The sequence below is a fragment of the Pempheris klunzingeri genome, chromosome 13 (assembly GCF_042242105.1).
Source record: "Pempheris klunzingeri isolate RE-2024b chromosome 13, fPemKlu1.hap1, whole genome shotgun sequence".
Classification (NCBI taxonomy): Eukaryota; Metazoa; Chordata; class Actinopteri; order Acropomatiformes; family Pempheridae; genus Pempheris; species Pempheris klunzingeri.
The window spans coordinates 4,976,423-5,048,511 of record NC_092024.1 but is presented as its reverse complement, the minus strand read 5'-3'; positions in this window follow the sequence as shown (position 1 = coordinate 5,048,511).

Below are 72,089 nucleotides of genomic sequence, written 5' to 3'. Positions count from 1 at the left end.
TAGCAGGAGTGACAGATGAGTTGTGGAACGTGGATGGAAGGAGACAGGCAGCAAAATGGAAAGGGAGGATCTGTAGTCCGGCTATTTTAATGGAGAACAGAAAAAATGACTCTTCAGACTGACACTTCAAGTCGGTTTGTTAATTTATCTGAGCCGCTCAGACATGAATAGAAACATTCACGTGACACTTTCAGCCTGAGGAAAGCAGATGCACCTCCATTTTGATTGCAGGGAAGGTGCAAAGCTCTAAATAAAATAATATTTCTACTATTTAATCAGTTCCAACTGCAATGAAAGTACTGGACGTGTTTCAAGTATCATCCATTATCCGTCAGGGTCGGGGGGGGTCACCCTGGACTGGTCGCTGGTCAGTTTACAGTCACATTAACCTGCATGTCTTTGGACTGTGGGAGGAGAAAATCCGCGCAAGCAGGGGAAGAACATGCAAACTCCACTCTGGATTCATACCTCCAGCTTTCTTGCTGTGAGGCAACAGTTCTAACCACCGTGCCGCCCCAATTCAAGTATCACTTGAAATGTATTGGCATAAATCAGTAACCATCTCTGTTCTGCCACTGGCTGAGAGCTGACAACAAGAGAACGGCTAAAACGCAACTTTAACTTTAACAGAGCTCGCCGACGAGCACATCCTGCTCCTGTACTTTGTTTGTCATGTTCAGCTACCACACCATCAACCTGGGAAATGCATCAAGGGGTCGCGATGGGTCGGGCGAGCAAGCTAATGAGGCAGTCAGCCGTGGTCTGGGACCCAGACATCAGTCTTCGGCGTCAACGCGTAGAGATGGACGGTGGAAATGGGACAAATTCACAGGTTTACAACGTGAGGCTGAGAGCTGCAACGGTGTGCGCTGAGTTACCTTGTCTGACTGTGAACATCTTCTCCTGCACTTCTTTATTATCAAAGGTCCTGAAAACCTGTCTTACTGTGAGTGACGGGGTCTAACACGAACAATTTGTGCCCCAAACCTTGAAGAGTGGGCGGGGCACACTGGGGAAAAAGGTGATGTCACGTATTTATTTGCACCAATCAGGATTTGGCAACATCTGAAGTGTGATGGTTGTTTTGCGAACGTTGTGAACTCACACCCACACAGTCTTTAAGAGTTCGGCTCTTCTCAAATGATGCTTTAACCTCAACTTGACCTTGACGTTTAATATTAAATCATTGCTATTCAGTGTTATAAAGAAAGACTTAAAGCAAAGCCAGGTTTTCGGGGGGGGGGTGGTTCAGTTCAGAACTATGTCATCCAGGCTTGTCTTTAAAACTACAGTGGCCTGTATAAGTTTCTCGTGGCCCCTTCAACGAGCGCCATCTCAATCATTAAAGATATACAAGACATTTCACATGACATTTGTCTGCAGAAATCAATGAGTTTAGTCGGAGGTCAAGTAAAACCAAAGCCCCCACCTGCACAGGCAGACGTGAGGTGACAGGACACTCAGTTCACTGTGCTCCAAATACTTTTTCAACTTTCTGGCGCGGTGCGAGCGCCGTGAAGCCGCGCGGCTCTCCTCATCCCGATACTCGGCGCAGGATTGAAGGAGCCGGCAGTCTTCAGCTTCAAACAAATAAGAAGACAAGAGGAGGCAGACAGACAAGAAACCAGGCGGCGCGTGTGAACCGAGTTCTGCCGACCTTTCATCGACGTGAGCAAATTCAGCGGGGAAGCAGCCTTTCATAAGTGACACCTTGTGCTCTCATAGCGGGGGCTGCGGCGCGTTTCGAGAGGAAGCTCTCATTGGGCTGTAGCTGTGGTGAAGGCAGCGGAGGAGACGGGGATGTGTGTGTTCTTTTTTTTTTTTCCAGGCGGTTTGAGAAGGGGGGGGGGGGGGGGGGGGGGGGACTCAGAGATGTGGCACAGAGATGTGCCCATGATGTGGGAAAACTTCCTCCTTTGTTTATGGGGAGGTAATCGGGACACTAAGCCTGCCGGGTGAAGCCACCCAAGCTTCCCATTTTTTCTCTCTTTCATTCTCTCAGAGCGACTGTGGCAGCTGTGGCACGTCATGGCCGCCGCCGCCGCTGCCGCCGCCTCTCACCCCCATGGCTTCCTCTCTCTCTCTCTCTCATGATTTCCTGTTTCCTGTGCAGCTCCCCACGTCGCCCACCCAACGGTGCCCGTGGCCTGGCAGCGTCAGAGGCGTGGCCACCAAAGGGGAGACGGTTGAGGCGAGCAGGAAGACGCTGACAGGAAGGATGGCAGGCTGCACCCCCATCCCTCCGCACCCACCACCTTCCTCCTCTTCCTCCTCTTCCTCACCTCAGCTGCACTGACAGGGGAAAGAAGAAGTGGTGCATGTTTCCTCCTTTCACTCTCTTCTTTCACACTTGCAACTTCATTGTGGATTTGAAGTGTTGGTGAGTGACTGTGAAAAAACTTGAACTCTCTTGATGAGTGAATCCAATTCGAACCCTAATCACAGAACTTTGTTTTCATTAAGTGTAGGTGCTCACGTTGCTGTTTAAGATACCTATCGATTTTCATTAGCACGAATTAATAATGCATTCTAAAAAGCATTAAATAAAAAACAAAGGTAGCAGCAGATGTCGGCTGTACATTCATCATATTGCAGCTACCTATGGAAGAATGCTTTTAATGTTTTCTCACTAATTATCATCATACATCTGAATTCTCTGTTGATTTAAACCACTTAAAAGAAAACTTCCTCAACAGGCGACAATTGACTCCAGCTGTGACAGGCTGGATGCATGTGTGCAGCTCCACAGAGCAAATGAAGTGACAAACACACGGACGTGTCCACTCAACTGGTGTGTGTGTGTGGGGTGGGGTGGGGCGGGGTGCCACCCCCCCCCCCCCCCCCTCAATTAACATCGCTGTAAACAAGGCCAACAAAGGCCAGATCTGAATAACAGCGCGTCTGAGTCGAAGAAGTCACCAATTATTCAGACGGCGAGCGTTCGCAGTGAGCGCCTCTGTATTTAACATCAGAAGAAGAGTTGAATGCAATTCCTGCCTGCAGCACACACACACACGCACGCACGCACACACACACACACACACACACACATAATCCCAGCAGCCTTAAATATTTTATCAAGTGTGGATTTTCCTTAAAATAAATGACTTTGTTTCCAATTGATGCTTCCACTTATCATATGTGAATAATGAGAGGAATAAATGAAGCTAGAAAACTTGAAAAACAATAGAAAAAGAGGGAAAGAAAAACAATAATCATTGTCAGAACGATCAAAACAACAATAATTTCCTAATGTAAACTTCATTAATAAGAGATCTTATTATAATAATAATAATAATATAATAATAATAATAATATAATAATAATAATAGAACCTTAAGAGAGACAGTAAGGTTGATCATTTGTATTACAATGTGTAAAAAATCATGACATACATACAATCACACACACACACACACACACACACACACACACACAGTGCTTATGTCTCTCTTCTTCAGTTATGTCTGCAGCTGATTGATTTAATTAGTTGAACATACATGTGCATAATTAATGCCACATATTAACAGCTCTAAATATATCTTAACACATCTTGAGCACACAATTATTTTTCCAGACGTCCAAAAATAAATCACATAATACAGCTGAAAAATAACACAACAATATTTCTTCATATACTTGAACACACTCCATTAAATATTAATATTTTACAGCAACACTTCTGAGGAAAATCCAATATTTACATCGCGTGTGTGATGGGGCTGCTTGCAAAGGAAGGAATTTGCATATTACCAATATAAAATCCACACTGATTGGAGCACTGAGCAAAGATTATAGCATCAAATAAATCATTTTATTTAATTCCCTTCTATGTTTACAAGTTATTTATCAAATGCACAGGTCCAATTCCTGCCCTCTGTCTGCTTTTCTCTCTGTCTCCCTGTACGTGGCTGTGGGATCTATAGCGAACCATTCAGAGGGAATTTGTCTGACCTCGTGTTCAAGTCTGCTCTTTGTTGGGAAAAAGCAGCGAAAAGCAGTTTGTTCTCAAGTGTCGCTGTTTTTCTCACACACACGCTGCAGACTGCAGGGTCAGTCGCCGTGCAAACTGTACCTAAAAACAACACGTTGTAGTCTCGATTCACCGCTTCCAACCCAGCTCTCGCCTCTTCTCACCTCCTCCTCTCCCATCAGTCTGTATTTAATACTGCGCAGCATCTCCCTAATTGATGGTATCTTCCCAAATCACCGGGGTGCTATAGGCATGCATAGTTAATCTTTAATGCAAAAAAAAGTATCAAACAACACTGATCTTTGTCTGAGGCGAGAAAAAAAAATAAAAAAATCTAATTCAGCGGAGAGCATGCTGTCTGTCAGACAGCTTTTTAACTAAAACACAAATAAGCGAACATGCACTTAGGAACTTAACCTCCTTTCCTGGTGCCCCCCCCCCCTCCCATCCTCGCCCAAAAATCAGAGAGAATTCAGCCGGGCGCGCTTTGCGCCGAGGATAAGCACCGTGGTTAAGGTTTTGCTGATTTTCATGTAATGACTGGCAGCCGTAACACCTGGCACTGTGAAATCTAGAAATTAGCACACTCCGGGGAAACAAATTGCTTTGTTGATGCAGAACGTTATAGAGAGGGAAAAAACAGCATCAGTTTGACTTTGGCTATGGAGGCACTTGTGTGCATTTTCATTTTCTAACTTTTGTCAGAGGAAGTGAAAATGACACACATAACCTGTCGTCTTGTATGAGGGTGAAGTTTTTTTTTTCACGCTGACCAAAAGATAATAATTCTCTTTCCTCAACAAAGTCTTCATTTGTTATCAACTTACAGTGTTTATGAATCATACAAAGAAATATAGAGCACATTCTCACGTGCACGTGCTGCATAGAGATTCAGAGTTCGACTTTCTCTATTTTACTGTCAGAACTGCTGACCTTTGGAGGCTGGATAGCATGTGTGTGAGCTGTACCTGCGGTATGAATGTACAGCAAAATGGCTTTTATGGATTATGGATTTTTAAATGGTTTATTTTGCTCCAAACCCGGATTGGTCTTTTCAACTCTAGAAAACCCACAGCTACTTCCTGTCACATGCGTTACTCTGTCGTTCCAATTATTTCATGACCTTGTCGATCACTTTGTTTTCTGTTTCTCTTTAAATGAAGGCTTCTTGAAAACAGCAGCTAATTGGACTCCCCAGCTAAAAACACCCAATGTCACCTCTGCAGTTACAATAGGTGGAACTATTTATTGAGTTCATGTTTGCCATGGGTCCTCATTTAAAGTACCACACACTATTGTGTGTGTGTGTGTGTGTGTGTGGGGGGGGGTCCTATCCGAAAGTAAACATTCTCCTTTTACACAATATGCAAATTCAGTGCAACTTCTTCAGATGACATAATTAACAGTGTTTTGACAATAAATTGCTTACAGTAGTTTATTGTTCAGTCGGTTCAGTCCCTGTGTGCTCAATATCTTGGTAGGATTCATTCAGTCATTCATCTATACCTTTGGAGATATTGGTTTTCATTGGCCAGCAATGCTAATATTGTGAGCCAAGAGTTTAGAAATACTAATGAGCGCAAAAAAAATACCCCTGAATACCTACCTGTAAGTCCATAACAGCTCCCAGGGCTAAATATTGTTCCGACACGTTAAAACAGTGTATGAACTGTCTGCTGGGTGTGCACGTACTGGTGGAGAAGTTAGTAAATCTACGCGTGTCTTTGACCCCTTCTTTAGCGAAGGCCGACGCAGGGATCCAAGCCACTTCCACTCCTCCCAGAGGTTCTTTCCCTTCCAAGCGGAGCAACAGCAGAGGCATATTTCCGAGCTCTCTCCCTCTCCACTGAGGCATCTTCTTATCCTGTCAATCAGCAGCACCGCCTCCGCCCCGACTCTGCGCGAGGCTGAGCAGCTTGGCGGAGATGCAGGGTGATGATGAGAACTCGTCGCAGCCTAGCAGGGTTTCCTCCTCATCAAGCTCAGAACAAAGGGGGGCCCGGTCCGCTCGGCTGCTCTAAATACAGCCTGCAACGTGCCCCAGCCAACTGCTTAACACTCTCTGCTTTTACACGACATGAAAATAGAAGTGTGGATGCTGGAGCTGGTCACAGGACGGAGTTTGGTTATTTGATGTTGGAGTTACAGTAGGTGTTTTCAAACCTTAAAGAAAACCTGCCGTCCAACAAACATCTGGGGACGTGGAGGAACAGGAGTGCTGGAACGTGAACAGTGTCAGTCACGCAACATATTGTGTGTTTGTGTGTGTGTGTGGGGGGGGGGTGTCAATCTATAATGAATTTTTTCACCTGATCCTGGTTCTCCTGCTGTGGTTCTCTGGTTCCTGTGGATCCTGGTCCTGGTTCTTCTTCTGCGGTTCTCAGGTTCCTGTGGATCCTGGTCCTGGTTTTCCTGCTGTGGTTCTCTGGTTCCTGTGGATCCTGGTCCTGGTTCTCCTGCTGTGGTTCTCAGGTTCCTGTGGATCCTGGTCCTGGTTCTCCTGCTGTGGTTCTCTGGTTCCTGTGGATCCTGGTCCTGGTTCTTCTTCTGTGGTTCTCAGGTTCCTGTGGATCCTGGTCCTGGTTCTCCTGCTGTGGTTCTCTGGTTCCTGTGGATCCTGTTCCTGGTTCTCCTGCTGTGGTTCTCAGGTTCATGTGGATCCTGGTCCTGGTTCTCCTGCTGTGATTCTCAGGTTCCTGTGGATCCTGGTCCTGGTTCTCCTGCTGTGGTTCTCAGGTTCCTGTGGATCCTGGTCCTGGTTCTTCTGCTGTGATTCTCAGGTTCTTGTGGATCCTGGTACTGGTTCTCCTCCTGTGGTTCTCAGCCCCCCCCCCCCGAGCCTGGGTCTGTTCGAGGTTTCTTCCTGTTAAAGGGGAGTTCTTCCTCCACTGTGTCCTAATATAATATCTGATGCTGCTCATGTGGGGATTCTTGAATCCTTAATGTTCCTGAATCGTTGGGTCTCTCTCTAATTAAAGAGTTTGGTCTAGACCTGCTCTTTATGGAAAGAGTCTTGAGATAACGCTGTTCTGATTTGGCGCTATATAAATAAAGATGGATTTGATTGATTGATTTTTAAAATTACCAACACTAGAAAACAGCTGCTTGAACACACTATCTCAGTAGTTAAGTCCAAAGCAGTTTCCCGTCCCACACTGCACAGTGCCCCAATTCCTTACTAAGTGTTTTTGCAGTTAGTATATAAGAATTCAGCACACTTTTGTAGCCCCACTAACAACACAGATGAGATATACCCACAGACAAAACATGAAATTACAACTTTTGAATGCCACTGCCAACTAAACTTCACAAGACACACATTTGCAATTTGTTTTGAAGTTCTATTTACTATTACATGTTGAACTCTTTAACCGACTTGATTCGGCCTTCTCAGGCTGCAGAGTCCGTCACTCATCGATCAGCATGTCTTAATCTGTATGCCGGCCTTCTGTGAGGGCTGTGAACACACTGCACGTTTAAGATCTGCTTAGAATGAAAAGTGATGGTCCTGATAAAAATCCCAAACTGACGTGGATGCTCGGACATGCCGGACAGCATGGATGCATGTTTGGCTGCGCGTGGAGGTCCACCTGACAGACGTGGCGTGGGCTGTCACAGCAGGGCAGATGTGGGAAGTATCATTTAAACTTTTCTATGTAGCGTGTCGTGAACTCGCGTCACTGTCAGACCAGAGTTTCGGTATCGTAGTTGTCCTTCAGAGCGAGCGGCAACAAATCGTGGCACATGTAAAAATATTTGTAGCAGAATATTCAGGGCACAAACAGAGAGGCCCTTCCAAAAATGTGTGAGAAGTCAGTTTGATATGATTTTTGATTTTGATCTGGTTAAACTGCCAAAACACACACACACACACACACACACACACACACACACACCTCACTCAGCAGCCTAATTGCTGCCTCTCCCTGTTCTGGGCCTGTCTGTTTTGCTCTGGGCTGGGGTGGTGGTTGAGGTTGGCGGCGGCGGTGGCGGCGGGGGGGTGGGGGGTGGTCACTTCACCTCTCCCTCCTCTCCTGCTCTCTCTCTGTATTTCTCTACGCGTCTGTCTCTGGGGGGAGCATGTCACCTCGGTTTATGTCTGTCCGACTAGCACTAGAGGAAAGAGAGATCAAGTGTCGCATGCTAAACGGACATCTATGCTAATCTGGATACAAATGGAAGTCTGAGCAGCGGCGAGGCGCTGGGTGCCGCACACATGTCACATTGGCTGTGCCGATCATCTCCATTATGGCCTCCGTGCTGCGGGGCTTGTTTCCATCTACATCACATTGATTTACACAAAACACACATAAACGGGTCACTTGATGATGCCACTTTTCTGTTTTCATCTGTGAGTCCAGGAAGACATGGTTTCAAAGCATAATTAGATCACATCTGTACAATTAGAAGCTAATCCAGTTACCCACTGCCACAAACGCTTAACGTGGCATCAACTCTTATTTTCTTTCTTTCGCTTTCAAGTTTTTAAGAATTTTAAAGTGAGACCATGTGACCTTGGAAAGAAGAATTAACACTGCCTTGGTGTAAGAAATGAAAAATTGCATGTATAAGCAATTAAATGGGCCTTTTCTCAGTTCTTTACACTCAGTGGGGTTTTGCTGTTACAGCTTTACTTGATCTGGAGAGACCAGTAGCTTTTGGTGGCTAATTTAATTTAATTTAGCTAACTTTAGGTAGATAGTGATACACTGTTCAGGGGTCAAAAGGACTGCTGAATCAAACTATCCACCCAAACTCCCACAACCTTGACCATGAATGGCTTGACTAAGAAACATTCCCATGAACAATGTAGGGAGAGTGTAGGAAAGTTGAAGTTGGTAAAAAGTAGAAGAAACAGCTTCACAGATGTAGCAACAGTAACCAAGGGAGGTCTGGGCCACATTGTGGATTACGCTGACCCTCAAAATGTGGTCGTCACTGGGTGTACCGTACTTTCACACAGTTCATTTTTGTGTTTTTGTGTTTGTTTTTACAGAAAGGATCAAAATTGCAGCAGCATTAGCGGAGATCTTAAGGTTTTTATTTCACGCATTCTCCTGCAACAACCTAGCACCTACGTTACCCACAATGCAGCTGGGCTACCTTCAGTCCAGTCGGAGTTTCACATGCGTTATGCTAATAGCAGGTGATGGTCTACACAACACATGTACATGCAGCAGCTGGTGGCTTCATTTCCCTGGATGTGTATGTGCACGTGCATAATTAGCTGGATGTATTGTCAATTTCTAATTTCGACTACCTGCTCTGTGTGGGGCATTAAGAAGCTACAATGTCCATTTGGAATGATAATAATGGGATTTGTTGTGTTACCTGACTACTGAGATATTATCGTAACTGGATTATATGATGAGAAGAACGTTATCTCAGTGTCTATCCGGTCCAGCCTATCATCTGCCGCTTTCCAATATTTGGCTAATGTTGCCAATTAGAATGATACAGCAGACCTTTCTTAATATTAAAATTCATATTATTAGTCTCAGATGTGCTGAACGACTGACGACATGTAAATCCTAAAGCTGTACAGGATTTGGTCATTTCCATTTTTTCTGATATGAGAAAATGTTCAGAGTTCAGAATCCTGATATTTTAAGCCTTCGCCGATTCAGCAGAGCAAATGATATTCCCTTTTCCTGTGGGCTGACTGGATGTTCTTTCATTGGTTAACACGCCAGGTACATTTTTTGCACAGATGGCAATTAAAATAGTTTGCTAAACCCATTGGTGAGGGTCTCACAAACAACTCTTTTATCACAATGGAAGACGACACCCTCAGCTAAGCTGGTATCGGATAAAAAAAGCATGTGTTGTAAAATGAAAAAAAAAAAAAAAGAGTGAAATGGTGAAGTTGGCCAGTGAAACGAGACGAGTAGCAAGAGTAAGTCTTATTTATATCTCTTTGCTGGAGCTTTTTCAGGGTGCTGGCAGACTGAAGAATGTGGTGGGCGGCAGAATCACATAGCGGATGGCCTCGGTGTCATGTGCACATACCAACTGCCGCTCCATACATAACACGAGACTCTGCTCCTGTGTCACAAATACTACACGGTGACAGGATGTGCTGTACAACACACAGGTAGTCTTGATTTTTTATGTACGTAATTGATGTAAATGTTGGTTAATGTTGATTAATAATAGTACATAGTAATAGCACATAGTCATTTTCTGTGCATTGGCACATTATCACTTTTAGTTGATGGTCTAAAAGCAAATTGCTGCATCCGTTCATTTATAATTTCATTTTTTGATGGCCTGAACAAGACCACCAAGTCTGAAAGCTTTATCCACTTTAAATGACTTTAGATAAACTAGAAATTAAGTCTGCATTAAAACTGCAATGCTGATGCAAAGCTCCCTCTCACGTAGGAAAGTCGTGCATTTCATTTGAAATCTGCCAATAAGACTGTCTGCTGCTAACAACCATGCCTACTGTATATTGTCACCGTGCAATCATCAAGCCACGTTCCCTGGTGAAAAACTACCTCTGTGAGCAAAACAAATTTCCACAATCAAAATCAATCGTCCATCCATCCATCTCTCCTGTATCCTCTTCACAGTCGTCAAGCCCTCCCATCTCGCTAAGAAAGCCATTACTCTCAGCTCACAGTAACCCCGCGTGTGAGACGTACAATTAAAACCTTATTTTTGCTGAAGGAAATTAGATTTAATGAACAGTGGGCCGGGCAACAACAGATGGTTCGTCTTATTGGAGGCACAAAGATAGACTGGCTGTTTGAACGCCTTCAGATCAAATGCCAGTGGTTATCAATTAGCAGTGGAGGTAAGCTCCCGACAACATGAAACAGAGCGGAGGGCCTCGCCGCCGTGGCCCTCACCTTCACTGCTGGGAAGGAGATGTTACGCTTCGCGCTGTCAGAAGACATGGAGCCTTTCCATATGCTGGTGTCAGAAAATGCTGCACGGGCCCAGATGTTGCATAATGTCAAATGAGAAATCAAATGAGAAATAAAAATAGTGTTTATGATGAACCCTGCAGTTATTTCCAACATAACAGCCAGGTTTGTCAGGGTTTTTTTTTTTTTCTCCATCACACACAGTCCGTCTCACTTCAAATATAGCAGGGGAGTTGAAGTTTCCCCTCATTTACTTAGTATCCTAAATGTATTCTTAATCATATAAAAATTAAGAAAATAAGAATAATTAAAAAATGCTAAATTTGGAGTACTTTTGGGAGCGGCTACTTCCGTGCCGTCATTCTGCTTCAAAGAAAAAAGATAAATGATGATGCCATTAAAAGTGAACTAATTAAGGAAGGCTTCTTTTAAGAACTCATTAACTGCAACCTCATTTACATAATGATGCATATTAATTAAGTTTTAATGAATCTGAATTTCCAGCAAGCCGCATTTCTTTGGCTGTGGAACAAATTGAACAAATTATTTAAAAGTGTTCTTGAATCTACTTTTCACACCAAAGGGGAGAGAGAATGCAATCATTTGTAGAAAATCATATTTTTTTCCTCTCCCCAGCCTGTGCCCATCTGTTAATTATTTTTAAATGTAATCATTTACCCTTTTGTTTCACTCCCTTCCAAACCAAATGGGGAGGTAAGGGACGAGCGCTAAATATTGCAGAGCGTGTAAAAGTCTGAAATGTGTGATTACGAGGCAGATGAAAGATTGTGTTTTTGCTTGTTGTCATGTGGGATGCCGAGCGCTCAGCACTTCAGTGGACTGTCTGCTACTTGTTAATGTGTGGTGTGTTCACTGACTGCTCGAGCCTCGTTCTGGGCTCTGCCTGTTCCCCCGTCACCTAACGCGCACCGACACCGACGACTTTAGCCGCTGCTCGTCTTGAAAGGCATCAGCGAATGTAACGACAAAGCATTGGCAGCAGGGATGTCCGAATATCAAAGGAGGGCCAGTGAGCTGAAAACAGAGACAACAGTTTGACGGGTGTCCCGGTACATTCTAATGCAGGATTCATTGATACTGGGTTGGCGAGTGGATATCGTAGCAACTGTAGCAGTGCAGAATGGCAGCACGACAGGAGTGAACATATTGGAAAGCACCAGGGCGTGAGGAACTCTGAGGTCAGGAGCTCAGGTTCTTCTAATTATTTTGTTAATTCACTGAAGGTCACATTTGTAGATGTTCTTAAAAGGAAACATCTCTGTCAGTGTTAGTCAGGACATAAGGCGGAGACTCCAGAAGACCAACACACATTTAATTAACGTGCTATCAGGCTTTGGCATGAAGCCGTCATCATCTGGAATCTAATTCAAAGGCCTGTGAGGACCTTATTACAGAGTGTAGAGTGGACTGAATGTGATATGGCTGTGGTGTGTTCAGTGGTAGCTATCTATCTATCTATATATCTATCTATCTAGTAGATAGAAGCAGCAGTGCCACACTATGGAGATACTCTGGTAGGAGTAAAATTCTTGCTTTTAAAATAAAATATACAAAATATACTGTGCACTATTACATAATTTCTATTTTAGGAACGTTGCTGTGGTGATGCATTAACGCGTAAGGCGCGTTAACGACGACGCCGGTCGGTGCGGCGCTGCTGCTTGTGCGTAGTTTAATCTGTGAGCGTGCATCATTGTTTGGTTTGTCACATCTTAATCTGCAAAGTAAAGTCAGGAAAACAGTTGCGGTTGTCACACAAATGTAGTGGAGAATTAAGTTTAAATTATAAAATCAAGTCAATTACAAATGAAACTAAACAGCACTTGAGTAAGTTGTTTTTACCCTCTAAAGGGGCAAACAGCTGAGATTCTACACGGAGGAGTGAAGCTGGTCCGTGACGTGTGACATTTGCACGTTCTCTGTGGCCCTGGATGTATTTTTGCCTGATCTTCATGGTTTTTCGTCGTCTTCAGTGCGTCTTTATGGTTTTTAATAACTTATCAATTGCATTTATTCTATAGTTGTATACTACGCCTGTGTCTCCATGTGATAAGTGTTAGTTTGTCTTTTTTATGTCATTTGCTGTTTTTATATTGTGCAGGCACCAAATGTGTTTGGCTAAAGCCACTAAAATATATACCATACAGAGAATGCATACAGCCTGCTGATACTGGTGATGCGGTTTCAAAAATGCTCCCACTGTACATCTTTAAAGACACTTCCTCAAAGTGTGCCAGATTAAAGTTCATTCCACCATTGTTAATCTGTCTGTGCTGATTCACATTAACAGTGTTAAAACACTTTGGAGCCACACTACGCAGTAGACGGTATTTCTCTCCGATAGCGTGAACTCAACAGCTGCTGCTATTTCTAATGTTCATGTGGTGTGTTTTCAGGCAGAAAAGACAAAAAAAAAAAAAACACTCAACAAGCCCAGCCTTGTTTTCCAGAGAGGCACACACACACACATACACACACCTGTTTGGCAGGTTAGTTTGGGAATAGGTTTATGCCCTGCAGATGGAGAAGGACTCGGGGTCCTTCACGGATAGAGGCGGGCCTGTGCCACAGGAGGACGTTTGAACCAATAGCAGCGTAACACAAACACCACACTCCGTGCGTTGGCCGTCCCACAGGACGACTGGTGGAGAAGTCTCCGAGGGTCTGCAACCCACCCACTTGCCTCCTCCTCTTCTTCCCCGTGGTGAGCCAGAGGCCTCTATAAAAAAAAAAAAAAAAACAGCAGAAAAAAGAAAGGGTGGATGGCGTTGGCCGGGCACTTCTGACAGTGAGTGCGTACCTCAGGGGAGGTCAGAAGTCAGCGATTTATACGAGACAAGCTGGCGATGCAGTGTAACCGAAAATGGAAAGCAGATGTTCGTTAATTAGGGGAAATGTGACTGACAAGACTTGAGCGTCGAGGTACATGAGCTCACCCGCCATCCAGCAGCTGTTGTTACCCGACTTCATTGTCAGTCTCGTACACAAGTCGCAGCTTCCCTGCCGAGCCAGGCCCAGACTCCCAGCACCCACAATTATCAAAATAGAATTAAGCTTGATTGAATCGAGCAGATTTGCTCCTGAATATTTTTTTGGGGTGTTTTTGTCTGTGTGTTTTTGTGTGAATGAGCAGCTATACTCACACCACCTTCTGGATTTTTTTTTTTTTTTTCCCTTTTTGGCTTCCTCCTCCCCCTTTTCCGCTCCCTCTTCTTCTTCTGCAATCCTCCCGTCTCAGCTGTGTGAAAGTGCTGCTAAAGACAGAAAAAAAAAAAAGAGTCTCATTCGGGAGAATCATATTTTTCCCTGGATTGCTTTCCTGTCTGATAAAAAAGTACTTTGTCACCTCCTGAAAAAATTGCTTGTATAGAATTGTTTGTGAATTGAGCAGCTCATCTGCATTTTATTGCAAGCGTCTATGTTTGTGGAAGTACATTCAAAGAAAATCCCGACAATCTCCTCGTAAACAAATGCTGAATGCTGCCGGAGAGTTTGTCTCCACGCCGAGAGACCAATACACACTGAAGTGGATACTCGGAGACCTTTTGGCTGAAACGCAGTCTGTCTTTTGGTTTTCACTGATATGAGCGTGTGTGGCCTCCATATCCACCACATGTGTGTGTGTGTTTCTAATAAACTAGACACACACACACACATACACACACACACACACACACACCCCTCTGGTCAACAACATAATCCTGTGAAAATGATGAATGGCTCCACATTAGGCCCATTCAAACAACAGATGTTAATTCACATCACATGAGTATTATCAGATCATTTGTGTCAGACAACAGAATATGAATGACACAGATTATCTCAGATTTGGGGCCTCTGCTGGCAAACTGTACCGTCCTCCAGGCCTCTAGGTATCACTCCTGATTATTGTGTGTGTGCGCGCGCATGTGTCATACAGTGCTATTATGTCTGCATGTGTGAGGGATGATGTTCGTGCAGAAGGACAAGGAAGCCCCCTTTGGACCCGGAGAGGAGAATGGTGCCTGGTGGGAAACAGGCCCGTGCACTGTTATATATGCAGAGCGAGCTCACGGGTGACGTAGCTCAGCCTCTGGTGGCCGTGTTGAAGGCCCTGAGCTCTTGGGCGACACAGCTGTTGCGTCTCGAAATATATTCTTGGTGGTCTCAACAGAACTGAATATATGATGCACTGAAATGTTGCGGGAGGGGGTCCGTGGGGGTTGGACGTGACATGGCCTTGTCGAGCTTTCGGAATAAACACTAGACAGGGACCAGGATCAATATGTAGTGTAATAAAATTACATTCTTACTTTGCTCAAAAAAAGATTTAGGATTTAGTTCCTGGGCAGCATGGTGGTGCTGTGGTTAGCACTGTTGCCTCACAGCAAGAAGGTCCAGGGTTCAAATCCCGGTTTGAACCAGGGGTCTTTCTGTGTGGAGTTTGCATGTTCTCCCCATGCTAGCGTGGGTTCTCTCCGGGTACTCCGGCTTCCTCCCACAATCCAAAGACATACACATTAGGTTAATTGGTAACTCTAAATTGCCCGTAGGTGTGAGTGGTTGTCTATCTGTCTGTATGTGGCCCTGCGATTGGCTGGCGACCAGTCCAGGGTGTACCCCACCTCTCGCCCAAAGTCAGCTGGGATAGGCTCCAGCTCCCCCCGTGACCCTGACGGATAAGCGGTATAGAAAATGGATGGATGGATGGATGGATGGATGGATTTAGTTCCTCTGAATCAGCCCACTGTGGATGATCCCCGGTCATTACACGCGTCCATGTTCCAGATCAACATGTGACTTTGTAGAGTGGGGAAATGTAAATTCTTCAAACCAAGGTGCACTTCAAGTCCTACTGTGGAGCAGAGAAATGAGGCCATGAGTGTGCGAGTAAATGTGGGAATGATGAGTCCATGGGAGAACACCAAATCCTCATAACGCGGGAACAACATATTACAGCGCGAGTAAATCCCCGCACTTCCATCTCACTTAGATTTAGCAACACTTAAACAATAGTCGTCAACCTGAAAATTGAGCGTGTGTCATTTCCACTGTCAGACTGTTGCATCATCGCTCCGGCTTTAGCTCGGGTCAAAGCTGATCTTGTTTACTCCACACACACACACACACACACACACACACACACACACACAGCAGACTTTCCCAGGACTCACAGTCTTGTACTGCTTGCTTAAATCATGTCTTCACAGCTGTAGTGAATGAAAGCCTGGCAAGAGTTATTTTTATTCTCTTCACCAAACCAAAGCGAAGAAAGAACAACCCTCTCCCAACTCCTTCAACAAGCAGCGTCCCCGGAGTGCTACAACCTAGGCAGCAAAACAAAGCGGAAGATTTCAAAAAAACACATAGCGTTGAGAATAACTCAGGAATTTGAAAGCACATTGGACTCCAAAGGTAAAGTGTTGCACTAGCAGCCACCGAGGTGCTGTAATTAGGTCAGGTGAGACGCTGGGAAAAAGTTTCACTTTGTGGACCCCTTTATTTTCTTTAGCGTCTTTTTTACCCTGTGTTTCTCCTGCCAATAGCTGGAGCTGAAATAGCTAGCTCTTAGCTAAATTTAGGTCTTTCCTGTCCATGGCTGATACAGAGGCCCTCATTTCCTTTCTTTCATCAACACATTAATTGCAACATCTTGTATTCAGACCTGTCATCTGCTGGTGCTACGAGCCCAACGAACCTCAGATTCCCGCAGCTAGAATTCTAGCCTCCCTTGATTGGCAAATCAGACCTGCTAAATATTTCTCTATAATCATTGATTCAAAGCGAGATTTAACACACATGTATCGACTAATATTGCACTCTGTTGCCGCAGATGGCAGTGTAGTAGTAGCTCATGGAGTTTGAGCCCATTCGCAGCCAAACAGGTGCGAGACTTTGGGGGTTGAACTTGTCACTGTCACAGGCAAAGTTATGACAATACGAGAAACATGTCTGGCAAATACGACGGGCTCCAGGTTGCGCTTCAAGAAAGAAAATCCACTAATCCGTCACGCACAGTGTGTGCCCATGTGTTGAACATTGCAGGTGAACCCTGTAGGTCAGGGGGGTCAAACTCAATCAAAGAAAGGGCCAAAATTTAAGACACGGTCTAAGTCGCGGGCCAAATGGGCTCAACATTTAGTGAAGACTCTGATAGTGACTCTGTTATTATAGTATAATATAATATAATATAATAATAATATGTATATATATATATATATATATATTTTTATTTTTTTTTTATCCAGAAATATGAATGTAAACAGCCAAACTAAAATAAATAGAATTTTAAATAATTTTTCTCTTTTTTGTACTATCCTGATGTTTTGTCTCATAGTGTCGTCTTATATTTATATTCTTTAATTGTGGCCACATCAGCTCCACAAACAAGACACACAGGTTCACCTCCGATGTCGACAAACAGGTAAAACTCTGCCCCCCACCTGCTTTGAAAGTCTCTGTTTTCAAAGTCCACTTTTCATTTAGCCATTTATTTTGGGGGGGGCTAGCTTAATGGCGCGTTTCCACTAGTACCTACTCCGAGTAGAGCTGAGTAGGTCCTAGTGGAAACGCGCCATAAGTGTCGCTATAACAGCGCTGATCGATGCATTGATCCGCTGATCGGTGTGTCATTATACCTGCGGGAGGAGGGGCTGCTGCACGGGTCCTGACTAGCTGTTCAGTGCATTGTGGGATTTGTAGTATTAGAGGTGGGAGTACTGTTTACCGACGGGCCTTTGTTAATAGTCACATGAAATTATCTTGCGGGCCGTATATAATTGTATCATATGTCAAACTGAGTTTGACATTATGTGCTGTAGGTGTCATGAGCTTCGATAATTTCTATGAGGAGGTCACGGAGCTGCTACACTTTCTGTATACTCTCTGGAGCACCGCAACCCATCGCTGGAACACAGTGTTCCATGACAGCTCCAATTACGTTAGCCACACTCTAAAACTCATTCTGCAATATTAGATGGAGTTGTGGAGCAAAAGTCCACAAATGCTCTCAATGATTTACAATTGGAGTCACTTTTACGACAGCAGAACAAAGTGGAAATACACCCGGTAACAAAGCGGTGCCAAACATTTGCTTCTGTTTATCACACGTCTAACGAATATGAAACAACGATAGCATTCATGAGGATTCCTGTATGTGTCACCTGGTGAATGCCAGGCTTATATTCCGTCTCTCTTAGATCTGCGTTTGGTCCCGACCGCCTCCCAAATCTCACTCTTTGGTCACTAAATGCTCCAACTCATTGGCCAGCTTGTGTCTTACTGTCTCTGCTGTCTGTTGCTAGGCAGGTCATGCACAGTGACTTTTTAACTGAAAACAGCTGCCTGCTGGAAACGAGGTTTATAAAAGTGGTGAGACTGAACCAAGGACTTCATTTGTGGTTTCTGTACAGCTGTTGAGAGCTTCAGAGTCATGGTCACTTAATCCGGCATTAAAATACAAAAAAAAAAAAGAATGATATTGGAGCTTTAATGCTTAATGAAGACTAAATAAAAGTTTGCATGCAACAAGTAGATAAATAGATGCCATACATTGTCAACAGTGACGGGGCCCTCATCTGCAGAGAACCAGGCTGCTGTTAATGTAAACTGAGCTCTTCTTCCATGTTTAGCTGTTGTCTTGATACATTCGGCATAATGTACATTCACAGTACATTATACTGTAACAACACAGCCATGCTCACCAGTTTCTCATTTAACCCTTCAGAGTCTGGGGTAAAACAGTGTTTTTTACTACTTTTCATTTTACCTTTGTGTTTCCCATTCAAACTGCTTAGCTTGCCTTTTGTTGTGTCTTTCTTTTCAGCACAACCTCACCTATGTGATTCTACAAGTATTTATTTATTTTGACATAATATATGGACACACTGTATGTAAAAGTGCAAAAGAAACACAAAAATCCGAGTAGGAACTAGTTGGATCTTTGGAGGAGCGGGGGTCTGCACGGACACCTCCACTTCATCCTCTGAAACTGGAGTCAGAGTCTTCCAGTGGAGGAGTCTTCCTCAGAATCTGAACGTTCTTCCCCAGATTCAGCATCTTCTAACTCGTAGAAGAGCTGTAGTGCGTGACTTCGGCTCTTCATAAATTTAGTCTTAATAGGCCGATCGACAAAATTCAAACACTTGTAAAAAGTTTGAAGTGTCCGCTTTCCAACAGTCTTTGAATTGAGCACCTGCGTGCTTGTGTCACAGCTTTACGTTTTCAAACGTGCGACATGTGACTTTGACGCCATGTGGCGGTCCTAGACTCCGAAGGGTTAAACACAGACCGTCCTCTCAGATCCTCTCTGTCACAGTTGCGCTACTGTAACTGACATCCAACACTTTCAAATTACAAGTCACCCAGAAAAAGGGAGAGGATTTACCCTTTAACCCACCAGAAGGGATCGCCTCTGGCTATTATTTGAGACTTAATTGGCCAACAGTAGCATCCTCCTGAAACCTAAGGTACAAATTCATGAATTGTGTATTTAACATCGAGAACCTCTCATTGTATCTTGAAGAATAGTCTTTATTATCCCATTACAATAGATTTCACTGATTACTGATGTAGTTTGCCAGCGGAGTACAGAGTCAGGGTCTACAGGTAAAGCTGATTCAAAAAAGCAAAAGTGCACTGGGCAAACCCTGTTTGGCAGGGCTGCGTGCATGACTGGGCAATCAACTGTGGTTAAGGGGCTAGCCCAGGGGTGCCCAATACGTCGACGGTCGATCGCGAAGGCAGTGCCGGTAGATCGCGTGACATTAAAAAAAAAGATTTTAGTCCATCATCTGTCATCCCTAATTAGGACAAAGCGGTTTAGAAAATGAATGAAGGAACGTATGTAATGAATCGCATTTGCGACTTGTTTAACGTACAGAACAGCCAGTCTGAGAGCTCTTCTCTGCTACTGGTCCCCGGCAGGGACATGAGCGGTCAAATGGGCTAGCTGCTGCAAAACTCCAGCTTTGGCCTTCCAATTTATATCTACTAAAGAAGGGATATTCTGGGATGGGGAATAGGATAGGAAGGGATATTTGACTCCATTCAGTGCAGGTCATCAGAGGAAGGTAGTGACCATAAATGTACTGAATGTTCCAGTTCCTCTTGTCACTTGTGTGCAGTATTGATGGTTCCATCACTGTTTGTCACCTCTGTGCATTACTGCTGTCAGTTTGGATGTGTAATACCAAGGGTTACATTAGTCTCTGTTATACAGTGTACGCCAACATATATTGTATATATAAAGAAATAAATATATGTTTAGCATTTCTAATGTAGGTAGATCATTTTGACCTGGTCATTTTAAAAGTAGCTCGCAAGCCGAAAAAGTGTGGGCACCCCTGGGCCCTAGCCTATTCATCGGCAGAGCAAGCAGCATTTTACTCACCAGTATGATTAACTTAGCTGCTCCTAACCACATATACGTGCATCAAAAGAGGCAGCGATGCCGCCTCTTACTTCATTTTGATTGGCTGTCTGAGCCAAGTGTGACACTGATGAGCAAAAAAAATAAATAAATAAAAAAATACTCGATGAAAATGCATTGTCGTTAAATAATATTAATGACGACCATGATCTCTCCCTTATCCTAAAGGGTTGCCAAACCTGAACCGTACTTTCACCTTGACCAACGGTTTTAGTGGCCATACCCTAATACTGTGTTTTATACATTTTAGTATTTCCTTTTGGGTTTTTATTGTTTAGTCTTTCTTACATGAACATTTTAGTCCAACTTGTTACTCTTACTGCTCTCTAGCTTGCTTTTATGCTCATTTGTGTCTTTTTGTCTTCACTGTGTGAAGCAGCAGGAACCCTGCAGGAAATCCTGATCATTCTACTGTTTTTTCTCACCAAACAATACATAAAATAAATGAAAATGAAACCTCTCCTTGACTACTAACAGCTTTAGTAATCTTATTGGCTCGACGGTTTCAGCCAATCATTGATCACTGATCAACTGCGGTCTCCTCAGATCCGGCGCAACCATCTCGCCGGCTCGGCCTCCTGTGATGGGAGCAGCATGTCCAAAGGCACTGGCCATCCTCACGCTGGCCCTTTGGGACTAAGTGCAGCAGCAGGCATGTGCTTGGCCTCATTATCCCAGATGTGATGGGATAAGACCACAGAGCAGCTTGATGTACGTCGCATGACTCTCAGTCCACGCCTCGGACGTCTCTTTAGCCCTCAGCCTGCTATGCGAGGTGTCACGCCGCCACTGGTCATTTGAGAAGAAGTGTCCTCAGTGGCTGAGAGCAGTCAGGCAGTTAGTGTGTGTGTGTGTGTGTGTGTGTGTGTGTGTGGGGTCCAGTCTTCACAACATGACGATCATCATTACATGGTGTGTAAATGCATTTCCTTATCTTAGACACGGCCTGTATGTGTCTCAGCCTCGCCCCGATCACCCCCCCTGCTTCCCCGACAGGCCTGGCTGCAATGGGACTAATTGGGCCGGACACCACAGCGGGACAGTGGTGTATCTTCTATGACAGGACCCCCCCCCCCCCATACCCATTCAACATCTGCAAAATATGGTAGGAAAATGTTGTCGCTTAATTAGCAGTGTGGTTTGACTGATCAGGACGGCTCGTTTTCTGACTGGACAGTAATGGTGTCATGTCTCAGACAGCTAATCGCAATGTGTGTGTGTGTGTGTGTGTGTGTGTGTGTGTGTGGTGATGTTATCTCTCCTGACCATCCTAAAGCAGGACAGAGGCTGACCTTAATTGAAGTAATTTAGTTAGTAGCCATACTGTATGACTCGCTAGCTGGACCGCGGCCATCCGTCACCCTCATCCTTTATCAGCCAATCAAAAGGTTGCTCTCATTACACCGTCGGGGTCAAAACAAGAGGAACAAATGAAGATGGCCAGATAAACTCTTTCATTTACTAATCAAAACAGACTAACGGTCTGTGCCTCCATGCAGCGTCCAGATGATCAGGGCTCATGACAGGAACATGGAGGCTTCATCGGCCCACAGCCTGGAACAGCTGCAGGCACTGGTGAGTCCAGACCAGCTCGCAGGGATCCTGAACTCAGCTTCCCTACGTCTAAAAGTAACAGTTCCCTCTGCTAAATTGTGAATTTGCTGTATTCATGTTTGGACTAAAAGTTGAATAAGACGAAAAAAAAAAAAAAAAAAGTATATATATATGTAGATATATACACACACACACATATATATAGATATATATCTATATATATATAGATATATCTATCTATCTATATATATACACACACACACACACACACACACACACATATATATATATATATATACATATATACACACACACACACACATATATATATGTATGTGACCCAACTATGTATAACATTAGATAATAACATTTAAACAGCACTTAAGTTCCCCATATTCTCAGAGAAAGCCAAGAGGCAGGGTGCCCTCAGCCCAGCATTTGTCGTTTTTGGAATAAGGAATATCTAAAAATGTTGCAAAGACGAGTTCGATCAATTTACTTTTATGTTCCAAAAGAAGGAAAAAAAAGAAAACAAATGGACGGTGGACAGTTTTGAATTTGTGGTTTCTTTCAGAGCGGCTACACAAACAGTTTTTTTATAGAGTCACTAAAAGTGCTAGTGGGCTCTTGTTTGGAATACAGTAATAAAACTTAATAATGAGTTGAATTCAAAGACATGCTTTTCATTGTGCTGCTCTCCTGAAAATGCAACGCCACACTAACTGCAGCCAATCAGGCGAACAAACAAACAAGCCCCGCACGCAGACCAATAACAAGTCATCTATCCTCAATTTTCACTGTCCCTCTTTCATGAGAATGCCGTTTTTTTTTTTTGCCTCTTTTCTTTTTCCCCTGGGCAATCTTCCACTCCTCATATACATCTGTACAAATTGATTTCCTCTTTACAAGGGAAGATAATGACTGTGGCAACAGAAATACCTGTAAGTGAGGGATAATTACACTGCGAGACACCACCTGCTGAGTCCCTTTCTCTGAGCCCCCCAACAACGTGAATTTTAAGCTTCAATAGCACTCAACGCTGTCGCACCAGCGAGGCCGAGATTTGATTAAAATTATAGTTCCTTTTGCTCCTACTTCATCTATTAAGATAAGCATCTTGTTCAGGACATTTTATATACATATAAAGAGGGGCCGGTACAATTTAACATTTCTACCCTGCTGTTAGACATGAAAAGGAACGCGGTGGGGTCCACGCGCCCGTTAGCTACCTGTACAAAGCTGCTGCTGACTATTGTGGGTATCGCAGTCCCACCCCTCTCTCCCCTCTTCCAGCTTCTCTCTCTAACAAAACGAGACCGATGAGACGGGCAAACATAGTTTTTTTTTTTGTTTTTTTTCCCACATTCGTGTCGCACATGGAAAAAAACATCAAGCTCACCAAACTGAAGTAAAGTAATATTAACGCACGAGTGCAAGTTGCAGTTGTGAAAATGTCATCAGCCGCCTCGGCGTGAAAACACAGCAGACGTGTTCAAATGCAGCAAAACTGGGTCCTAACATCCCTCTGTATGTTATGCTCTGCTCTACGGAGATCAAGTAGATCAATATTGCAGTGTACATAGCGCTCACTGCGCTGTATTGATGCTCTGTGACAAACGTAAAGGAAGTATTCAGCTGGTGGATGATGAACTCCGGTAAACAATTATCATCACTGATGATAATCGCCTCAGAGGACCATTATCCTGCTCATTTTAGTTGTTATCACTGAAGCCACTCTGCCTTTGAAACATTACGACTGACTTTTTATTGTTCTTATTATAGTGTTTGATCACTGAACATCACTGTCACTTATTAAGTTCAATTTGTTTCCGTACAAATGATGAAATGAAACCTCTGAAACAACACTCCAATCGGTGACAAAAGCCTCAACTCTTACAATGATTATCTCCTCTCATTAGTAACCATTTCTCGAATCTAAATCAAAGGCGCTCTCTTGCTTCTCCTTTTTTTTTTTTTCCTGAACATCATCAAATGAGTCACCGAGAAAGAGCCCCAAACTTCCAAAACAGGCGAGCTGAAGGAAGGAAAAACTAAAAAAAAAAAAAAAGAGAGAAGGAAAAACACAATTGTCGGAAACAAATGAGAAAGGACAAGTTTCTATATTCTGAAGTAAGAACTAAAAGGTATGCAGATGTCTTCTCATCCCTCTCCTTCCCAGGTGACGGGTATGTCAGGGCTCTGAAAGCCCTCGCAGTATAATTACAAGCCATCCTATCTCCCCCCAGCAAGGGAGGTGTTGCTCGAACAGGAGCGTCGCGCTATCAGATCCCCGCGACTCGAGGAGGGGAACCCAGGGGAATCACATCTTTAACAAAGCCCATCTCCTTCGCCTTTAAATATCTCTAAGTGCACCCCTCCCCCCCCCCCCCCCCCCCCCCCCCCCCCCCCCCCCCAGCACCCCATCCACCTCCGCCTCTGCTTCCCCCATCCTCACCCATCCCTCCGAGCCTTTCTCCGTTCTGTGTTTCTCCACCCAAGGAGTTTTGAAGTTGTCTTGTTTTTTTTTTTCATCCAGTGAGGCGATGGTTTGGAGTCGGGTGAATGGCACCAAAGTCTAATGATGAGCATCCTGAGTGTCCCCTGAGTCCCACTCTGTGTTTCTGAGTGACTGGTCTGATGTGTGCGAGGTCTCTTTAATGGGACATCAAACCTGGAGCCGGCGGAGGGAGGAACGTCGCACACACACACACACGAGCAGAGAGGAAGCACGACGCTGGTCCTCAACAAGAAGCTCAGGACTGATCAGAGGCCTCCGCCCATCGCGGTCCCCCCACACTGCGATGCAAACAGAAGGACGTCTTATTATGAACACACAACCGCCACTGAGTTCAGCATCAGCACGCAGCTGAGCTTGATCTGCTTCGCCTTAAAAGTTGGAAATGAGGCAGGCTGAGTCTTTATCATGTGCACAGCTGGCTGGTACCGGCTCGTATCTAGTGCCCTGCTCGCATCCGTCCTTCCTGAGAGAGCCAGGTCACAGCGTCAGAAGGCACTTTGCTCCTTTAGTTGGTTTCATAGTTTGCTTAGTTTATCTAGGAAGGTGATGGATACTCGGTAACATCATATTGTCGTCGTAACGTCATCGTACTATAATCAGTGAAATAAAAGAAACATCAAAAATGGAAGACTAATTCTTGTCTTTAATTCTGCTGTGTTGTTCATCATTTCAAAAAAATCGTACTTTTGCGCAGTGATATCATTCTATCGAGAATTACAGTTTACATCTGCAGTAACAATTTACAGATGAATTCACCGACAGGAAAATGTCCCACATACAAGTAAATATGTAGGGATGAAATGGAGGAACCGATTCTGCAGCTGCTGGATGAGCACATCGTCCTCGGTCTCTGCACTACAGCCGTTTACCCTCACGCCCTGAAAGGCTACTCTCGGCTAACTTCAGAGATCTCTGGAGCTCTCATACATATTTTAAGACAATAAATGGACCCTGTTTTTTTTTGCCAGTAGTATCAAAAATAAAAGATTTTTACTTGTTTCTTTTTGTTTTTTCTTTCACACACCATCAAACTAGGAACAAACTGAGTCATCCAAACAGCTCAAAACAGGAAGTATGGAGGCTCTGTGGAGCTGTAGGCTTTCAGAATTTCATCATTTCTTATATGATGCTGTTTCTAAAACTGCATTAGTAACTGAATATATTGTCATTTCCATGAAAGCCTACTCACAGCAGGCTGAAATGCATATTTATTTTTGCCATTGTTATAAGTCTGGCTTATTATGTCCACTACACTTCATTCAGCTATCCAACACGTGTCTAAAGTGTCTTTTTGGACTAAAGCATTCATTGAAGTGTGCAGTATGTCATCTTAACACTTCCACATTCGTGACAGAGAGAGGGAATGATTAGCTGTGACGTGTTTGGGCCACAATAGCCCGAGGCAGTCAAGTACATTAATTAAGATGACTTTAATTCAAGTACCTTTAATCAGTTAACAACATCCTTACACCAACTTTGCATCAATCTATTGAAAAAAAAGACGCTAAATCCAGAAAGTATGAGATGCTACATCAGAATAACATCATTTTTAAAATCTGCTACTGGACAAGCAGAGCTATTCAGATACACTGATACTGGCTGGAAGCTGCCTTCTGCTGTTTTTAGTTATTGTATTTCCAGCTTTTAACCTCCACAAGCTCACTTCACACACTCATTCAAACCCACACAACTTTATGCTTGTTAATGTCTTCTTTTTTTTAAAAAAAGTGAAAAAAAACATTAAATACAAAGGTACATACAACTGCATTGAATTTAGACACATACACACACACACACACACACACACACACACACATTGGTATATGAAGGGGAGAAGTGGCATCAGTGCTTTTTCAGCTATAGCAACACAAGGCACCAGAGTGTAATAAAGAGAATGATGCTACTGCACAGCAATCACACTCATTCCAGAGAAGTTTGATCTGTCAGGCTGAACTTTGGGGAAATGTTTGCAAAGTTCAGCACAACAATGTACATTTAGTGGAGTGGTAAGACCAATTGAATATTTCGCTCAGTGTAAACATCATACAACATCGTAGCTTCAGCAAAGCGCTGACAGGGGGCTTAGACATAGCAACTGCCGAACGAGAGACTGTAGAGACCGTGGAATACTAACAATGATTTTAACATGTAATGGGAAATCAAATGGGGAAGCGTGATTCAAGAGGTTAAATGTGAAACAACAAAAAGCCCCTTTGCAACAAAATATTCCAGTGTGTCGAGCATCGAGCGTTCCCGCCACGCGTTGTTTACCGGTTCTAATCTATTTGGGATCATCCTCAAACAGGCTGCAGAGTGTGGAAGGCGCTCTGTAAGGTGTGCAGCGCTAACCTAAGTAGGTCAAACTATCTGCAAAGAATGCAACTCCACAAACTTTGTGTTGTCGACGCCATCACAGAGAGTGGGTGGGTGGGGGGGGGGGGTGGGGGGACAATTCACTTGTCACAAACTTGACACCTTTCTCTTTTTCTAGGGGAGGAGGAGGAGGTGAGGGAGAAAAGAAAGAAGAGGAAAAAAAAAAAAAAAAAAAACTCCAAAGGAGTGTTTCATTGTTCTGAAGTTTCCCTCCCTTTTTGCTTTGCCTATCGTTGCCACTGAAATCAACACTTACCTTGTCAATGACAACCTGGCAAATTGCCAGACATTAAGGGGAAGTGCACAGGGCCTACAGTGTGTATATGGATGGAGGGTTTGTGTCTGGGTGTATGGTGGTGGGTTGGGTGGGGGGGGGGTGTGTTACTGTGTAATGCCTGGTCCCAAGGGCAGCAGGCAGGATGCTAAAATAGCTCCTTACTTGCTCCTGCTCCAGTGCAGGATGGGTTTTTTTTTTTTTGTTAAAAGGTTCCTGTTTTTTTCCATCCCTGAAAAAAAAACCTGTGAAAACAGGAGCAGGTTTCATCTTCAGGGACCCCATTACCAGGCATTGTGAAATTATCCTAGCTTGATTAAACCTGCTGAGCTCTCAGACAAAACGATCCCTATAATCACAGCTGGGGAGACAAAAAGCTAAATCCCGCACGGAATAATAAGACAGCTCTCCTTGCATTTTTCTTAATTTGAAAAAAAAAAAAAGAAGCGACAGTTCATGTCTGTAGCACTGAACATGAGAGAGATATGCAGCATGTAAGAATGAGAAAATAGCCAAAGCCAACTGCTCTTCTTGAACATTTCCTCACATCTCCCAGCATGGCACTAACACCAATACAAGAAAAGGAAAAATCTCACGCCTGTAACAGAGTGTGAGATTCAGATGCAGACTTTAACCTGAGGACAGTTTTTTTTTTTTGCCGTCTGTGGGACTCCTCATGCTTTTTGTGTTCCACCGACGGTATGGGAAGCTACCAGATTGCAGCAGAGCTCGGTGGAGGAGAATAATCACTGCCAGAGCAAATTCATCTGTTTTGCGATAACAGAACATTTCTGAGAAGTTGTCCGACACCTCGGCTCTGAAATGTTCTCTTATACACTGATAACTGCAACACTAGGGCCATTTGTCTGTTTGCTAAAAAAAAAGAAAATCTTTTCCTATATGTATGGAAATTTGCAGAAGGCCTGGACACATGCAGAAATGCCCAAACAGAAAAATGTTAGGAAGGAATAGTTGACCGACAGTTTTAAAGCGAAATACTGGACTGTACGTGTCTTGTATCACACATGCACAGGGCTGGAAAATACAAAAATCTGGTTAGTGACATAGTGACTATGGTCAAGAGGTCATGATTCTTTTGACAGAATAACGGCAACAGACAAGTTTGAAAAATGTCATGTGCTTTAGAAAGTTACAATATGAGGCTAAACTGTTAGCTTGACATTAGTTGTAAACTGCTGGATGATGAAGATTGTTAAAATGGCCTGGGTGGGGTAATTTGAGACAAAAAGGTCCGGGGGAAGTTCAGCCAGTGGCTCAACTCACTCCCACTAGACTTAGACTTAGACTTTTTAGACTTATTCTTTATTGATCCCCCATAGGGGGACATTTACATGTTACAGCAGCAACAGAGGCAGGGGCGAGACAAGCAGTAGTAGAAAAAAGAAATAAAGAAAACAAAGTAGAAAATAAGCAACAGTAAATAAATATATATTGTAATGTTAATATTATTATTATTATTAAATAAAGTATATTAATAAAGTATTATTTTACTATAATTCTACTTTGAAGCAGCATCCCCTCCCCCCTGCTTCTCAGAGTCATGACTCAGTCAACACACAGATGGCTCCATGGCATCATTACACTTCCTGTTTACATCACCATTAGTTGGTTTACTTAATTTAGCAAAAAAGTCTGGATAACCACTTGGAATAGTAAAAGCTAAAAGCACTGAATGAACAGTCTGAATAGTTAGCCAAAAGTAATGGATACGCAGCTAAAAGCATAAAAAAAAGCTAACGTGATGTCAGCTATTGGTTTGCAGACTACTGTTTTGAAGCCTTGAGTTTATCCATCCCTCCATCCATCCATCCATTTTCTTCCGTTTATCTGGGGTCATTTTCTCACAGACTAGTATTGGAAGAACTGTTGAAATAATTACGTCTTGCATCCTGACATATATATATATATATATATATATATATATATATATATATATACACATTTAAGTTGGAGACATCACTGTCATGTCCTCACTTTTAAGACGCCTCAAGGAAAAACTGGCTCAATTCACCCCCAACTCTCACATCCAACTTTCCCCCAGGTAAAATAACACAAGCTGCTCACATGTCGGGAGCAGCAACCCAAAATGTGTGCAAAGGTAGTTACTTCAAACGCAGACAACATACTGAATGCAACAAAGCATAGGAATACTTCATTTTGACTGAAAAAAAAAGGGGGGGGGGGGCTCTGATCACAGTTAGTCACATTACAAACTCGACAGTTGCACCACAACCTGCCCAAAACACCCTGGGTGCTTGGGTCTTACATACGGTAGCTTCTGAATTCACAAATACTGTTAACCCAGACAAGCTGATTTAACTTAAAGGTTTCATATAATGCAAAATGCACTTTTTAATGTTTATCATCATACATATGTGTCCCCATTATGTCTAGAGACCCTAACACTATGAGAAAAGACCATCCTCTCTCTGTTTCTTCTGCTCCACCTTTCAGTAAATGTGCGTGAAAACGATTCTCTATCTAGAATTGACTCCCGTTATGATGGTATAAGGGGATCTGTTGATCATGTGACCTACTCCAGCCCTCTAACCCACTGAAAACCTCCTGAATCCACCTCTCTGTCCACCATTGTATTTTCCTCACTAACTCCAGCTCCCTGGTAACATGAAGAAGCTCACAAATTGTTCTATTCTTCTAAAACACAAATTGTCCTTTTCTTCTAAAACACAAATTGTTCTATTCTTCTAAAAACGAATCAGTCAGACAGACTGAAAACAGCGGCAGCAGCTGTGTCTGCTATGAGAAAAATAACTTTGAACATTAGACTATGTGAAGCTGTTCTCGTAGGACCTCCAAATACTACTATGAACTTGAAAATTTGCAGAAAATGGGACCTTTAAAAATGTAAGGCAAGTGAACGCCTTAAAAGAAGAAGTAATCCATTATGCAGAAACTGTTTGGAGTAAAATTGACTTGAATCTGAATTTCAATTGTCACTTACAATCTCATAGACTAAAAGCAAAATATTGGTACTCTCAGTCTGCAGTGAAATCATTTACAAACTATTCAACTCAGCATTTTAAGTTACAATGACTAAATATTTCAGTTTTATTTAGAAAACTCCAAAATGTGTTCTCTAATACACACACAGTGCAGTACGTTTATACAAAGACTCCAAAAGGAGGAAGTGATATCCTGTCATCGTCAATATCCTAAGACAAGAAGCAAAGGGCATAATATTACCAGGTAACATTTGGAAGCAGTGCTCCCAAGTACACTGATTGGAATCACTGAGAGTTAATAGCTTAAAATGTAAAACAAAATAAAATTGTGAAAAAATGAGCTCCCCAGAAAATGATCACCAAATGTGCAACATTCTAATATCTTTTCGCTCATTGTTTTGGTTGACTCTCACAGCTCTCATCCCTCTGTTTTCCTGTGCAGCAGCAGGCAGCTGCTTCCAGGGAAAAACTCCGATAAACCCAGTGTACACAGTGTAACAGCTCACAGATACAGTTACAGATGGATGGACCCCGAACAGTGAGAGTGAAGTTTGAACTTATACAGTGGCGGCTGGTGCTAAAACCTTTTTTTTTTGGGAGGGGGGTCAAAATGTATCTTAGCGCAGCTGCTTCAATGTTCACACAGTCACAAGAGTTAATACGACGGAAAATGTAGCCTGTAGATTTTATCTAGGTTTGCCCCCTGTTTCTTTAAAGACGTTTCCCTCCCGTCCACCTGTCCGTAGTCTCATCTGCTTGGATTGCAATGATTGCGATCTCAATTCTGGGCCTCTTTGATGATATGCTCCCTCACTACAGACACCGTGCAATCCAATAACTCGTTTTACACAGTTTTTGAAGTCCCCTTAAAACAGCGGCATTCTCTAAGTGCTCTTTCAACGCGCCATCAAGGGAGGCCACATAATGCACCAACCCGTGCAATATGCTGGCCGCGAGGAGCCAACTCAAAAGCTCCACCACATTTCCCACATTCAGTCCTGTAGTCTTCGTCAAGCTGTCAAAGTTTAGCTTCATGTTTTAGCAGTAGAAGCCATTACTTAGGCTACATCCAGCTAGCCAACTCTGTTTGTCATAACAGGCGCGGGAGAAGCCGTGGGCTCATCACCGTGACCACATGTCTGCTGCTGAACCTGTATATCGGGCTGGTCTGAGCCAGGTCCTTTACTTTCCTTTGTTCCTCCTAAGAACGCCCTGAGAAAGGGTGTTTTTGTCAGAGTTTGTGTTCAGAGTTTGTCTTTTGGCAGTTTCACTTGAACACGCCATCTTGCCCAGCCACCAGCAGGAAAGGATGACTGACACGGTGGGCAGAGGCGCCGTGGTGGGCGTGAACATGATGACACCCACGACATTTGTCCAACCACACTAGATAACGAGAAAAATATCAAAACAACACTATATTCGCTGCCAATGAAAGTGCGACCGTTTGGGTCGCACAGAACTGCACCCTGAGGTAAAATCTGAAGGAATCAATTAAACAGCAGCCTCAAGTCACCTGTGCCGTCACCCAGGAAGTATATGCGTTCGGACAGACATCAACGAAATACTATTTGAAAACAATATGTAATGGCTGCTGGCAGGCGGTAAAAGACTGAAAAACACCTTTATTTCGTAATTGACTGTATTGTACATTTAAATTATATGAAACATGTTTAAGTACAGGGCGGCGTCCTAGCGCCCTCAACGGGTCAGTCGCCAGTGAATTCATATGAGTAAGGTGGCCAGAAACACGGCTTCAAATATATGATGAAGTTGTTCTGTATGTGCTGGATATATAATATGCCATATTATAAAAACGTGAGAGATGTATAAGAGACGTGAAAGGCCTTTGACAAATCTACAATAACCAACCAATAATCCAGTTGCCTCAATCAGGATGACCAGAAATAAATGTGTAATTGTTGGGTGAGAGATCTGATTCAGACTAAAGAGAGACTCTAAAGACATTTGCAACAGCTGATCCCACACAGGATTCAAAAGCAGGATATCCTGGCTACATGGCAGCCAACACAGCCACCACTAGGAGAGCATACCAATCTATTTCTAATGAAAATACATAAATAAAAGATGCAAATTTCTCATCCAGCTGCTCTTGTCAGTTCCGGAGCGCTAGGTCCCGATCAACAAACCCGGTGCATCCTCTGTCAGCAGTCTCCAAAGGACTGGAGCCTTCACTTCCCTCCGCTCTCTCCCTACTGCACCGCTCTGAATTCATTTCCATTCTGCCCTCTTTTGCTTTAAAAATCTTTACAATTGTGGCCTCTTTTGCATTTGGCCCCTGTTTCCCACCACCAACCCCATTCTCACCCCCCCCCCCCCCCCCCCCACCAGCCCAGGATGGGGAGATGCTGCTGTCCATGTGCTTATTCAGAGAGAAATGGCCTTTTGTCTCTGCTGCTCCCCGTCACAGAAGGTCACGCAGGCTTACCCCCGCCGAATAAAGCCTCGGCCATTGTTATAATTTGCATCGATGCATAGAGAGGAGAGATAGGGGCGGCAGAGGGCGAGGGCGTGTGTATGTGTGCGGTGGTGTTATGGGGGGTGGAGGGGGTGGGTCGGTGTACCATGAGGCAGGGCAGGAGGAGGTTATGCAGAGTGAGGGTGTCTTTGCATGGAAATGTGAGCAATGGACGAACGCCATATTTTTTTCTCAACCCCTCAGCACAGCACACACAGCAACACACAAATACTCCTCACCCGCCCTTGGGGGGAATGAAGGCCTCTTTCTCCCAAGGTCAGTGTCAAGGACAGAGCAGGGCCAATTAGTATGCAGATCAGGGATGTGATGTCGTTTAAGGGTATTGCTCTGATGCAATCACATTAGTTAGGCCAGGGAAGAATTCCCTGTCTGACCTCAATCATATGAGGGGCTGCGGGAGGAAGTGATGGGAGGAAGAAAGGAAAGAGAGAGAGAGAGAACAAGAGAAGGAGATACAGAAGAGAGAGAGGCCTGGATCACCTGCAGTCAGCCTTCTTCTATCACCATCTCACCTTGCTTCCTTGTTTTTTTTCTGTTTGGCTTCACATGTGAACATTCAAAGGTATGCAGAGCTCACATGTCATGTGATATATGTACAGATGAGCTGACACGGAATGAACAGTTTAGTGGAAAAAGTGAAGTTCCCTTTACATTGCAGAGGTTTTGAGACAAAGAATATAAAAACTGGCATGAATATTGTCTTGTCTTTGGATCTCAAAAGAATCGTATTTTCCTTGGAAGTGTTCAAAATCTTTTTCTGATGTACATTTGTTCACTCTCTTTCAAAGCATGAGATAAGAAGACTGTTATCAATCTGGTCTGCATGTTACGCATAGAGCAGGAGTCAGGATGTAGTTAGCCTAGCTTAGCATAAAGCCTGGACACAGCTAGGCCGTCAAATGCTTAGAAATACATCTAACAACTCTCAAGCTCACTAATTACCTCCAACGTGTATTACAAATTCTCATTTCTACTCATTCTGTTCACATACAGGACATATTTAGAGCCGTTGGGCATGTTGGTGCAATGTAAGCAGAGCTCGACTAGCTGTATTCATTCTAAATTTTTTTGTGCGCCTTTCCAACGAGTCTTCATTCCCACATTGAGCATCAAACACTGCAGCTTTGTCACACCCCTCAGCTTCTGACTGTGGTGCACAAGGCAACCTTCCGATGCAGCATAATATGTTCTGAGCAACTGCTCCCACCAACCGTTCACTCCAAGCGGCTCTCATTCCCAGCTCGTCAAATACTGATGCCCCAGCTGTTGACTTTACACACAATAAACACATGCTTGACATCCTGAAACAGTCACAGTTCGGTTAGGTTTAGGCACCAAACCAAACCAACCCTAACCAAACCTTGGTTGGGGTTAGGAAGCAATGACAGGGTTTTGGGTTAAAGTTATGCAAGATCCCATTTGGTTTCACACAGGATACAAACCCTGATCTCCTGGGGCAAAAGGCCTGTTTATTGGTATCAGATGCCAAAGGGGATTAAAAAAAGCGTCAGGATTTGATGAAACGGGAATAGGGTGTTCTTTAATTTACATAACATTGTAGGCTACTCACCAGATGTGCTGCTGAGATGGAGCCATAAACACAGCTACAGTCCAGACAAATTAGTTAGTTAGTTAAATGAATATGTTGAAAGCAACAGTGAGCACACCTCTAATGTTTGCAATAATCCCTCATCATACAAGCAAACTGTGATTCCAGCTGCAGTAAAAAACCTGAACCTGGAGCCGGGTCTGCAAACTGGACTGGATACTTTAAGTGATGGTCTCTTTTTCTAATCCAGCGGTTTTATTATTGCATTTTCATCCTTTTCTCCTCACCTAAATTGATTTATTGTTTACTGTCATATTATTCGCTTGTCAGTTAAATTGAATGAATAAAATAAAGCGGCATGAATTGCAGCAACTCTACGAAAAGTGCGATGCAGATAAAAAATTGGATTGATTGAACTTGTCTGAGAGTCTGACTGCTTGTGTCTCTTGCCCCGTCGAACTTATTTTTTTAACAATATTGCCACATTATCCGACCTCATCAGTTGTTTCTGTGAGGAGACGATAACACACCCAGTGAAAAACCTGTGATGAACCGTATTTTTCCTTTAACCTCTTAAGACCCGAGCTTAAGTATAAAACCTAAGCATCGTCTTTTTACATGGTGTAGTTTTAGAGAAACATTATGTCCACATATGTGGACAATCGGTCTTAATTTCCAGAAAACACAATAAAGTCACCTTTGTGCAAAACTCTTTATTTCCACCCTGAACATAGCAGTTTTTTTTCTCCTGACTGCTTTTGCATGTATTTATAACACATACAAAACATATTTTGAACATGTTTTGAAAATCACGGTGCAAAACACAATATGAAATATCAACAATTTTGCCCACATACATGTCCATACGGCCCCAGCTGAGCAGAATTAACTACTATGGTAATATAACCCAAAATGTGATGTCCACGCATGTGTACGCCAGGTCTTTAGAGGTTAATGCAGATTGGTACCCATCTACTCATCCAACACAAAAAGGTGTATTCCTTCTGTCAAATTCCTGAGTATATTTTCCAAAGTGCTAAACATATACCACACTTTACATACTGTTGTCGGCTGGACGGGCTCTTGGTCAGAACATTTTCCTCTACAAGAGTCAGCAGCTTCAAGCCTCAGAGGGAGGAATGTAATCTGGCCCCTCCACCAACACCCTCCCTCTTGCTTTTTTGGAGAAATCTATGTCTAGGTTGTAAATTTCTTCCAATTCTTTCTCTTTCACTCCCTCTATCTTTCTCCCCCTTGTCTGAATTAATGAGATGGGGTTTGATCAGGGCAGCCAAGTGTTCAGTGGGAAATCTCACAGCCCGCCTTGTGTCCCGTAATAGAATTTGCATCTAATGCATACATAAATCAAACATCTTTCTGGACATTTTCATATGCATAATGTCATTTCATCCTGTTTCTTTCCAAGTGGGGAGCTGTGCTGGGAGGATGGGGGGGTGGGGGGTGTATGTAGGTGGCAGTGGGGGGGTTGTAGTTGGTGCAGAGAGGTTATTTTGTTATTTTCCTCCTCTCTTTCTGTTTCTCTCAGTCCCTCACTCTTTTTGACTTTCTCTTAAAGCTTTCAATTTATTTTGCTGACTGCGTAGCCGCCGTGTGAAGCCATGCATCTGAGATCTTTAGGGTTTTGGTTGTCAGATACTTTTATTGAGAGATAAAAAAAAAAAGAGAGAGAATACATGTGGATACATGTGTGTGCGCATGTGCCTCCGTCTGTGTTTGTAGGTGTGTGTGTGTGTGTGTGTGTGTGTGTGTGTCTGAGGCATGTTGATGGGTGTTCAGAAGCAGCGGAGGAAGCTGCTTCATCACACCTCCACCTTATTCTTGGGGGCTTTGTTATGTAAATGTGAGAGAAAAACTAGCATTCAAAGTGCTTTCTCTTCACAAGGAGGTAGGAGATAAAAAAAAAAAGCAAGTGACAAGGTGTCTTGATTGTCCTTAGTGCTCTGCTACTCCCGCACTAACAAGGCTTGATATTGTAGAAATTCCATTTGCAACCGTCTCAATGTGCATGCCTCGGACAGTGTGTTATGTGCACTATTAACTCCTCCTGCTTCTGCCAGCGAGGACAGCAAACATATTCGAATGTAGGACCATTAAACATACTGAACCAAATGTGTCTATATTGTGCTGTGTACAATTGAGTTGAACACACACACAAGACAGGACAGTGTTTAGATGTGCATTTGCATCTTTGAGCAGCAGTACCTCACACCTTTGCACGAGGCAGAGATTTATACAAAGCAGCCCATCTCCTGGTTTTAGATTTACATCAGTAATTCCCTGCTGATTCTGGTCTTTTTGTTCACATTTGAAAGGAAAACTAGAAATACTTTTTTGCCATAAGAGTCCGATGCATGTGTCCATCCATCGTCTATACCGCTTATCCGTCAGGGAAATGTTCTGAGTGCCTGTTCCAGACTGAAACAATGATAAAATTAAAAATAAATATAAAATAAACACACAAAGTGAAACAATAAAAGTAGAAACACAAGAGAAATAAATCCCACAACCGCTTCCGTAAACACGCTGACGTCACCACCGGAGCTGTTCTGCAGAGCGGCGTCTGAACGGTCAGGCCAGTGCATCACTTCTCTTTCTGCCGGGGCCGCACGCTTCAGCCGTTGTTTGTATTTGGGCAGAAGGTCTGACCTCCCGAATGGAGGTTGAGTCTTTGCTGCGTAGCCGACTTTGAAGGGAGAATAACAGTGGTCCAAAGTTCTCTCTCCTCTGGTGGGGAAGGTGATGTGCTGGCTAAGTTCCGGCATCACCTTCCTCAGGTTGGCACTGTGAAAAATCCCCGGCCACGATGAGGGCTGCTTCCCGGCGGTTTGCCTGGTAGCTGGAAATAGCCTCACGTAGCTCGGCTAATGCAGCGTCCATGTCCGCCTGTGGTGGAATGTCGACGGCGCTGAAAATAACTGAGGTGAATTCCCGGGGGAGGTAGAAGGGCCGGCATTTAACTGTTAAAAGTTCCAGGTTGGGCGAGCAGGACTGGGAGAGAGAGAAACAACGTTTCTGCACCAGTTGCTGTTAACCATGAGACAGACTCCCCCGCCTTTAGGTTTTCCTGACTCAGCCGTTCTGACCATACGATGAACTGTGAAGAACTCCGCTGGTTGAACGGCGTGGTCCGGTATCATGGGGGTCAGCCATGTCTGTGAGGCACATAATGCTGCAGTCCCTTGTGTCCCTCTGGTACCTGATCCTGGCTCGGAGTTCGTCCAGCTTGTTGTCCAGAGACTGGACGTTAGCAAGCAGGATACTAGGCAGCGGAGGGTTGTGTGCTCTGAACCTCAGCCTGTTCCTGATGCCGGCTTCCCCGGAGCCTCTTGTGCGGATTGTCGCCGGCGCGTCCTTTGTTGTTGTTGTTGTTGTTGAGGGCCCCTCGCAGGATCTTGGTGGGCCAGGATGCGTTGGGAGCCAAAGTGGATGTATTTGTGACTAAGCCAATGTTCACCAGTGTGTCTCTGTTGTATTTGATACGACGAGGGCACGACATGGTGAAGTCTGTGCTGAAAGTTAAAGAAAAAGTTGACTAGAACTAAAATAAAAAGGAAATGCTCTGGAGCAGGTACGACGGCAGCCCCACTCACCAGTGCCATCTTGTTTTATAAAATCAATGAGAACATCAATTAAAGAAGATTCATTAAATTGCATTAGCATCAACGCTAAAGATGGTTGTTTTCCGCTGAGCTGGAAGGCAAAGCTCTCAATCTACCAGCCAGTCTAAAACAAGAGAGACATAGTTATGAACTGAAATGTTTGCAAATTTATAACTAAGCATAGTATAACTCAAAACATGCTAGAACTTATAAGGTGTCTTAATCAGTCTTATTAGAGTTTTAGAACCTAAACCAATAACATGGTCGAAGCCAACAAAGCACACGCATTTCTGGAAGAATGAAGAAGAAAGCGCAGACTGAGACGGCCAGATCTTAAACACCCCAGGGAGACTGGGCAGGTGCTCCCACTTGCAATGATTTACTCTGCCTATCTGCCTTGCAGTGTGATCTTGCGCTGCCTCTTTATTTGGCTTCATGTCATGTGATACTTTTGACATGGACATCCACTCTAGTTGGCTGAAAGCTTTCCAAAGCCTACACTGTCGTGCATAAAGTTGTTGCTCTGAGACATGTTAAAGTCCGTCAGGATGCCAGTGCAGAAGCAGGCAAGCAGTCAGCTGTGGTTGTGTCACATGCTGCAGGATCTCCGTACCGACCTCGATGCGGCCTGCCTTCCTGTTCTCTAATGTAATGTGACGAGGATGTGTCCACTTCCATAAATAATGAAAAGAGCTTGCAGCACCGTCTCTGTGTTTACATGTGATTAGGTGTCGACTCTCTTCGTTTTGATATTAATTAAAACGTAATGTGTTTTCATTTATTTTGCTCATCTGAGAGGCTGCCACACAAATAGTAAACAAGCAGTCATACACAGAGAGAAGCAGCGTCACTGTGTAGTACGAGAGAGGAACTAATATTAGTTTTGATATACGCATCACAGTGTCAGAGGTTTTTTTCCCCAATAGGCATTGTTGATATACTGAATTTTATACATGTGTGTATATGTGTGGAGATACATATCACATGTATATATGGGTGCTTATGTATATTCATGTGTCCATATACACTCACCTTATTAGGTAGACCTGAACAATCTGTTGCTATGTAATCAAATACAACAAGTTCATACTGTCAGAGGAGGGCCAAGCCCAAGGTGACATCTTCAAATGTTTTGTCTGAACAGCAATCCAAAACCCAGAGATATTCAGTTTACTATCAGATGTAACAATGACAAGTAATAATCCTGACATCTGAGCAGTGGGAACCACCAAATGTTTGGCAAGATCGTGTAAAAAAATGACTAAAACAATTATTATGATAGTATAGAGTCATTTTCTGTTGATCAACTGATGGATTAATCGACTAATCATTGCAGTTTTTATAGATAAACCTGTTGATCATTTTAGTTCAGCATAAGTACATAGTGCAGCTGAGGAACAACGTAATGAGCACATTAAACCTGATGATGATCCTAGCTAAACAGTCAAGGGATCAGGGAAACGTGAACACTCCATCCAATAGTTGAGACATTTCACTCTTAAACCACAAATGTTAACCTGATGGTGGCGCAAGAGGAAAAGCCAGAGGGGGTCACCATGACTGTCATGGCAACCATTCAATAGTTGAGGTGCTGAAATTGAATAATTATGCGGTAATCCACATTCCCTAAAATACAGATGACTTGACCTCAGTGTCCTAAATGGTTGCTACTGTATGTCCTTGAATAGACGGAGAGAGAGATAAATGGTGCACACACACACACACACACACATATATATATATATATATGTATATGGGTTAGGGTTATGTGATGTATGTGTATGTGTACATATTTATGTATGCATACAAAGTTCATCATTCAAGATCCACTTACTGGAGCTCTTAGCCAAACCTCAATGGACTTAATCAGCACATGGAATCAGTTGCCATGGAGATTATGGGTGCTGTTAACCCTCATAACCATGACAACTGAACAAACGCCATCCCTCAAACTATTTTTAAGATCATCAGTAGAGGCTCAAGTTCAACATGTATGTATGCTGTGCTAGTTATAGTTTCAAGTAACAATAGTTTACAGTTTATAGGAACAATTTGGGCTTTTGTTGCATTTGTGCAGTTTTTTTATTACTGGCTTATTCTTGCTTTATTTATCTTGTTTTTTACTAAAACAGCTCGCTCTTGCAGGGATTTCTGGTGACTCGATGTTGTTCATGGTGTACCGCTCACGCCCAGTGTGTAAAAGTGGATTACTTGAGCTTGATGAAATCTATCAGGCACTACTCAGGCATTTGCACATTGTCTAAACAGTTAGACAGACACCCCTTAAAAACGCAGCCCAAATTTGGGCCTTTGCTGTGTGCTAATTGGCGCCTTTGGAGGCACCTCTCTCTCCCACATTGGGCCGTTCTCATCCTTTACACCCTCCATTTGACAATTTGGTGATTTTGAAGAGAACTCTGGGTTCACTCGTGTCATGGAACAATTCAGTGACCATAAATTTCATATGGGAGTTCTTAGATCGAGTATTTACCCCTTGGCTGCACATTACCATTGAAAGCAAAAGAATCGGATCACTCAAACGAAAGCCAAGAAATTGTTTACTGTTTGGTTGTGAAATCAAACAGAAAAGGGAGTAGCCAGTAAATGGCTGTGCAGTCATCCTCCTCTAGTTCCACAGGAACATTTGACCATATTTAGAAATGATATATATCTGTTTGTCAATGGCAGCCTCCACATCAGGCTCTAACAGCACCCAGCAGCTCCACCACATAAAAGTCCTCTCTCCATCTGCTGCCAAAGCCATATGTGAACCTGACAACTTCACTGGTGGAAGCTGGCTTCCAACTACTATCAAGATGTTTTCCTCTTTGGCGTAGCTGTGTGGAGGCAATGAGATGGAACCTGAGGCACAGCAGCTGTAAATGCAGGTGTTGGCCAACGTGGAGGATGCTGCCTCTTTGACTGGACATCCCATGCTTCCCCTCAGTCAGCTGCTGAAGAACATCTGGGCCTTGCTAGTTGATGCTCTGCGCTGACTTGAGCAGTCCGTACTGGACCGCTGCGACATGTTGGACGGCTGCATGATGACAAACAGGCATCTGTGTGATTGGGAAAACAGCAAGCCCCATTAACGCTCCTACAAGAGCTGGAGTGACAACGGTTTGTAAAGGTTTCACACTTCAGCTGCTCACTATTCAAGCTGCTGAATGTGAATGAATCGTACTCGTGCCAAACCACTGTGTGTTTTAAGCAGTGTTTGAATTAGAAAAGGGGCTTTGTCTTTGGCTCGATCTATTCTTCAGAAACCTTAAGTGAACTGATGCTTAAACACACCACATATATTAACTACAGGGCCAAAGTTTCGTGGAAAACATTGTGATAAGACAACATTCCAAAAGCCCAGGCTTTAATGTGCAGCTCTGAAACCGCAAGACTGGAGCTGTTAGTCTTTCCAGCAGATGTTGAACCTGGCTGTAGGGATTATGTTCAATTTAAACACCAGTGTATCAGTGGGCTCCAACACTGATGATAACTGATAAGGTTTGACTCCCAGTCAGCTTTCCAGTTCATCCCAGTGGTGTCCGGGATTGTTGGTGTTGAGATGTTTGGTGGGGCCCAGCCAGGGTCTGCACAAAGTGGGAAAAACATTTCTTCACTGAGTTGACTTTGTGTTAGTTGTCATTGTCATGTTGAAACAGGAAGGGGATACACAAAGACTGGTGACACTAAGGTGGAAGCATACTGCTGTCCGTTAGCAGTAGTATCACGATTTCCCTTCGTTGTAACTAAAGGGCCTGGAGAACCAGCAAAAACAGGCCTAGCAGAGTCAGAAAAAAATATGATGCCCAGAGGTCAAAATAAATAGTAATTAAAAGACCTCACGTGTTGATCTTGTAGCTGAGTTACAATGATGAGACTATTTGTCACAAAGCTTTCATTGGAGTACGTATGACAGCAGAGAGCGCACATCATGTGATCACCAGTCACAGAGACGTTTGCAGCTGTAGAGCTGTGAGAAGATCCAGCACACGGTAACCCTTGTGATCAAGTTGTGTCTTATTGGCAGTTTGCTTTATTGCATGTTACTGTTATTGGGGCGGCTGTGGCTCAAAGGTAGAGTGGGTCGCCCCTAAATCGAAGGGTTGGTGGTTCAATCCCCAGCTCCTATGAGTCAGCATGTCGAAGTGTCCTTGGGCAAGACACTGAACCACAACTTGCTCCTGAAGCCGCTTCAGAGTGTGAAACAACAGTCTCCTCCAACTTAGATTCCTCCTGTGTGAATGATGTGTGAGTGGGTGAACGAGGACGTGAAGTAAAAGTGAAACGACGAGAAAGGGGCTATACAAATACAGACCATTTACATTTGTCATATTGATATTGCCATGAATTATCAGTAACCTTCCGTAAAAAGTCTCTGCATCCGAGCAGACTCTCTGGAAGTCCACAGAAGGTCGGCACAACATGTCCCTGACTTGAAGAATTGTGGATATGGACGGTTGATGCTCTGGTCTCTGTGTAAAGTCTGCGTCTTCCACTTCATTTGAATTCAGTCAGTGAGTGTACATCTGTGCGGTGTAGCCCTGCTGTTATTTCCAGAAGAAAGTGCCCATCACATCTCCTACTATATATAACAACAGACAGTAGTTGGCTGGCGTTTGGGTATTCACAGGTATCCACAATCATGTTTCAAGTAACAATATTGCTTCCTTTGCTTTAGACAAACATCCTATTGAAGAAATAAGATAAAGCTTCAGTTTTAAATGCTTCTCCCCCTGATGACAAAGCACGTATCAGAATGTGCAGGTAGATTTATTGGGGGCAGCCAGTTGTGCAGTCGTCCCCCCAGTCGTGTAATGAAGTGAATATACAAGCCAAGTGGTCAGAGAGGCCCCGGCTAGTTAATGACAGCCGATATCTCCGAGCTCGGCGACGGGGACGGCTTGAAATATTTGCTCAGGAGACTTGCCGGGGGTTTCAATCTCACCACAAATCCATTTATATGTTTGCCTGCTGATTTATGGCCTTATTTTAACTGTCTTCTACATGCAAATGCGCAGCGACCGCTAAAGAAATATACATAATGTGATTCTCAGGGTCATCCCTCCAGCCTGTCAAGTTGAGGAGGTAGGTGGTATGTGTGCAAGCGGGTTGCAGGGGGGAATTATTCTTTCCGGGGGGGGCTGGTGGCTCGAGGCACAAGGTGGCCGTCCAGCTCCCTGGCCCTCATCTGAATAAAGCCCCCATTAGGCCTTGGGCAGATATTCATCATCCCCTTCCTCACCATCATCATTATCCCCACATATAGATTCCTACAAGCCATGAGGTGTGTCATCCATTGCTGCTGATGGTAAAGCACCAGTGGGACTATAATTCAATTACATTTGAAAATTTGTGATGGGTCCTATAAATGTATACTTATCCCAAGCTTAGTGCGGCTAATAAGTAACTATTTGATTATCTCTATTTCTGTTCTGTGTAATTAGGACTCCATCATGTCTAATTTAGAATTAAATTGATCGCGGTTAAAACGTGTGATCCAGCTATTTCTCCATGTCCAGCTGCTCACTGGAGGTCTTCACTTCCTCCTGTCTTACACAGGAGATACTGATTTAAAAATGATTCCCGGGCAGGCAATTATGATCATATATCCTGACAAGTGAAGAGCAACTTTATTAAAGATATCTGTCATGGCGGCTCCTCCACCAGTCACCCCGTGTGGACATGACAAAGTAGATTCATCAATTAAGGGCCAGCAACTGCATTAGGCGGGGTATTAGACTGCCTTTACATTTTCTTTCCTGTTATTTCACACATTTTTCACATGGTGGTATAATAAAGCTGCTCAGACAGGGCTACCAATGCCCCAGTGAAACGTGCCTCAGCACGTCTCTATCTGCAGATGAAAGAATGGACAGCTGCTGTTTAGTCAGCAGCATTTAGAGATGCGTTACCTCGATACAGAATTAAACTTGATTGAAAACACAATGCCGTTTCCTAAAATGCCAGTTTCACAAATGACATTGTGTTTTCATCTAAATTCATGGATTTAATTGCTAAAACATTACTTTTGCTTCCTCTGCACAGTAAAGTCTTGGAATGTGTCATATTTAACTTTTCGATAATATGTTGTCCAACAGTCAGACCTCAGGAGCTGCAGGTGGGTAGCCACACCTCATCCTTCCTCACCATCAACATGGTAGCCCCCCAGGGATGTGTCCTGGGCCCCTGCTGTACTCCCTGTACACACAGGACTGGTCACTGGTCGCATCAGCCCCCCGCCACCATCATCAAACATGCTGATGTCAGCTGCAGTGGGCCTGCTCTCTGATGACGCAGAGAAGCCCGTCAGAGTCTCCACCATTCAGGCTGCCCATCGGGGTGCTTAGGTCATTCTACACCTGCACCACGGAGAGCATCCCGATTGATCGGTCGATTTTCCATTCATCTTTATTGTTTAATGTGTGGTGGAGCTGGGCACCTAAGAATTTTGACTGTTGACTGCGATTTGATTTGAGGTCCTCGTACTGCTTTTGAGCACAAATACAAAAAGCAGACAGAGAAAAGTAGCACACATTCTAGGCATGTTTAATACATGTGAAAACCAGCTCCTGTCTTTAATTAGGAGGAAAAATGGGTCTATTTCCACGTAATAACTAGTAATTAGTAGTAATAACTGAAGCATTGTGGTGAAGTACTTAGCTCAAGTAGATTTTAGCATTAGTAGATTTTCTTACTTGTACGCCACTACATACAATATATATCGTATGTCATGCCACTAACTGGTAGTGGCTATCTTCATCTCTTCAAACAGAAAATGCTAAAAGAGCAAGACATCAAAGAGTGACTTAGAATTCTACCGCCAATGTTAAAATGAACAGCAAAATCAAAATGTTTATCGACAGATTTATTACGTTTGAGGCTCGTGGTTGTCATCATAGTTAGGATTAGGATACAGTTTAATATTCAATTATGGAAATGGTTTCAGCTAGATGTGTGATACTTTAGATAGCTTAGATGTTTTGTATCTCAGCATTTCAGCATCATCGTCAGTTCTCACTTCTGTTCATAAAGTATAAATTAATGTTTTTTTTTTTTTTTCTGTCCATTACTTTACCCGTCCAAGCCAAGTCATTGTTCATTTGAATGTAGAATCTTAAAGCAAGTCTCTGTTTTTAGCCCATTCCTTTGAGAAATTAACCATTCTATTCGCTGCATATATTTTCAGGTTTTGCCCATGTGACACTCGCGGGTGTTGAATTTTTTATAGCAAAAAAACGGTGTAATAATTGTTGAACAGATGTAAGCAGTGGAGAGTGGGCTCCGTCAGAGCTCATAAAATGGAATTAGCATGTTAACCCTGGCTATGCCTGGGAACGGAGAGGGAGGGGCACCGTCAGTGTAAAGGAAAAATGGAGAGAGATGTACTGACTGAAATGGACTCCTTGGTTAGGATTAATAATGTGGACTGGTGCGCTGGGTGGCCTCGTGGGCGAGCAGCCATGGGAGCCAGGAATTGGAATGGGATATATGTGATATCCCATCAGCGCTGAACATGCATGTGCTCTGTATGTATGGTAATATCTACCCTTTTCTCCATGCATGTAATAATATCTGACTTACCTGTCACCCAGGAGTCTCATGACTAAAGTTTGGAGAATGGAAACCCTTAGAGGAAGCATGTGACACTACCACTGCCAGGAAGTCTCAAGAAACGAAACCAGTCATGGTGCATCTTGTGCACATGCATATGCAGATCTGCAGCCCTGATCCAGGATCCTGACGCATGGTGGCTCAGCCATCCCTGAACCTGGAAACTGTGCCTGGTCTCCAGATGATGAATCCTAAAGATTTGCCAATCCTCTGACAACGCTACCATGAGGTGGACATTTGCCAATTTAACTCAAATGTTTCAATAACTATTGGATGGAATATCATGGAATTTGGTACAGATCTCATCTTATTTGGCAAACTAAGTTAGTGAACCTGGTAAACATTACACCTGCTAACCAGCATGTTAGCATGCTGATGTTAAGCGCATTTATTTTAAAGTACGACTACGTTTAAAGGCCCTGACGCATCAAGCCGCCAGTTGGCTGTCAGCTTACGCTCGGTTGTCAGTAAGCAGCTACGTCCCTAGTTTCGGTGGTGTGTCCCACATCATTGGCGCTAGTTGAACCCTTTTCAGAGGGCTTTTGAATGCCGGTGACAGAGATCACTCTGATTGGCACGAAATAAGAGACGAAACTGTCCGTGATGAGCAAGTGTAGCGTGAAAATGGTGGGCAGATGCTTTTTCTGTTTGTATATCCAAAGTCGTTGGTGTTCTGTTTTCAGTTTTTGAATGAGGAATAGTGTGGGGAGTTATTTCCTCTCACTCAGGCGCAGAACGTACTTGCTAGTCAGGCCATAGGCTGTAGTCTTGTATCTGTCTGGTGCAGAAACAGACGAGGTAAGGTGACACAGGTTTTTGATGTTGTGTTGGTGTGTCAGGGCTTAAGACAGAGCAGATGTGTGGCGATAGATATCTTAGTCTTGTCTTATTACTTCTTGTTTTTACCCAAGCTTACATCATTTTTTTTCCACCCTGTAAGAGGATTGGTGAGTTCACGTTTTTCACATATTTCCTGTAATCAATTTTTATCATTACCGAGCGATGGGTTGTGGGAAATGGCCACCCAGGACACGCAAGCGTTATGGTCCTGGATCGGGGTGCACAGATCACTGAACTGTTCGTAGCCTCACATCTCATGCAACACCACAGTTTCCCAAGAATCCCAAACACAAAGCCAAATACAAACACAGTAAATCCCGACAAATTCAAACTGACTTACTGATCAGTGAGATCAAAGTTCAGCCCGGGCTCTGGGCCTATCACTTCCCTTCACCCTCATGTTGAGATGTAGTGTGAGAAATATGTTATTTTCTGTTTTTCACAACATCTGCGCTGGTCGCTGGTATTTAAAAAAACAAGTGTCTGTGGCTTGAAAATAGATGGTGTTTACAGTCTTTGGGAGTGGGTATTGCCGGGTCTCTGGCGTGTTACTGGCATCATTCGACTTGCTTGATCTGGTCCGTCTCGGCAGTCCCCGGCTGGCTGAATAATTTAACACTGACCCGCGCCTGACGGGCCTGAAGTTTGACCTCAAGATGTGTTTTAACTGTGAGTGCTCAAAGTAAACGCGGCGTGGTTCTCTGGCGCGGCGTGCAAACTTGTGTGTCCCTCATGTTTATGTAATGTTGAACATAACCCTCTTTTCAACACGCTTGCCTCTCCTTACTTGCCCTAGAATCTAAGATGTACTTCATCTCCTCTGCTGGCCTGTTGTGGGACTTTTGATGCTTTTTTCGTGCATTTTTGTAGTTTTGCTGTTTTGTGATTTGTTAGATTTTGTTGTGCTAATTGAGCATCCTGCTGACAGCAAAAGGAGTCCTCCTTTAAGCCGATCTCACCCATTCACGCCGCCGCACACTTATTTTTTGAACACTTATAGCACCATTTATTCAGGCCCCTGAAATGTCTTCTGTACCTTGATTTAGTAAAAGCCCACTAATACTTTGCATGGCTGTATGGTATAAATCCAGTAGCTGTTAATTACATGTGCCCGTGAATAATTTACAGTGTGAAAATAAAATGATAGTACAGCAGTCCATTGGCTCTGCACAGAAAGACAGGAGGCCACTTTGATTCAAATGGTGTGTGCGTCGTGTTTGCACCTCCCACTGAATACACAATCACCTCTGATGAGCCTAATCATTCCCCTTGTGCTGCTGTATTAGACAAGGGCCATCAAGAGCTAACTGATCTACTGTAACCCATGTATGCAGCTGCGGAGAGACATCATATCAATATTTAAAATCTTTCTTATGCATGTATTCCGGCTTGTCCGACTTCATTAAGGCCATTCCTCATCCCTCAGGCTGGGATACGATCCCCTCGGAGCGCTTGCATGAAGGCTTGGGAAGCAATGCCACGGCTGCTCGGAATCTTCTCATGTGTGCGCTCACCTGCTAATAACTGTGTCCATTACAGGAAGGAGAGCACCACAAAGTGTACATGTGTGTACACCTGAGCCCACGTTGAGCTCATATTAAATACTAAAGCTTTTACATACACACGCACTGCAGCGGCTCACATTCATCTTCCTTCATACTTTTGACCTTTTCTGATCATCACTTCTGTTACAATTAGCTTGGCTCAAACTAGAAAGTCTTATTCGTGAAATGAACGATAACTCTCGAAGGAATGACATGTTCAGTATTATATGTTGAACAGCATACCAATGTGATCGAAATACTCATTTGTGATTAGCCAGACGTCTGCAGTTAAATTGTAAACCAGGGCGGGACTAATTTTAGTCAACAGTTGAACCAAAACCAGCATGCAAGGTATACAGTTCAACCATTTAGCAATTCAATTAAACTGTAAGTAAACATCGCAGTGAGACTGAAGCTCTGTGCTACTTTACTTGTTAACTAGGTGGTGAATCTGGTATCTGGGTTATAATGCACTCTGAAGTTTCTGATATCTATCTTAATAATGGATTTGGCATTGTGTTCCTCAAACGTGCACATTATTTTGTGGGACACCTCATTGCGTTGCTGCGTTTGCTCTCGTTCCTCCTCCACAAACAACCAAAGAAGAAGCAGTGATGCCATTAGATTGTTGCCCTGCTTGTTTCTCCTGAAAGAACAGGTGAACCTGCATTGTTCGATGTTAATGAGAGCGGCGACACAAAACCAAGTGAATGTGCTGGCCGGAAAATCAAATCAATGAACGAGGCTAAAATGCCCCATGGAACTGAGATGAATGGCAGAGTTGGTTCATAATGGTTTGAGAGTTCTTCACCTCAGACGACCCCTCATACATTAAATTCAGTCATTAGATCCAGTTCTTCCATATGAAAAAAAATGATTAGCGCACCTTTAAGTATCTGATGGCACTATTAAAATAGTGTGTAAAATGTCAAACCATCATTAACTGTCATTAAGGGCTGGAAATTCCAGTCAGGTTCTGTGGGTCCTCTGGTTCCTGTGGATCCTGGTCCTGGTTCTGTTGATGTGGTTCCCTGGTTCCTATGGATCCTGGTCCTGGTCCCGCTGATGTGGTTCTCTATCAGCCAGTGGGTGTGCGTCTGTCCTAGGCTACAGCCTGTCCGTCCTTGGGAGCTGGATCTCTCCTTCACTGTGGTGCTCCCGGAGGTTTCTCTTTGCCCACTGGGTTTTTTGAGTTTTTCCTTCCCGAAGAAGGAGGGTCATAAAGGGCAGGTGATGCCTCGGACTGATCCATCGGACCGATCCATTGGCCTCATCGACTGCTGGACTCTTTATTAGATTGTTTGTTCGCTTACACTTGTTTATTTCAGTGAACTTTGTAAAGCAGTGTGAGACACTCTGTTGTGATATTGGGCTATACAAAATAAATTGAATTGAAATTGAATCAAGGTTTAAAGGTGCAATATGTAAGGAATGGCCAGAATATTTGTTTAAAACATTCACAAATGAACAACAGCAACAGAATGCGGGCCTTCTGGTGGTTCCTAAAGTCCTCTAAAGTAGTGATAATCTGACAATAACGCCTCAGTGACATCACCCACAGGTTTCTGAAGAGCCCAAAGTGAAGCTCAGCGGGCGGCTCCATGGCTGTCACCATCTGGGCAGGACCTGACTCCTGCGTAACCAACAAAATGGGCAAATGAACTGAATGATGATGAGACATGTCCACCTAGGCTACCAAGCTAGCTAAGGCCAAGGATCTAGACATTATGCTACTCTGCAGTCTGTCTCCCTGCTGTGCAGCCTGTGTGCTGCTCTCCATGGTGAGCCAACTGGCTCTGTGTGGCTGCTAGATGTGGAATGTGGGTTTTATTTGTTGGTAATCTGTGAAATGTTCTCAATTTTGTGGACAGTGCTGTAAAAAAACAAAAAGTAGACTGAATGACAGACAGAAACTAAAGCATTTTACAACATCGCAGAGTCAGACAGACTCCATGGCAGCTGCAGACAGTAGAGGAGATGGAGGTTGGGTTAAAGTGCCAGGCTAGGCAACGTTACAGTCTGAGCTAATGACACAGCAGCAGGCTATAGCCCCTCGGCTAACACCAACAGCGCTGTGAAATCAAAACGTATTCATTCTAATGTGATCTAACTGTAGACTTAGCAGCTCAAAGTTAGCCCCGTTAAAGCGCCAGTGGAACTGTGCCAGAAGACGAACAGATTACAGACAGACAAAAGAGGAGGGGAGCTGCCTGCCCTGCAGCTCCACACTTCCTGCTTGTCTGCTCACAGCGCAGAGGAGAGAGAGAGAGACCCGGCGCTGTGGGCAGGAGAGCCGCTGACCAGCATGCATGGGAATCATTTACAGTAACGTTATTCTTCTCACCTTTCCCTCACTGTCTGGCTCTCGAGAAGTCACTAGGTGAAGCCTATCAGACCGCTGGCCACCAGCCACCAAGCCTCCGTCACAGCATCCATCTGCCACTTAGAGCGGCCACACACTTCATTATGCACACATTTAAGCCTTAACTAAATTAAAAAAATCACCGCCTGTACAGTTATCATGAACGGAAAACTTTGCTCAACAGACCCAAACCATTTTTGACCGAGCTCAAACCAGCTGTTTAGTGACTCTTTGTTTTTAGAGTCTCACTAGTCTCGTGTCAGACAGATGCTGTCCCACCTGTTGCAGCTCTACGTGAAGGCAGAGAAGAGCGAGTTCCACGCTGCCACCATCTCCTTCTCGGGTTAAGTCATCTCCGAAAAAAAAAAGTATGGATCCTGAGAAGGTTAGTGCCGTCGCTAACTGGCCCACACCTGCAAACTGGAAAAAAGTCCAGTAATTTCTGTGTTTTTGTTAACTTCTACAGGAAGTTTATCAGAAACTTTTAGTACTGTTGCAAGCGTTCCTTGCTTCGAGGAGGCGTTCCTTGAATTCAAGCGGCTCAAACAGGCCTTCACCACAGCTCCGGTCCTCACGGTCCCGGACGGCCGCATCCACCCCTGCGCCTACCTATCCTGAAAGCTGACCCTGGCCGAGAAGAACTATGACGTGGAATTGTCGCAGGTCGGCAAGGAACTCAATCCAAACACCCCAGTATCTTCTGAGAAAAGGCTTTTTTACGGTCTGTGATTGTAACATATAAAGTTGCTCATTTCATTTTATACTTAGAAGATTATGTGGCTGAGGATTCTTTGTATGAAGTTAACTTTCTTAAAACAATAAATCCCCCAGACAATGTGTGCGTGCGTCCATCAAATTGTGTAGAATGGCCGTATAAACGGGATGAAGATGGATCATTTTACACTTCACATCCCTCATTTAATCCCTGCACTTGTCACTTTCATAGATTTCATCAAACTGGACTTTAGATTGTGAATCGCATTCAACCTCCAAAGTTACACAGTTTAATTATTTATGTCACATTTCATGTTTGCTTTTGTCACCCACATATATTTGATAAACCTACACCTCCTTTGTTTATCCATAGTACAGTCCGTATTTCCTTTATCTTATTTGTTTTCCTTTCCTTCCTCCAATATTTCATCTCAAGTTACTTCATTTCATAACTATGAGCCGACTATTCCACCCTGCAAATAAATTGGACAATTTCAATTTCATTTTAATATTGTTCTAGTTTATTTGTTTCTACTTTATTTATTCCATTCAGATCAGTATGCAGATTCCACATGGTTCCTGCTGTGTAATACTGACCTGTGAACCTTGACCTCCCTCAGTACACATTTGAAGGCTTATAATTCAGCATCATGAGGGGTTACACACATGGAACAGACTGTTATAGAGAGCTGTTGTTCTTCAAAAACTACAATTCCCTAAAGTTGCACCATGCAATTTGATACAACAGCATATCACTAACAAAACTCAAGTCCATCATGGACAACCCCTCTCACCCCCTGCATGAGACTGTGGGGGCCCTCAGCAGCTCTTTCAGCAGCAGGCTGAGGCACCCACCCTGCAAGAAGGAACGCTACCGCAGGTCATTTCTCCCATCAGCCATCAGACTCTATAACACCAGCATCACTGGCTGATGTTAATATACTGCCTACCATCCATGTCATTCCATTCCTGTAAATATCCTATGGTGTAAATATTTATTTCATTTCATCACAATCCATATATTTATATTTATATTTATATTTATATTTATTTTTGCTATTTTTTGTCTTTTCTATTGCTTTGTTTCTTTCACTCTCCCTGTTTATATTGTTGCTGCTGTAACAAGAAAATTTCCCCCTATGGGGGATCAAATAAAGAAGTCTAAGTCTAAGTCTAAGTCTATCACTACTACTGAATATATCACATATCTAGTTCAGCTGAATTAGTAATTAAACGGCATCTAGATGATCTATGTTGAGAAAAATCAAGCATGTTGCTTTATTTCAGATATCTAAGATAATATTTTAGAAAATTGGAAAAAAGTATTTATAATATAATAATGATAATGATAAAGTTTAGTGATGTAATACAAAGCAGACTGTTTGTCTCAGGACAGTCGAGCAACAGGCTCATTGATAATGATGACGCTTCTGCTATTAAAAACTGATGATGATTTTTCAAATATGAAAACATTTAAATGGATGGTCAAAGCATTAACCATTGTTGCCTTATCAAACACACTCTTCTGACCGGCTATAAATGAATATAAAGTTAGAAATACCAGCACAGCTTTCGTACTCCGTGGTCCCACACAAGTCCTACTGACAGGTTAAAAGACGTGACACAGATATACGAAAAGATAATCCCAAAGACATGAAAAAATGATGTCCACAGACACAAATTCATAGATTAAATGTCTAGATTATTTCACAAACTTCTGTGAGACTGGGTTTGACCTTCAGGTCTTAAAGTAATGACGGGCTGTTGTTTCTCTGGACTTAGTTCGGTGGTTCTCGCCATAATGTGGACTAGAACGGTAGAACTGTGTACCAACCAGACCTCTGCACAACACAACTGATGGTCTCACACACATTAACCCTTTAACGTCCTCACCAAGAAAAAAGCAGTGAAAAAATTTATTCTTTATATATTTTATTTCCTTGGGGCACTAATTACAAAAATCACTGTTTTTTTATGAACAGACCCCACATTTTTTGAAATATTGGCCTCTACCAAACGGTTGAGATGTTGTAAGTAAAACATGTTTTCAATAAGATATAGTGAGTCAAAATGTGCTCCACCATATGGTTGAGCAGAAGGTTAAAGGGTTAAGAAGGCAAGAAGCTCATGAAGCTGATGGAGAGAATACCAAGAGTGTGTAGAGCTGTCATCAGAGCAGAAGGTGGATACTTTGAAGAATCTAAAATATCAAACATATTCTGGTTTGTTTCACACTTTTTGTTTCCTACATTATTTCATACGTGTTCCTTCACAGTTTGGACGTCTTTAACATTAAGCTGCAATGGAGAAAATACTACAAATGAAGAAAAAGCACTGAATGAGAAGGTGTGTCCAAACTTCTGTGTACTTTTATCTCGGCGCCTCCTCTCTCTCTCTCTCTCTCTCTGCTCCCTCTCTCCAGAGCTGCTGCACGGTATGTGTGTGTGTCTGTCCTATGGTGGAAATGGTCAAAGAAGTCATTTGAGTGGAGGATGAGGAGTAGCAGGGCTAATCACTGCCGGGAATAGCAGCTGCTCTATAAGCCAACTGATAGAGGAGGCGTGTGAATGGGGGATAGAGAGGTAAGGAGGGAGGGAGAGAGGGATGAGGACCAGGGATGATACCCTCATGAAATATAGCAAAGCCCGTCACAATGCACTAAGAGGCGAGTCAGCACAGCTGCCATCGGCATTTTGTTTAGGATTTGTAGTATTTTTTTTTCTCCACCACACAGCATCTTTTCTTTTTTTTTTTTCTTCCTTTCACTCTCTGAAACATATAAAGCACACTCCCACCTGGACCTCATTCACCAGCCAAAGGCATTTATCTGCAAGTCTTCACACACATTTGCATCAGAATTACCTCCAGAGGTACTGATGTTAAACTCTCAAACCACTGATTCTGCGGATCACTTAAGCCCCGAGCTTATCTGGGTTATTATAATTTTTTGGAAGGATTTATAAAATCATATTTCATGAGGGAACGTTGAACCGAAGACCATTCCCAAGGTGTTATTTCCAACATGCACACACACACATACACACACACACACACACACACACACACACACACACACACACACACACACACCCTTGTTTACCTATTTGGTGGCTTGGCATTGGAATGAAGCACGTATCTTTCTGCAAATCCGCTTTGGCTCCGTTTATGGATACTTTTGTAAATTGCCTCGTTGCAGATCAGGCTCAAAGTTTAGAAAGTTGATCAGTAATTCGACTTTAATTTGCATTTGTGAACTAATGGTGACACCGGCGAGGACACTCTTGTTTCAGAGAACGCGCTCGTTTATCGGTGCAGGGAGGCCGTATGTGATGATGTAAAGATGCAGCGATGTCGTGCCAATCGACTGAAATTTCAAATACTCAGAATTGCACTTTGCACTCACATAGAGCAGAAAAGAAGAGGCATTACGGTCTCGCTGTAAGCCAGAGAGAAAAAAAAGTATATTTCAAGGTACAGGAAGTAGAGGGGGTGAAAAAAGTGAGATTAAAGTTTTGCGTCACCATCTCCCACAAACCCCCCAAACCACGAAGAAGATAAGGAAGCAGGTGCTTCAGCTTGTATTCAGGAAGTTCGTATCATGAACAGGACAAGAAAAAAAAAAAAGAGAAAGCGCTCCATTTTTCACTTGCCTCGGTGGTTAAAATTACCTGTACCAGCGCTGCACTCGAATTGTGAAGCGATTTCCCCATTCTGCAGCGAGAGCTTCTTAGAGCATCTGATAGATGAATGCCCGCGCTAAACTATTGTCTAAGTCCACAATTTGAACTTCAATTCAACGCAGCGCATCAAGGAAAGGAGAGAGGCACTTAGACTGGGTGTCTTTTCAAAGAGCACACAATTCTTAATGGCCATCATGTGTTTTTCCCCCCACCTTTTGTGAGGCATCTCGTGTCATTTTCACTTAAGTGTGGATTGCCCATTTGTCTTTTCAGACTCAGGCAATTTATATCCCTCAGCTTTTATGCAAACTCACTGAAACTGAGCTTTTTTCCCTCTGAATTGGACATTTTCATGGTTATAATTTTGCCACTTTAAAGGCTAGCAAAGTCGCCCCAGAGGGCCTCCAGGCTCTCCCCCCTTTGTGCTCAGCTGTGATGTCTAGGAAAGGGGATGTTTTCTGTCTTTTATGGGGGGGGGGGAAGAATCACCGTCCACATGTGTATTGTGTTGTGATTTTATCTCACTGAAAATCTAGTTCAGGTGAAAGTGTCTTAAATGAGACTGTTTCTGAATGAAGTAGTAATAATCTCATAAAGCATGGTGCAGTTTTTATGAATCATAGAACACCAAAAACACAATGATTTAATAAATTGAACAAAATCAGCTGATGTGCTCCAGTTAACTCCAAACTTACTTACTGTATCAAAAAGTGCAGGTAAAAGTCATCCTGTTTCCTCTCTCCCCCTTAAGCGTCTCATCTGTGTGGACTGATTTGTCACCGGTGTAACTTAACTGACACGTGACACCGTGGAGGTGAGCCCACCCCCCTGCTGTGACACCCGCCACACCAGCCCCACCCTCTCTCCCACACAATTAAAAATGCATCAGGGAACGGATTAGATGCACGATCCCTGGCTCTACTGATCCGGAGGGTGAAGCTGTCACGAAAAGGGACTGGGGTGGGGTGGGGGGGGTGTAGAGATAGACTGGGGATGGAGGAAGGAAGAGGGATAGGTGGGGAGCACCCCCCTGTTCTGTCCTCCTCCTCCTCCTCCTCCTCCTCCTCCCTCAGTTACTGCAGACTCCTCCTCCATCCTGAGCACACACTCACTCACCACTTTTATTTACTACCCCCCCCCCTCCCTCCCTGACTGTCCCACTGTCCTCTTTCCATTCTTTGTCCCGTTCCTTCACTCATTTTCTTTCCCTGTCTGCTACGGCGTGCATCGCTTTCACTTCGCCTGCGACAGATGTGCTCACATGTGATCCATCTTCATCAGTCCTCCTTTTTTCTCTGGACCTGCCGGCAGGATGAAGCAGCATAGGATCCTATTGAGGGAAAATGGATTCTGAAGTGGGTACAGTAGAAAGGAAGTTTACAGTAGATCAAGATAAAAACGACAAAAAAAAGGTGGGTATCTATGCTCTCTGGTGTGAGGCTGATTGATTCCTGTCTATAACGGGATCTCAGTCTTTATTAGATCCAGTAGAGTAGATGTTAGTGCAGAGTTTGACACAGTGAAATCAGCTGCCAACTCTAACCAGTAAACTACTGGCTGACAGTCAATCCCACGACCTTCACTTACAATATCGACCATTTTTCCTTTGAACTCTATGCAATCAAGTCTAATAGCATCTTCAGATGTTTCTGAAGCTGCAAGACAGTCCTGGTGAGGATCGGTGTATTGTATGTATGCGTAATGTTAGAAGTCGACTGGCTACATGCAACTGTAACAGACCTCTAATCAGATTAATCCCATCACTTCAACGTCAGAGATACCTCCCTAATGGCATTAGCTACTGCCATTAGTCGAACTAGCTAACTATGATTAGAGAAACTGAGTTTGCCAAACGCCTAAAGATAACAAAAGTATGTTGCCATCACGGCTGTCAAAATAAAAGAAGTGTGATGTTGGACGTATTTTTAAATACAAAGTCCATCCTGTGTTTTCTAGCCCGCTCCACTTCCACTCACTGTGTGATTGACAAATGATGAAAATTGTGACAAAATATTTACAAAGTGAGGAACTCTCCGTGGGCACATTTAACTCTCCGCCACATATTAAGTCATGCTGTAAATAACGTTCATAATCAAGAATAAGAAGAATTCAGGGATTATCGCCAAACACACAGCGTCCAGTGCTGAAATAATTATGGGTGGGGGTTGCTTCCTGCACTGTCCTGCTGACCTGCTGCTTTTTTACACCGACCAGTTTGATCAATGCCTTCTCACCTCACGGACTGCAGGCCAGTCCCAGCTGTCAGCTCCCGTCTGCGGTGACGAGAGAAGGGCCTCTCTCCGACTGTCACCTGTGCTCCAGGTCTCCTCGCTCTCCTTCTCAATGTCATCGAGCTACGTCCCAGCCGAGTTGAAATACAAAATGCGAGCGAGTTTCTCCCGATGAAAATGATCGGAAGCTTTCCCTTCCCATTTTGGGAAATGAGCTGGGTTGTGTTTAGCCTAGCTTAGCGTAAAGACTGGAGTCAGGGGGGAACAGCTAGCCTGACTCTAAAGGTCACTGATTGTCAATTCGTCTGCTGAAACGACGTCATGGTCAGGCTGCCGGGCAGTGATGAAGCTGCCATGTTTCGTACCATTGCACCAGTAAGAAAGAACCGGACCAGACTTTGTGCTGTCTGGTTGAATTTCACCCATGTTGTAACTGGACAGGCTTGGAAAAACTGTTGGTGGATGTTTTTTGGAAGTTTGACAGAGTCAGACCACATGTTTCCCCCGACTCTAAGTCCCCGTGCTGCGCTAAGCTAAACACCTGACCCCAGATCTGTACTTGACACACAGACATGAAATGTTGACCTCTACCTTTTAGGCTCGCTGAGAGACGTGTTGCTTAAAGCTGCTGTAATCAGCTTTTTTTTGGGGGGGGGGCCAAAATGCACAAAAAGATGACCATTACACACGTGTGACAAATCATGGCCTCATCCAGTTGACGAGCGGAGCAGAGCGGTCCTCATTTTGGTGCCATTTACCTCCAGCATTAAAATATGTGTACTGAGTTTGGAACTGCTTTTGAATGTAGACATATTTCCTCACACACTTTCAGCACACACAACCCCCCCCTGAAGATTTCTTTCACTTTGGCTCATGTTATTTGCATTCTAAGACGCACTTCACGAAAACTTTGCTTTTCACATTTGTGCTTACAATTTAACGTTTAGTATTTCATCACCTCTGTCAGCTTCACCGTCTAAATGTCGAGGCAGGAAAACACCTCACAGGTTAACACCCGAGTGGGAGAATATTCAACCCCTGCAGATAAAAAAAAGGAGCGCTCGCTTCCATCTTAAAGCAACGCTGCCGTCTTCCTCCCTCCATCCAGGGCAAAGGTGAGGGCAGTCCAGCTGTTGTTTAGGGGGTGAGGGGGTGGGACGAGGACTCGAGTCGTACCATTTCCCACTATCAATTTATCCCGATTCAGTGTCAGGCCGAGCCGACTGATGAGTAAAGGAGTGACTCCACCGCGCCCCCCCCCCACACACACACACACACCACCCCCCCACTTCCTCCACTCCTCCACTCACTTTGACATTCACTCTGCGCTCCAACTCCGTCAGGTCCCAGCTCTGAAAAAATTTGCATCTCTTTGAATGTGACGCTCAGAAAAAAGAGCAGGGAAGAAGGAAGAGGAGGAAAAAAGGAAGATGGGAGGGCGGCAGAGGAGGAGGAGGACGGAAGGAGGGAGGGGGGAAAAAGGGGGAATATGGGTGGAGTATATATGTGTGTGTGTGTCTGTGTGTGTTGGTGGTGGTGGTGGTGGTGGGGGGGGGGTTAGGCACTAGATTAAATTTTGCCGTCTAGAAAATGAGAAAAAAGGGCCCCCTCTATCTCCGGGAGTCTACTGGGGAGATCTTTATTCTGATTCTTGTTAGAATTGTTTATCACTGTGACAGAGCAGGCCGGGGTGGAGATAAAGGCAGTGCTCCATCACAGCGTTGACAGTGGTAGGACACGCGCTGGAATGAAAGGAGCCAGGGAAATATTATTAATAGATGCTGACTTGATTTGCCTCGATTGCACGTCAAGAAGTGGGGGCCGGGGCTTGATTGCAGCCCTATGAAGTTCTGTCCAAAAGGGAAGCTATTTTTCATTAAGTGATAGAAGTCTCCCCTCTCTCTGTCTCCTTTTTCTCTGCTGCTGCTGCTCTCCCCTTATACGTTTGCTTTCCAAGGAGCTGATAACTTATGCAGTTTATTCTAAGCATGCTGATTTGTGTCAGCGCGGCAGAGAGGAAGAGGAGAGGATGGAGGGATGGAGGAGAAAGGCAACACACACAAAAAAAAATTCGACTTATCTCACCTTTCACAATACGGCCCGTCTTGCCGGTATGATACCGGTTTTTGGTACAAAAGGTAAAAGCCCGGCTTTCACAAGTGGCCTATCACCACCATCTATACACCCGTGCACGGCTGCAGCACTCGCAATCCACCGGCAAGGAGCCTGCAAAACTCCCCCTGCATCCCTCCTCTCTCTCTCTCTCTCTCTCTCTCTCTCCCAACAACAGATAAAAAGAAGTATATAAAATGTGATTACACAGGCAACATGTTCATAGGCACTGATACGCCGGGGCGCACTTTATTTTTAGAGTGTTGCATTACTAATGGATATACAGGAAGATGAGGATTTACACCCGCCCACGTATAATGCAGGCAGATATGAGCAAGCACAGTCTATGCATCACATTTATGTGCAAAGCATAAAACAAGTGCCCCCCCCACCCCCCATCACTAAAATAAGAAGCAGAGAAAAGAAAGAAATTGATTCACTGAGGGGGGAAATGCCGCTTTTTTTTTTTTTTTTTTTTTTTGTGTTGTGTGTAAACTTCTGAGGCAGAATTTAGGAGGTACATGGAAGTCGGGTTATATTCTTTGGTTTAGACAACCAGTAACAGTGCGTGTGTGTGTGTGTGTGTGTGTGTGTGTGTGTGTGTGTGTGTGTGTGTGTTTCTCAAAAAGAACATTTCCAGGCTGAAGGACGACCACAGCTAAGAGAGAAGACACCTTTAACCTGCTCCTGCTGGACCGCAGAGTGTGTTTAGCCGTGGCTGTGTGTGTGTGTGTGTGTGTGTGTGTGTGTGTGTGTGGCAGAGACAGATGGAGGAGCCTGAAGCAGGATAAGTGTCTGTGAGAATGTTTTTTTTTTTTTTTTTTTTCCAACTTTGGAGTTTTTGGTGTAAGATAAAAAAAAAAAATAAAATAAATAAAAATCTCCACACCTCCATTCCTCCCTGTTTGCCCACATCCCGTCTCTCTTTCTTTTCCTACCTCTTGCTTTTCTCGTGTGTAATTAAGTCCGCCGCAGTTAATTTATGCACTGATATCTCCAGTTGCTGGCATTCCTGTGAAAATCCTCAAAAACATTGTGAGGGTTTCTTTAATTGGATTCTATTGGCAGCACACTGTTTCACCGCTAACATTTACCATATGAAATTTTTAGAATGGCAAATATTCCCTAAGTGTATTATAAGGTTTTTTTTTTTCCTACCTACACGTGACATTTGCTGATATTTTCAGGTTATTTTCAACAATGGATGCTTATCAGAGATGATCTTTTATTTTTTATCTGTACATTTAATTTTTTTTTTTCTCCTGCAGGTAGATATGAGAGAAGGCGAGCTGGATGAAGGAAAAGCTAAATGTCACTGTGGTCTGTATTGACTTATAATGCAGTTATTCTTTTAATATACAGCTGATAGTGAGTGTTGATGGGTGTGTGTGTGTGTGTGTGTGTGTGTGTGTGTGTGTAGCTGTTTGCGTGCGCGTGCAGGACAGTGGGATTTCATTTAGCCCGTTTAAATCTGCACTAATTCACTAAGAGCTCAATTGGGCTTGTTCTGTTAACTGGGGTCAACGGCTCCAAATGAGCTATTAATGGACTGCAGGAAGTGACACATCTTGGAGTGCAATTCGAGAGCCTCTTTAGGTACGACTCTCTCTCTCTCTCTCTCTCTCTCTCTCTCTCCCGTGCACTCTAATAACTCTCCAGATATGTGAGAATACTATTAATTACACCACTTAATGCCGCCGTGCCACACCCGGCGCTCTGAGGAGCTTGACTTATTTGCTCCTCCGATCCTGTGAAGTAGCTGGCGACTTTACATCCCCGGGAACAATGGGCCAATATTCATCAAACGTCTCTTTCGATTTTTGCTGGTATCATTTTCTTTTTTTCTTTTTTTTCTCCTCTCTTTCCTCCCCTCCTTTCTCTAGATCCCTCACTCTAAAATATGTATCGCTAAATTGCTGCCGACACATCTGCATATTTGGTTTTCTGTAAAATATTTGATTGCTCCTTCCATTGACTGTGACAGTGTGTGTTAGAGCTTCGTGGCATATAAGATCTCTCTCTCTCTCTCTCTCTCTCTCTCTATGTAGTGCAGAGATGAAATCATTGAACTGCCTTTTTGCTGTGAAGAAAAAGAAAAAGTCAAAAAGAAGAGGAAGATTTATCAATTATCTTGAATTGTCAGCCAGAGAATGCAATGCATGGGTTAAAAAAAAAGAAAAAAAAAAGAAAAAGAAAGAATATGTTTATTAGTCTTGCATCATCAGCTCAAACAAAGCAAACACAAGATCTTCTAGTGTGCCGTGCTGCAGCAAAGCGCCCACAGAGCAGAACAGCTGTTCGTCTGCCATGCAGTCAGATGCTGCAGGTAGGCGTGCGCTCGCCCATTTTTCTGTCTCACAAGTAGGAGTTTGTACTTTGAGGTCAGCTGGAAAAAAAAAAAAACTTGAGAGACCCTGCAGCAGCGTCGAAGCACATATCGCTAATTGTTTCGGGTTTTCGTCTTAAGTACCTGGAAAACCAAAACGCCGATGTGGGAACGTGCGCGGCTGCCGTTCCTCCGGCGTGGTCAATTTGTATCGCAAGCGCTATTAGGAGAATTTGCCCCTGAGAAGCTCCCATTTTGACTGCGAAATGGGTGAATTGTGTGAGCAGTGCTCGCAACATCTGGTTATTAGGTGGCTGTATTCATTATGCGTTATTGTCGCCTCCCTCTGTGATCAAAAGTGGAATCTGGCTGTAATTCCATCAGTGAGTGCAGAGCGTGTTCTGCGGAGGAAGCAGCAGTCTGAACACAAAGGAAAACAGTGTGTTGTGTTTCTTGTGGTTGGATTTTACCTAAAGTCACAACATCTGCTGCGACTTCCAGGTGACTTTTCTACAGTCGGTATTTTGTCTCTTCTTGTCTCACAAAGTCAAAACTCAGATTCCTTCACACCTGAGTGGGACTTCCTGACATTTTTTTTTCTATGACACAGAAATATTCTAAACCGTTGAAAAGTATTCGCAGGACCATCTGTGATTGAAAACATAATATCCAATTTCGTTTGGCGACGTCTTAATTCGGTTTGTTGTCCCACACAACTGTGCCATTAGCTAAATGCAATCACGATGGAGAAAACACACACACAGAGACACACACACACACACACACACACACACTTCACATTTACTTTTTTTCTCTCTGTATCTGGATTTGGAAAGTTTCAATTTCTTCACCCTCATAAAACAGACACTAAAAAAACTAGAATAGCTAAAAAACTGCTGAACTAGTCCTGTTAATGGATTACTAGCTACAGCGGTTAGCTTCGGACTCATGTGATCTGGAATCAACTCAGCATCAACTTCTAACTTTTTTTTTCTTCTTCTTCTTCTTCTTTAAAGCTTTGTTCAAAGAAATGGAGTGCACCTTTGAGACATTAGATTTTATTTAAAAAAAAAAGAAAAGATTTTATCCTCAAACAAGCCGTGCATTCACAGGAGATTGGCTAGAAGCATTTTTTTTTTTAATACCGTGAAATAATGTGATATAACACTCCTGTCTGTATTTGTACGGCAGAATCAAGTCCTCAACATACTGAACACACACACACACACACACACACACAGATGTCTAACGTGCCATAAAAGTGTCTTCCTGCACAGATAATCTCGCACAGACAGCCTTCAGGTAACAGTAAATGATGGCTGGCGTCGCCTGTCCCGGCTAAATAACATGAAGATTTCACCACTAATATTCTCGTAGCTTTTCTCTCCGTTACTGCCTGTTATCACTAGAAAGTGAAAGTGTGGCACCGCTGGTTTATTAAAAAATACGAGAAAAAAAAAAAAAAAAAAAGTGTGAGTGATGCTGTACAAACAAACAACACAACAGTGTCATTTCATTTCACTTCAGTTTAAGCAGAGAGCCCAGCACGCACACACACACACACACACACACACACACACTAAGGTCAGCTCTTGCAGGAAACAAAGTGCAACCTTTGGACTTCTGGGTTTCGTACGGTGGCCTGTTTGTACCATGCTTGTGAGAGAAAGACAAAGAGATGGCCTTGTGCGTTAGTCTGCCTTGAGGAAACCCTAGTCACAAAAAAAAAAAAAACGAAAGAGAAGAAGACGAGATGCAGTAGTAGTAGTAGTAGGAGGAGGAGGAGGAGGAGGAGGAGGAAGAGGAGGAGGAGGAGGGCTTGTTTTTCTGGTTGTTATCTCCGCACTCTGCTGCAGCTGCCTCGTCCCTCCGTACAAACACCTGCCGGCCTTCTGTAACACCAGGAGAGCAGTCGGTGCTGCCGTGCCATGGCCCGGCCCCCGTGCAGCCGGGAAAGACAGCTCGTGGACGTGGTTAAGATGCTATGACACCTCTCTCTCTCTCTCTCTCTCTCTCTCTCTCTCTCCCCCTCTCTCTCCCTGCCTCGCCGCGCCACTCGCCGCATTCCAGCTTGTTTACTCACTATTTATGATTTTATTTCTTCCCTCCCTGCACACACACTTTCCTCCCCTCCGCTTGCCTTTGATCTGGGCGTTCAGAAGTGTTTTTTGAAACGCTCCTCTTTTGTCCCCCCCCCCCCTCCCTCCACCCCTCTCTCTGTCCCGTCTTTTTTTTTTTTTCTCCTCTGAGCAGCATCTTCAGAGGAGTAGAAGCGTCCAATTCTGTCACATTTCTCTGTCGTCGCGTGCGTTTGTGCTGAAGTGTGTCTCTGGGAGTCTGCTGTACTTGTGCGGGCCTACACAATAGCCTTCTGACTTTACAACAGCTGCCGTGGCGTTATCTTGACAGCGAAGGAGAGGCCCCTTTTGTCTACGGCGGGCGACGTCGGCAAAAGGGGGCTGCGTGTCCAACAGCTCGGCTTTAACCGCGAAGGACTTTGCCCGCCATAGAAGGTGGCGCATGAATGCTCGAAGTACGAGCCGGTAGTAACATACCTAGTGTGGGGAGGGGGGCCGAGGGGCCTTTTCGCCCATCCTCTTCGGACCACCAGGTGTCTGACCACCGGCCTCTGCGACGGACACATGCCGCACGTCGTGGCCTTCCGGAGGCTTTTACGTCGCTCAAATGAGAACAAAAACACATTTCAAGAGATCACTAGGAATTAAGATTCAGTTTATCGACACTTAATAGCCAATTCCTTCCCCCCCCCCCATCATCCTCATGCGCAGGTCTCGGCTCTCAAGACAGCGTCAGTCAGCCGTAGCTGCCACAGCACGCGTTGCCGTCTGAAAGCACAATCACAATCATTTTTATCAGCGAGCCAACACGCGCACGAGAAATGCGAGTGGGTTTCTCGGTAGCTCTCATTGTTGCTTCCAGAGAGTACGGCAAAGAAGAAAGGGTACAGGAAGAGGGAAACCGACCCAGACATACATATACACAAACATAATAAAGTGAGACAAGGATGAAAAGCATCGATGTGGTGATTATGTAGCACAAGCAGGTGTAAAAATAGAGATGAAGAGTGTCTGTTTGCAGGTTAAACCGGTACCACACGCAGTGCCGTGGTCTGGTTTCAGCTCTACAATTACACAATTCGATTTTCTTGCGTCCAATATTTGTCAATGTGTCGTTTCAACGCGTGCGTGAAATAAGTGAGAGCTGAGTACTTTAACTTTACGAACTGTCTTTCTTCATCGTGGATGGTTTCTAGCTCATCGCTCCTCTTATTCTAGATTTTACAGTTTCAGAGGGATCCTACAGCCACGCCAGGACATGAGGTCGAGATGCCGAGTAACCTAGATCAGCAGAAACACCAAAAACCAGATAAATTGATGGTCCAAACTGGAATATGTGCGTGGAATTTTACACCTGTCAAACTATTCTCCTAATCCCACGTCAGAATATTCATAGATTACAAACACTAAGACATGTTCAGATAAAGAACCCCCGAAAAGATCTGCACCCCTGTCTGTGGCCACCACTCGCTCTCAGCTCTGACTCCCTCTGGATTTACTCAGTATAATCCCAGCGGACAGCATGTGAGAACCATTGTCCTCCTAAGTGGATAAACCGGTGTGGATTGGATTTTTAATGGCATTAGCGGCCCACGAAGCGATGACCAGTAAGAGGATTGTGAACTTACAGGGACCTCTGAGGGACTGAGGATAAAATCCAGTTCTCTCTGACTTTCCAGCATCAGAGCATTGTCTGAGAAGTGTGAATGACCACATATGACATGGAGGCGGTGCAGCCCCTCCTCCGCCGCCGCCGCCGCCGCCGCCTGTCCTCCTGGTACCCGGAGCAGCCTGAGCCTGCCTCGGACACTTCAGCTGGATTACAGGGTCAGTAAAAGAAGTGTGATCCACCTCTGCCCTCCACAGTGGAAATAACATGGGAGTGAGTGCGAGCATGCAGTGACATTTTGGTGTGATAGATTGAGCTGTGAGCACGGGGGGGTGGGGTGGGGGGGGGGTACCCCGTGTGTCCACTAGGGGAGCCATTCTCTATAAAAAGCAGCCTCCACAGTGAGGAGCAGACTGCAGAGCTCAGCTCAGCGCTCACTGATGACACACTCTCAGTGCTGTGACACAAAAACTACGGTTCACCTCCGAACAAAGCTGATGACACAAACTCATCCATTCATTAACATTGTCAGAAAAATATTCTACTTTATTTTAAATTGCCGTGTTCCCTTATATATACACGATTATCACATTTTCTGCTCTTGTGATATGAAATATAATGTAGGAGTGACAAGATCACATTTCACTGTGCTCTGTGATGGGAATAAAATTCAATTTATTTAATTAAAAAAAAGGGGAAAAAAAGTAGATTTTGTGGAATTTTTGAGAAGAAAACAGTGAAACTGTTGAGTCTCAGTTCAGGTTTTGTGGATTATTAAATGTAACACAAATGAAAAGAGCCACTAATGGATGCTGATGCTTACTGCTGAAGCTCTGCGACTCTGAGCTGAAGAGCCCAAAATGTATTTTTATTAAACTGTGCATCTTTTACAGCAGGTGCTGTTAGGTGCTCATCAGAGGACTCACATCAGGGAAAATGTTGCTTATGAGGAAACAATGAAATAACAGGTTGCGCCCACTGTCCCCCTGAAGAAAACACACACAGGCGTGCTGGAGTTCAGTGGGGATCTTGACTCTGTCGTGCCGTGTTCCCAGCATCCTCTGCTTCTGCGTTTGCCAGGGTTCCCACGGGCAGGTGTCATGTGGTAATCAGTCAAGAGTAAAACCGTTCATGTGCATCATAATATGCTGCCTGGTGTCCACGGGGAGCAGAGGTCCCTTAACACATGCGTACAAAGTGACTTTCATTCTGTTCCTCTTGGAGCTAAAAATATGAGCTGTTTAATCGATCAGGCAATCTAGACAAAATCAATCACCTGCAGATTTTTCGTCATCGATGTGTGAACGCCCGCTGCTTTTCTTTGTCTTGCGTGATCGAATAGATCAGAGTTTGGGACCGTTGATCGGACAGGAACACTGCAACTTTAGAACACACACACACCTTTATTTGTGTTCGAGCGAGGCGCAGTGGGTTGAGCTCTCTCGGCCCCCCCGCTACTTTTTTTTTCTGCCACTTTTACGGGCCAAACATTGATCCAAAAAACGTGACATCATAATCTCTAATGAACGCCCGTTTGTCGAAGGGCCTCCTGATTTTATCCAGATCAGCGAGCTGAACGTGACAACCTTCAACAAAAGGGTTTAGTGGTCACGAACTCCGCTAAATTCAACGATGCATCTGCCTCCTTCATGTTCGCTGTCTTTGGTAAAACAGGACCTTAATGTAGTCTGATTGCAAATGTTTTTTGCTTTAACAAATGGTGTCAATTCCAAGAAACTACTTCCTAAACTAAAGGATTAATCACCTATTAATCAGCGAATATTGACAAGGAAATGATTTGTGGGTTAAAATGTAGTTTAAAGACTAATAATGGCCGAAAGATCGTCCGATGAAATGTCCCAGAGGCCCATCAGCGCTCCGTCTAGGCTCCTCTGCGAGTGTGTTCGCACGAGTGCTCTACTGCTGCCACACTCTACACATTCCCATAAGGAATCAGCACAGCCTTCCTCCTATTGTGTTGGTGTGCTGATGAAGCCGTCGATGGGCTTTAAACGATCAGCAGCCGATGTGATTGACACCAGGACACTGCTGGCCGATCAGTAAAGCCACAGAGGTTAGTGACTGGATGTAAAACTCAATAGGCTATTGATTAACAATTACTTGGCAGTGCATATATAACTAGGGGGTTACATTTAAATCACCACAGTCTAATTTGTAGTCATTAGAGGAGTTTTCTTTCTGTACAGCACACACACACACACACACACACACACACACACACACACTCCATTTCTGTGCCACTAGGTGAAAAATGGTAATTCTAAGGAAACAATAATAATAAAATAAAATGCAAATACAAACAAGAATCCATCCAATGGAGCATTAAATGGTACTTAAAGTAAAATGCTGCCTGACAGGCAGACGGGAAAAAAGAAAAAGGTTTGTTTTTTTTTTCTGTTGCATTCTCTGACTCTCACTGACAAAAGAGGGCAGTATGATAACATTGACAGAGTAAGCAAACTTTTACTTTGACACACACACCCTACTCCTGTGTGTGTGTGTGTGGTATTGGGGAGGCGTGTGTATGCGTGTGTGTGTGTGTGTGTGTGTGTGTGTGCAGACTGCCTTTGCCAATGTGCTCAATGTATGCGATTACTCATTCATGTGGATGAGTGTGAATGAAGCACATGCCCAAATATACAACCCCCCCCCCCCACTGCCCCAGCACACACACAGCAGCAGTTGTGGAACACATTAGGCCATGTTATAGCATTATGAAAATGTGTGTGTGTGTGTGTGTGTGTGTGTGTGCAGCAGGAGGGGGATTTTTTTTACCCTCATCTTACTGACTTGTTCCCCTAATTTTCTGACCTGCCTCCAAGAAAGAAAAAAAAAAACCAAGTTTTTGCTGATTTTATTGTGCTCTATTTTTCCTCTGAATCAAACAGGGAACAAGGTGTGAAAATGCAGTCTTTGTGCTGTAATCACATCAGAAGTGCTGGAAAGCCTTTTGACCAGTGTAACCCTGGTTAGCATTCACAACGCTTGTCTCAGGGATGAAAGAGCCATTGAAAGCCAGCCCTGCTAATGATAGTATACGCAGACAATCAGGGCAGAGCACACATTGGCCCGCGCCTCGCATAACGACAAACGCCAGTCCTAAATACGATGGCATCGCTGCTGCATGTTGGAACGGGCTCCTGGTGTGCAGCGCCAAGCCGGCCTGCCGCTGCCAAGCATTCTTCAGATTTCATTAGGTAATAGCTCATTCATTACTGAGGCTGGGACCGGGCCTGCAGCCGCCATTAAACTCTGATCACACAGGATGCACACACACACACACACACACACACACACACACACACACACACACACACACACACACACGGCACACACATGTACATCGAAACATAATGGTCACAAAGATGGGGCTTTTACTGGAGGCACGAACACACACATACACACTTAAACTTATAATTTGGCTAAAACCCCCACCCCCCAGGCCTCAGGGACCCTCCCTGGGTCTCTTCACCCTCCAGTGAGCACACTTGCTGGGGGCCAAACTTCTCTGCTCCCCTCTTCTCTACTGGCCATGTGTGGAGGCCCAAACAGCTGGGCCCTGGATTCCACTGCTTTTGTATGTGTGTGTGTGTGTGTGTGTGTGTGTGTGAGTCTATCCCCTAATGCATGACTGAAGGTGTTCCCGCATTTGCAAGAATGGGTCAAAAGGACGTAATGCACGCCCGAAATCCACAGATGTGTATTGTTGGTGTGCGGCTGTGACTAAAGGACCGCTGAATACTGAATATCTGAACATGATCATTCAGGGGCAAACAAACAGCGACTGTCAGAGCTGGTGTGGGAAGGGGTCGTCTGAAAAGCCAGTGGGATCAAAGGTGAACTTTTACCTTACAAGGTTTCATGGGAAGGCCAGGAAATCAATGTGAAAGCTCTTCCAGCCCCCCCTCAACGGAAGCCAGTAAGTGGACTAATTGTTATTATTATTTTTCTTTTTGATTAAAAGTTTAATATATCAATTTCACAAAAGCTTCTTCAAATGAATGGGCTTACAGTCAGGCACAAGAAACAACATTCATTCAGGCAAAAAAAAAAAAAATGTCCAGAGGAGCAAGGAAGGCAGACGGCTCGTAAACTGACAGCAGCTCAAAACACACAGGATCAGAATCAGGAGTCTCAATGCAAGAGTACGACATGATGAAGCTGCACAGGGGAACGACCAATGAGCTGGAGCACTGATGAGATAACAGAAGGAACGTGTTAACGGGCGAACAGGTAGACGTGGGGATCAGGTGACCGGGACTGGTGGGAAAGCCTGAGGTGCTTTCTGGTGGACGGGTGGAGAATGGCAGGTCTGGAAGGTTCCTCACAGGTGCGTGGTGGGTCAGGGGGAAGTGACGGAAGAGCAGAAGACAGAAGGGCAGGGAGCAACATCAAATGACACATTTAGCGTCTTGTTGCGTGTTGCTGTCAATGAACGGCAGAGAACCAGAACAGAAGAGAACCGGGCATTTTTCTGGAGGAATTGGTGGAGACCAAACGTTACAACAGAATGAACGCCGGTGTTGCTCTGAGTCTGCTGAATGAGGGTGACAGTCAACCCAACAAGGCCATCATACGTCAAATGTGTGTGATTTTTAGCTAAATCATTATTGCAGTTTTAATTCCAATGGATTAATTATGTCACAATGAGCCATTTCTAATTTCCGCACAGGGCTAACATGTCATTATTCAGTCAGCCGGTCCACAGTGAGCTGTGTCATTACAATGAGCTGTGACACTAGGCTGCTATCTGCTAACCTCTCTGTATCCTGAGACCCACCACCCGGGGAACCAGTGCTGCATGCCTGCATGTTTTACTCATCGTTTGGCCAAGATTACAGTCAGAATTTAAATACAGCTCTAAATGCTTAATTTCCCATTAATTTCAGGGAGTGGTGGGAGCGTGTGTGTGTGTGTGTGTGTGTAGGGGGGGGGGGACTGTGAGCGGTGTATGAATAAGGCCGAGTGTGACCGTGGAATCACCACGCGGCCTTAAATGGATTCAGTACAGGAGCCCCCCGGGTTTCCCTTGAGAGAGCCCCAAGTAATACATCATATTGCTCTTAAAATAGCTATTAAACACAGTGAGGAGAGAGACAGAGAGGGAGGGGAGGGGAGGGAAGGGGAGGGAAGGGGGGGGAGAGGGGAAATTAAGCAATGTTCACAGAGTCATTCTCATACAATAACTCACCATTAACCTAAGCACTAAAAGGCTTGCTGTCTCTCTCTGTTATGTGTGCCTTTAATTGATTCTCCCAGTCCCTTTGTGGGCCGATGAAGGAAAAGAGAAAAGACTGAGGAGGAAACTTGCAGATGAGGCATGATGCGTTTTTTCTTTCCCCACCCCTGTCACAGCCTTTTAACTGGCTCTAGCATCTGTACATTAGCCGAGTGGATGGCAGATATGTGGCCTAATCCTACTCAAGTTGAAAGCATCCAAAACCTATTCACAAACTTTATGTCCTGTGTATCTCCAATTAAAAAGGCCCTGCCAGATAAGTATGGTAATGAGAGAATCCAAGGAAAATTAGATACGCAGCACTAATCTGTGGCTGTAAAGGAGGTTGAGGGGAAAGAATGAAGATTAGGTTTTAATCCACCAATATCCATTACTGCTGCTCAAACTGTCCTGTGCAGCAGCTAAAGTTAATGTAGGAAACAAAAACAAACAAGTCGGTGATGAGGTTTGCTCAAGACGCGTGATTGAAATCCCATCCTTCAAATTAACATACATATATGCAAATGAGGCCTTAATTAATTGCAAAATGTATTTTTGATTAAATACTCCAAACGTCATGATTCTAATCTTGACCGGGAAAAGGGGGAAAGTTTTAATTAATTTTGCCAGTTAAACCTCATCAACACTTTGAATGGTTTGTAATTAGAACGCCGCCCTCTCTTCTTATTTCTCAACAGCAAAATCAAAAATCAGTCATTGTTATCACATTTGTAATGCAACCAGTGTGTGAGATGAGGCCGCGATAAATAAGCAGGGTCCTGATTTTCACACTCAAAGTAAAATAATGCTGGTAATTGGCAGATATTCTAATATTGATTAAATTAGACCGAAAACACTCCTTTCATTAAGACGCTATGATATAGACTAATTCTGATCATCGTCTCTCTGTCTGTGGGATTACCAATTAAATAGTCTTTGTGGAAGTTTTTCAAACCGCTGGGCGAGAGGGGGCTAAGTGAAATTACTCCTATAGTTTGCGAGAGCGGAATCGCACCCGCCGTCTCCCTCCACACTGTTTACCGAGGACTGTGTTTGTGTGGGAAGTCACGGTTAATGATGTATTCATCCTTTCTCGCTGTGGAACTCCAAGCCCAACTCAACGTGTATTGTGCTCAATTATGTGAAGAGGGAGAGCTGATAATGAAAACTAACATGAAGCCCCTGAGTGGATCAAGATGTGTGTGTGTGTGTGTGGGAGAGGCAGAGAGAGAGAGAGAGAGTGTGTGTGTGTGTGTGTGTGCTAGCTGGCATAACTGTCTCCCTTCTCTTTCATCATGCCCAGGCAGAAGCCACAACTCCGCACAGTTTCTCAAATGAACCTTTCAAAGCCTCCAAAACTTTCAGCCTCCCTCCCCATCCTGCTCCACCAAAGCAGCCGTCCACTTAAGAGTATAAGGAGGCTTATTGGGGGATAAGACCCTGCGAGGTGCTCGAGGTGAGATAACCAATTACCCATGATCACTTTTGACTCTTCTAATCCCCCCCCTGTATCGGCGGGATTTAGCCGCGGCAGCACCTGTGAAACCCGGCCATCTCCAATCTGCCGCCGTGCGCCTTTCTTATTCTAATGTCAGCCACTTGACTCGTGCACTTCAGTGAGAGGGGATAAGCACCTGCCGGGCGCGGAGGGTGCCGAGGGGGAGCGAACCCGTGACCTTCCAAACAGACAGTGATTGACGAGCGGGATTGGGTCGGAGACTCTCAGAGTTTCATCAGGTCGCTCTCTCTCGACGGAGCTGATGACAAAGTGAGAGCGGCACACATGGAGGCGATAAAAGCCACATGTGGCTGCGGTGTCATTGCAGCAGAAGTTGTTTTTCAAAGTGCATGACGAAGTGCACCGGTTCACAGATCGGATAAGCTGCGAGTCCAACTGATTTTTCAACTTTAGCATCCAAATTTTACGAGGACGGAACTTTACGGGCCGCCTCTTCTAAAGCCAGTGTTCAAAATGCACTCGGGACAGAGCGCCTCGATGCTTTTCCTGGTCATCATCTACCTTGTGGATGACGGGCTTCAGAATTATTCGTCCCAAACAAACATGCTGATCCAATCAGGTTGTTTTGCAAGGCGCAGCC